The 71,475-nt window shown below is 38.7% G+C and overlaps 4 protein-coding genes and 1 non-coding gene across 9 annotated transcripts in view; 4 read left to right on the forward strand and 1 right to left on the reverse strand.

Annotated features, from left to right (window-relative positions):
• Positions 1 to 847: 847 nt before the first annotated feature.
• LOC112553432 (chromodomain-helicase-DNA-binding protein 8-like) lies at positions 848 to 41,614 on the forward strand. Of its 4 annotated transcripts, none has more exons than XM_025220639.1 (37): positions 848 to 955; positions 4,118 to 4,197; positions 6,774 to 8,797; positions 16,713 to 17,452; positions 20,575 to 20,689; positions 21,125 to 21,253; positions 21,683 to 21,751; positions 22,068 to 22,129; positions 22,655 to 22,772; positions 23,144 to 23,371; positions 23,852 to 23,979; positions 24,336 to 24,524; positions 24,666 to 24,720; positions 24,916 to 25,092; positions 25,535 to 25,696; positions 25,911 to 25,991; positions 26,424 to 26,577; positions 27,171 to 27,372; positions 27,625 to 27,701; positions 28,445 to 28,563; positions 28,941 to 29,105; positions 29,474 to 29,653; positions 30,080 to 30,190; positions 30,498 to 30,754; positions 31,187 to 31,274; positions 33,059 to 33,161; positions 33,494 to 33,641; positions 34,229 to 34,318; positions 35,271 to 35,371; positions 35,515 to 35,620; positions 35,847 to 35,971; positions 37,468 to 37,586; positions 38,217 to 38,290; positions 39,394 to 39,626; positions 39,952 to 40,168; positions 40,542 to 40,702; positions 40,892 to 41,614. In XM_025220639.1, exons 3-37 carry the CDS (start codon positions 6,800 to 6,802, stop codon positions 41,581 to 41,583), a joined length of 7,773 nt encoding a protein of 2,590 aa, XP_025076424.1. In that variant the 5' UTR covers positions 848 to 955; positions 4,118 to 4,197; positions 6,774 to 6,799; the 3' UTR covers positions 41,584 to 41,614. The 4 variants fall into 4 exon arrangements, with proteins under 4 accessions (XP_025076424.1, XP_025076425.1, XP_025076426.1 ...); XM_025220640.1 differs by having other exon boundaries at positions 39,415 to 39,626; XM_025220641.1 differs by lacking the exons at positions 848 to 955; positions 4,118 to 4,197; positions 6,774 to 8,797 and adding an exon at positions 11,899 to 13,265.
• On the forward strand, positions 35,674 to 35,772 carry LOC112553510. Its single transcript, XR_003097066.1, has one exon. It is a non-coding gene; the product is annotated as a small nucleolar RNA U6-53/MBII-28 (small nucleolar RNA).
• LOC112553434 (chromodomain-helicase-DNA-binding protein 7-like) lies at positions 41,583 to 60,547 on the forward strand. Its single transcript, XM_025220643.1, has 11 exons — positions 41,583 to 41,978; positions 43,497 to 43,619; positions 43,961 to 44,161; positions 46,694 to 46,769; positions 47,744 to 47,889; positions 49,148 to 49,213; positions 49,410 to 49,545; positions 50,442 to 50,641; positions 52,979 to 53,095; positions 55,107 to 55,211; positions 55,449 to 60,547. Exons 1-11 carry the CDS (start codon positions 41,973 to 41,975, stop codon positions 56,703 to 56,705), a joined length of 2,433 nt encoding a protein of 810 aa, XP_025076428.1. The 5' UTR covers positions 41,583 to 41,972; the 3' UTR covers positions 56,706 to 60,547.
• A 1,561-nt stretch (positions 60,548 to 62,108) lies between these two features.
• LOC112553435 (ankycorbin-like) lies at positions 62,109 to 66,065 on the forward strand. 2 transcript variants are annotated; one of them, XM_025220644.1, is made up of 4 exons: positions 62,109 to 62,439; positions 63,326 to 64,775; positions 65,170 to 65,317; positions 65,785 to 66,065. In XM_025220644.1, exon 2 carries the CDS (start codon positions 63,331 to 63,333, stop codon positions 64,624 to 64,626), a length of 1,296 nt encoding a protein of 431 aa, XP_025076429.1. In that variant the 5' UTR covers positions 62,109 to 62,439; positions 63,326 to 63,330; the 3' UTR covers positions 64,627 to 64,775; positions 65,170 to 65,317; positions 65,785 to 66,065. The 2 variants fall into 2 exon arrangements, with proteins under 2 accessions (XP_025076429.1, XP_025076430.1); XM_025220645.1 differs by lacking the exon at positions 62,109 to 62,439 and adding an exon at positions 62,449 to 62,739.
• A 3,926-nt stretch (positions 66,066 to 69,991) lies between these two features.
• LOC112553339 (metabotropic glutamate receptor 4-like) overlaps positions 69,992 to 71,475 on the reverse strand; it is a 7,848-nt gene continuing 6,364 nt past the window's right edge. Inside the window, 1 exon segment of the mRNA XM_025220478.1 lies at positions 69,992 to 71,475. This exon segment is cut by the window's right edge and continues 251 nt beyond it. Within this exon segment, the coding sequence (XP_025076263.1) occupies positions 70,680 to 71,475 (796 nt within the window). The 3' untranslated portion in view covers positions 69,992 to 70,679.

A 71,475-nucleotide genomic window follows, 5' to 3' on the forward strand; every position in this document is an offset into this window, starting at 1 on the left:
CGGGCTGAGAGAGAGAGAGAAAAAAAAAAAAACGAACCCACCCACCGATTGCCAATGCTTCCACCCACGCCACCCCCCCCCTCTCTCTCTCACAGAGAACAACATAGCTGGCATGACTGAAGAAAACATTTAATATTTATAATTTTGCCTACCATGGGTGCCACAAATTTTAACAACAGAGAGGTGTTCAACTATCGAATACTTTGAAATTGTTTGTTACCTTTATGCATTTACTTCGCAGCTGCCTTTTCTGGGAAATGCCAAATAAAAGTGCCTATAGCTCTATAAACTTGCACTTACTAACAGCGCAGTGATCACAACCACCACACACACTTGTCTCTCTATATCTATATGCAGCTCTATACACTTACACATTTCCATATTTTTGACCCTGTAGTCGTATTATTTGTTGTTATTGGTTTAGTAATAAATTATTTTACTTCAAATCATTTCAGCACACATGCTTGGAGGGGGTAACATTTGCGGGCATACCTTCTCCTGAATGGGAACCAGGTGACGCCTTTGAAAGATAACATCCGGGCATTTCTCGGCCAACCGTACGCTGATTGGCCATCTCTGTGCTTGGCACTGTAATTTCTTTTATCCGCGGTGCATTTGTAACGTCGCATTTCATTGGTTGATACCTGAGACGCTGTGCCTCAGATTTACCTGTATTGTTAATACCAGCATTTATATATCACACTTTAACTGAAATAAAGACAACAAAAATTAGTCTTTCTATGCTGCTGAGTTAATAAAATGTCTTATTAATGTATGAAAAGCCTGTAATTTAGTTACAAGCATATCTGACTGCATAAATAAACAGCCAATGAGAGCATAGGTTGTAGGGGTCAATTTTTTGTTCACACGATGCAAGATGTTGAAGGTTTAGGCTGTCTAAAGTCTACAAAATCATCTATTGAGCTTTTTCCTAAAGATTGTGCTGGAAATTCAGGTATGTTTGATTCCTTAAGATTTATTATGGTACTTTGTCATATGTACCCTTTATCTGATCATCTGTAGTTGGTTGTTGAGCGGAAACAGCCCTAGAATATCGTCCCGGTTTCTGTCTTTAGCCACAGATAATTTCTTTCCAAAACTGCGACAGAAATGGCGTTCAAAAGTCACTTTTTCGTTGTTCAGCCGGCTAATTCATCCTAAAACCTAGTGAAATTGAAAGAGATGAGTACACTTCAGCTTTCCTAGTCATACCTGGACGTGAGTGAGATGTACCATGAAGCATGCTTTGCACGTGACACTGTAAATATACCATAATACAAGACAAGAAAAGCTCGTTTGACCCGCTGCTTCAGTGCTAGTAAACAGTGAAGTTATTTCACAAGTCAGATTCGAAAACCTGATTGATGACTTGGCAGAACTCACGCAGCATTCTTGTACAAAATAGAAAAATGACAATTGTTTGTCAGTTGTAGTTAGTAACTGTGTTGAAGAGAGGATACTTATTGACACATCAGAGCAGCAATACCGTTTTGTTGCATGTACATTATCTGCAGGATTGAACATTACAAACCCAAAGCGATCACAAGGCCAATACATTTTAGCATGCAGCCTATATGTGAGCAACAGATAAACTGCAATGCCTTCATGAAATGTTTACAGTTTTTATGCCCTACCTTTCTACAAAATTTTGAATAAAGACATAGGCAGCAGTTCCCATATACATTCAGATGTAACATAAAGACAAATAGTAACAAATATTGAGAAGTAAAATTAAGACAATATGGATAGAAACAAAAGAGTTTAGATGTAAAATTTGACTCATATACTGCAATTCTTAGGCAAAAGTTGAATAAAGCAGGAAATGTATTTAAAATACATTATTGCAAAGACCGCACTTGTCTTGTTAGTGTTTATGACACGTGACAAATATTAAATCTCCAGAGATATTTACCTGAATTTTTACAATTTTTGTTTCTGCTTCAGTAATAAATACCGCTGCATGGGCAGCATTTTCCAGCAGGTAGCCATGTATGATTGTTATTATTAAGAGATGTTTTTGTCCATTTTTTAACATTCGCTTCATTCACAAAAGGCTATCTTTTACTGTGATGCCTTCCAATGCACTGGCCTAATTCACCCTTGATAGCAGCAGCATGAGTAGCTCAAAAACAGATTATCAAGTGGCACACTGTAATATGGGAAGGAAATAAAACAGTTCATGCTTGCTTGTAGCAAAATGTGGAAAAGATAGTATACCAGTTATGAGATTGGCAATTACAAATGATCAAAATACATTTAGAAATAGATGGCTTACACTATATACATTTTAAAAGTTTGTTATATTTTTATTGTGCACTGAATGGTTTAGGAAAATAACACTATAATAGATTTATATTTTTTCCTATTTAATAAACCATGACAGATAAAGAGAACTTGCTTCAAGCCATTTTCCTGAAACTAGGGAAGGATTAAAACAGGTTTGTTTTATTCATTGAGTGCAAATTTTGTTGTGATGATCTCACTGTTCAGATGCAGCATATTTATTCTGCTTCATCATGACCTTGACAAATGGATGACAAATAACCAACTTCATTAATCCCAATAATTAATTATAACTTGGTAAGTGCAGGAACTTGTAGGAAGTTACAAAAATACTAATCTAATAAAAATTAGAAAAGAAATGAACAAGTGCTAGTTACAAGGTTAGGATAAGATAAGTTGTGCATCATAGGCAATAAATGCAGCCACAGCAGCAAAAATATGGGGCAGGCTGTAGCAGCAGTGTATATTCATGACCACTGAGAATATGAGATGTTTGATGTTGCATATGCTGCAGCTAGTCTTTACCATTGTCTTCCATATGGTCCCAACTTTTTCTCAATGACTGCATCAGACCAACAGTCATTCAGCATACAAAAATATGTAGTTTATCTTTTTAAGTAAACCAGTGGCAGCATGCTTTGTTGTTTGCTTGTTTTTTTTTATATTTTTCTTCTTTGTCCATTGAAGCATTGACACAAAGAAATGCTGGAAGACAGTTATATATTGCATATTTTTTGTTAATACAGACTTTCTGAAGTATTAAATTAGCTAGTAGTAGTAGTAGTACCGTTTTAGCTGTATCCCAATGCCAAGAAGATAATTGTTATTATTTATTTAAAGTGGTTTCTAAACTTGTCGTTTTAAGTTCCAATCATACAAATTATGTAGTATTTTTCCTTTTTTAAAAGGGGTGGATTATCTTGATTTTTTTTTACAGCTATGAGCATTATAACAATATTTGTAATGTACCTTTAACAGTTGTGTCCATTTCCTTATCGCTAAAGACTTTGTCACACTTATAAAGTCATAAACTGAAAATGACTGTCAAACTTGCAGAGTAGCAACAATGCATAACAAGCTATGAATAGAGAATTACATGTACATGTGTTGGTCTTAGTGCGACATCATTTTCTTTCATAATCAAGCAAACTGTTCTGCTCATTCCTCAGTTCATCTACATCCATGCACTTTGTTCATGTTTGCCATGGTATCATTGTATTTACCAACACTTGAGTTTCTTTGTTGTATGATTTACTGTTGGTTAGTTTGTAGTCTTGCGCAGCATATTAAGCTGGCATTGAAACGGGGAAATGTGATCTACAAATTCACCAATTGCTATTATCATCATCATTATTTTAGCTTAGATCTAGTATAATAGGCCATAAGGACCCATGAAAACTCTAATTATTTTTCTTTATTCTTTGCAGATAGAGTCAAAGATTTTTTTCTGTTAATTCCTTCTGTAATTAAAGTATAGTTTTAATTTCTTATGGTTTGTTGTCATTCTACAGTGTTTATGACTTCTGTTGCATAAATCAGTTACTAAAGCTAAAGTATTACTTTTTTAAACCAATAAGTGACAGGATTGGGAATGGGTATGTAGTATTTAATAACAGCAAAAAATCTCAGACTATATCAGAACATATAAAGACTTCAGGATGTCAATAAATGGTAAGAAACGAGATTACGATTGTTGTGATAAGGCATAGAAAGTTTAAAAGTTGTACATTGAACATGGAAACTACTGTCATGGTAAGATTTATGTTGTATTCTGTATAACAGTGAGACTGGTTTTGTGAATGGGCCATTTCAAACTATTTCATCTGTGTTACAGGTGCCTGGCAGTGTTCGTCCAGGTGCTAATGTTGGTAAAAGAAAGTATGGCACTTTGACAGCAAAAACTATTCTTGTAAAGTAAGTTGAAGTGTATCTGATTATTTTTTTTTATTGTATTTATTGGAACATGAGACATTTTGATTTATGGTGATGTTCATGTTTTATAAAATTATTTTAGACAAAGTTAAAAATATCAAACAAGAACTTGAGTTGAAACAAATTATTTGCTGAAGAAGGGGACATTGCTACATTGTATTGATCCAGAAGTTTTAGAATGTGCATGCACACATACTGTGCACATATTAAAATTATCTAGTCTGTGACCACTCTTATCTTCCTGTCATACATCAAAGTATACATTTAAGAGCGCTTACATACTCTAGGGCCACTTTATATGGAAAAGGATGAACACTTATCTACCCGGTTGTAGGAGTTGAAGAGTGGGTTTGGTGCTGATGTCACAACAAGATAACTTCATACCTGCAGCAGAAAGAACTTATAAAACAGATTTTCACAAAAGAACCATTTTCTACATGTAACCTGGTGTTAATAAAGTATGAGTTTCAAAAGTTTTACCTTGATACATGGTAACTCTTTTAAGATTGGGTCATATAGTGTTTTTCAAAATTATTCAAACTTATTTGTTATCAAAACACTTCTAGAACAATCAGTTACTCATGTTGGTCATCTCACATGCATCACAAACATTTGTTTCCAAAACTTTCTGATGATTTGTAGACGTCCCATTTCAATGGGCTGCAAAGGTGGAGACAGTGTGAAAGCTGCTACTTTGCCTCAAGAGCACATACATAAGTTAAGCATGCTTCACACTTGACACTGCGATGTCCTGCATGTGACCCAGGTGCTGGGTTCATTGTGCACTGGTCAGATCATGCGGTATTTTACAGGCCAGCATTTACCACATGGTTTTGTAATGGCTAAAGGTGCAGGGAATAGGGGATGAACAAATAGATATAAACAAGGGTTTGAAACAGGCAACAAATCGAAGTAGTACATGTCTTTTGCATCATTTAAAAAAAAGGGATTTTAAAGCAAACCACACTAATGTTTGATAGCCAGTGCTTCACATAAACTGCAAGAGAAGCTGATTGGTAAACCACTCTTGCCCTGTTTACTTCAATCCTTAAGTGTGGGAAAAGTTGCAGATAGGTCATATTCAGGCAGTATTGTTGTGTATGGATAATAAAAATGTTAATGTCACTTTATAGTTTTATGCATCAAGAGATGTAGCATACAAAAGAAAGCTATGTATATTTAAACAAAAAACCATATAAAAACATTAAAATGTTATATAAACTGTGTGTAGTGAAGAAGTTAGCATGAAAAATAGTTTTTCATTGATCTTTCGTTGACCATTTTGGATGACCTATGTTGGGGCAGTCTCCAAGGGTGACAACTGTAGAAGGCATGCTAATAATTCTAAAAAGTATAATGAAATTCAACTAAATTTCACATTTTTAAGGTTACAGTTCTAAATCGTTTGCTGCTTTATCCTTCTGTTGTTTTTATCTTTTATTTTTGCTGCATATATTGCCTTATCATGTCCTTGCATGTGCAACCTTAAAGGAGAAATTGACATACAAAGAAACAGATGCTGTACCTGCAGCTGTTAATAAAGTAGTCATATCAATTAAAGTGAAAATGATCGCAAAGCTTGAGATTAAATGTTTCTGATGTGATCAAGACATGTTTACTTGCATAAATCCATTCTTTTTTGTATAATCTTGTTATAAATAATTACTGCCAGATTGTCTCTTTAGAGTCTTTAAATTCATTACAGCCTTCTTTATGCATTATGAGGTAGCATTGAGTGAGTCCATATATTTTGAGGATTTTTAGCTTAGTAGTTCCTGATCATTCATACAGCATTGCCTTACCTGCCATGTCTTTGTGCAATATTGCATTGTACAGGCATTCCAAAATGTATGTGCATAGAGAAAATCTATGCCTGGTAATAATTACACATTCAGTGAAGAACACAGATGGCAGATCGTGTACGCTACTGATTATACATCATCCTTGATCATATGTCAAAATGCATGCCTGTGATGTCAATTCAGATCATGGAATAGATTTATGGCCTTAGCCTCTGTGTGAGACAAATATTACCATTTACTCTTTTTATGGGGAGGAGGGGAGTAAAAGATTGGCAGCATTACTGACACTAGCAATGATGGGAGATGTTCAAGATTGCATAGATGTATGATCTCAACATAAATGCTTGTTGACTTTGCTGACCCCAAAGTTTGTACTTCCAAAACCAAGCAAATGAAGATGTGACCCTTTCTCAACCAATTTTAATTTTCCATATACAAGGTCAAGATCCCCAGAACAATAAATCTGATGGGTTTATTGTAATATGCTTGCTTGTGTACATGAGCATGTTCTGCACAAAAATATAGCATGGCAACTTGAGTAGAAAATGAAAACTTGCTCGTTGGAACAACCCTCGTAACTTTTTTAAAAGAATATTTACAGAAACTCAGTTGTTTTTTTTTAAAATGAAATATTAAAGTCTTTTCAGCAACATTGTGAACTTTTCCTTCAAAGATTTTGTCACTTCTTTTGCATTAGTGCATCCAGATAAGACAGTAGCATGACATTTACATTGTATTAATCCTTTATCTCTGCAGTTGCAGTCTTTTATGTCCGCCTCAACATGGCGGACGAGCCCATTCTCGGACTCTTTGATTCAGACTCCAATTTTCTGGATGAGCTGACAGGCGGGGGGTCGGACTTGGGAGGAGTCATGTCCTCTGATGGGGACAGCATGCTAGGCCAAGCCATGCACATGCCTCCTGGTCCACCAAATGCCATGATGATGGGGCAGCCGCCACATCAGGGACCTGCTCAGGGGTACTCACAGTGTCATCCTGCAGGCCAGGACAGCTACACTGGAATGACCTCAAATGGTGGCGGCATGGCTACCCCCATGGGAGGACCAGGCCCACAACAGCCAGTGATGAACCACCAGTATAGCAGCGGAGATGGTAGGTACTCCCAGTACAGCTCCATGGCAAAACTACATCACCCTGGCGATGGCATGATGGGCATGGGCGTGCAGCATCAGGTTATGCAGCAGCAGCAGGGACCACCACCTCAGCAGCAGCAGTATGGAAGTCCTCCGGCTGGCAGTGCAATGGTACAGCAGCATGGCAGTTACCAAGGTTATGGCATTGGTGGAGGTCACATGGGGCAGCAACAACAGTCGATGGGGATGATGGGACAACAGGGAGGAGGATGGAACCAAACTCAGACGAGTCCGACTCACCCACAGTACCTGGCACAGCAACAGCCGCAGTGCATGCAACAGCCCATGCAACAGGGCTACATGGGTCACACCGAGTATGGGATGCAGCAGAACTCTCACCAGCAGCACTTGGGTCACTATGGCGATGGAGCCAGCCAGCCTGCCTACATGCAGACAATGGGTTCGCCTGGTGCAGGCATGCAGCAAGCCTCACCCATGAGCAGTCCAGGAGGTATGAGCATGCTGGGAGGTCCCATGCAACATGCTTCTCAGTCCCAACAGCCCTTCCCCTCACAGCCTCATCCTCACAACCCAGCCAGCATGAGCCCTTACAGCATGCACTCGCACCAGCAGCAGCAGCAGCCTCAAAGATATCCAGGCGATTATCCAGGTCAGCGGCCGCAGTTGAGTGGGCCTGGCTCCAGTCAAGCTAAGCTTCAGCATTTCCAATACTCTCAGCAGCATCAGGCACCAGCCCCAGGATCTCAGGGACTGAGTGGTGACACTTCGGGACCCGTGCCCATGGGACATTACTCAAACCACAGTCCTAATTCTTACATGCCACCATATCCAGGAGCTTCCCATGTAGCATCTGCCCCATCTTCATGCCCATCCTCATCACAGCCCATGCCACCCAGTCATCCACCACCTATGTCACAGGGAGCATATGGGCAATCTAGTCTACAGGAGCTGGAGCAGCTGGTGTCTCCTGCCATGTCCTCAGCTGGGATGCCTAGCACCAACCCGTACCAACAGATCATGCAGAGCTCGGCATCCAGCACTTCTAGCATGCACCCCCAAAGCCCCAGCTACAGCTCAGCCAGCTTTCAGACAACAACTGATCTCTCAACAGCAAGCATTTCCACCTCTGCTCAAATACAATATAGCAGTCCTCTGAGCCCTAACCCAAATATGGCACAAACCATGGGACCTCAATCAGGGATTTCTATGGAGATTCAGAGGCTGGAGAAGCAGATTCAGCACTTGTTCAGCATGCCCCAGACACAGCAGATCTCCCAGCAGATGCTGGATCTGCAAGAACGTTTGCGGATTTTGAAGGCCCAGCAGCAGCAGCAAATAATGCAAATGCAGCGACAGCAACAACAACAGATGCAGATGGCCAGCCCCACACGAATGCCGCAGAAACCAGGATTTGGGCCTCAGAGTCTGATGGGTCAGAAGCGAGGAATGGGACCGGGACAGATGAATGGACCACCTCCATCTCAGATGCCAGTAATGGCTCCGATGGGCATGGGCAACCAGCATATGGGCCAGGGGGGAGCACTGATGGGTGGTCAGACTCAGTTGCAGATGGGCCCTCAACACATGAGCCAACAGATCTCTCCTCAAAGGCCACCTTCACAGTCAACACCCATGTCATCTCCACAACGCATACAGCCTTTTCAGGTGAGATGTTATATCAGTGATCAAACCAGCAATTACGTTTATGATCAATTATGAGTTGTTGTTTTTTTTTGGGGGGGGGGGAATAAAAATAATTGTAATAAAATATGAGTAGAAATGTAATCTGAATGAAGGTTTTAAAAAAATAGCCCGGTGGGTTGGGAGCTGTACATAGTTCACTATGTCTAAGGCGGAGTATATGAAAGGAAACCCCAACTCTCTCCTTGTGCTGTCTTTTAAATAAATAAGGTGCCCATATGCTGGGTGGGCAGGGGAAGTTTTCCAGTCACAGGCCCAGGTGAGTCTTGATCCTGTAACCTGGTCAAGCACATTAATCACCAGGCTACATTGCCCAAAGGTAAATAAAGGTTATATAATTGTGCAGTATATTCATGTTGAGTTACCCTTTCTTTTAAGAAAAGTGTGGTCATTTTAATTTTACAATGTAGAAAGAGGAGGGGTCATTTCTGGCAAATCATATTCCAGTATAAATGTTTTATTATTGACTGCATCCTGTTTAACAGTAAAAGGTAAGCATCTCTGGAACTGTTAACCAGCTTGCTAAACATGGGAGCTCTATGAGTGTGAGGGAGGGGATGCACATGCGCAAACACACATACTGTCTCACCTACCACCACCACCACCACCAGAAATTGATGATATAATCAAGATAAGAAAGCTGGGAGATATACCCTTCAGCATAGGAGAAAAGAATGTATTCAAGACATCCGCTTAAGAGAACTAAGTAGCAACAGCACATCCAAGGTCAAGATAAACTCAGATCCATTACTGACATCCAAATCAAATAACATTTGCAGCACAGATACAAAAATAGGGAGAGTTTGTCTCCTCAATCCAGTTCGCAAGTGGACATCATTTTGCTGGATATGCATCAACAGCATGCTGTTTTCTTAATTTCTGTGTACAAATCTATTCTGCAGAGAGATTGGCAGCATTAGTGTAAGTGAAAAGTGCACTTTTCTGAATGTTATACTCATCTAGTAGAGAGAGTCAGTATTTAGTTTGTCCTTGTAAACATACCACTCCAGACTATTCTAATTCTGTTTTTTAATTATATCTCTGTAATTATTGTTGATGCTGTAGGTGAAGTAAGAGGTTTAAATATTTTTATTTGCTAGCTTGAAGTAGAACAGCAAGCATGCCCTTTGCAGCTTTTTATTATTTTTTTAGATAAATTATTTTAGATTAAATTTGTCATGATCTCATTTCATCAGCCTGATCTGTTCAGCAGCTCCATCTCCACTATTTGCTGTCTATTCTGAGCATGTCTACAGGGTTCACAGGGTCCTTACCTATCCTTACAAGTCCCTATGTAGAGAATGTTCGCCATAAGGCCTTTTAAGTCCTTATATTTGCCATTCGGTCCTTACAATTCCTCACACACATCGTTACATTTTCTCTGTGACCTTACAAGTCCTTATATCGATAAAATATTACCACAGATTTATTTTTCATGCCTCTTATAAATCCACAAATTTATTTTCGGAGTCAAAAATATGATTCTTCTCCTCACCACTATTTTAATCACACGACTGCCAAGTCTCGTTCGAGATGAAAACTTATGTTTCGCAAGATTTTAGTCTTGACGTATGACCACATTTCTTAGTCTTCTTGATGATTCAAATAATGCCTGAGAAGTGTTCTTTTCAGGAGAACTGGCTAAAGGAAAAATACAAAGACTAGTTGATAAAAGACTCTAAAGATAAACATTGTGCATAATATGCTGCCTGCGGAATATCCTTGAATCTTTCGTCAATGGGCGAAAGTGTTTTGAAGAAGCACATTAACAGTGTAGGTTATCAGCGGGTTAAAAAGACTATCTAGGTTACCTAAATATGGCTGATAGGCATCAAAATTAACTCTTTCATTAATATTACCAGAATAGTAATGTATTTCAGAACATAGATAAGACCAAATATTCATAAATAATACCTCTTTCAGACAGTACATGAGAAAAACTTAAGCATTGATGACTGTCACCTGGATACAAATACATGAAATGTCCTTACAAAGTCCTTATAAGGACCTTACTTGGCATCATCCCTGATCCCCTGGGAACCCTATGTCTAGAAATAAAATGTAAAAAAATGCACTGGGAGAAACACTTAGGAAATCAGTTTTTGTCCATACCAAACAGCAAATTAGTGTTTACCAATTATTACAGGAATTAAACACTATTTACTCAGTCCAGCTCTTTTTAAAAATAATTATCATATACTACGACTGCACACTCATGCAACACCTTTTTTCCAGTGAAGGTTGAAACATGAAAAAAGACAAAGCAAGAAACTAAAGTGCTGCAACACAATCTGTGTGGGAGTTGTTTTGTTTTTTTGTTTTGTTTTGTTTTTTGTTTTTGCCGTATTTGAAAATTAAAGTGTACCCATGATATTGAGGAAGGAGTTTAGAAAGTGCAATGTGTTTTCAAAAAAGGCAATGTGAAAATGCACTTTTTGGCATAACACTTTATTTCCTCATGCTGAATGAATAACATGTTATTTGGAAATTTAATTATGTAAGACAAATGACAGCACTAACAAGTAGTGGGTTGGTAAGGTTAAATATTAGTCGTCATTCTGATAAGTAAGATAAAGTTTAACAGCATGCAGCCTGAGAAAGTGTCACTGTAGCAGTTATTGTCACACAACGCTGTCCTTGGATGCTGTTAGAGACAAAAGATTTTTCTGGGGCAGCTATGGAGGTATGTCTGCACATACTGGCAAGAAGCCTTTTGGATCAGGATGAAAAGTTTTAGTGAATTGTATCATTGATCAAGTGAATAAAATGTTTCAATGTCAATAATAAATGTGTACAACGCAATATCCCTGCCAACAGGTGAGCTCCTTGCATTGAACAGTATCCTCAGTCAGTAAAATTATGCAGAGACTACCTGCATTCCAATGTCTACCTAAATTTAGATGTTTAACACTCCTAAAATCTTGCGAACCACCATAAATATTGGGGGAAAATGCATTTCATGAAAACTGCTTGCATGAGGCACATGTCAAGACCAAAAGTTTGGGGGTGGGGGGTATGTCTAGTTTTAAGCATCAGGTCAGGAAGCATAAAGTACAACGCATTTTTCTTGCCATACAAGCGCTGATTACTGTAAACCTTAAGGAAATGGTTACAAAATTTTCTCAGAATTCAAGGCTGTATTGAGTCATAACATCAAGTTAATGATTAACATTAGAATTTAATGTGTCATATATTAGAACTTGTGTGAAGGACATGGCTCCCTGTAATTTCATGCTTTGGAATAGTGAGAGTATTGGGACTGTCAGGATTCTTTGAATCTTCAAAAATATGTATTTTAAGAGGGGAAAACAACCAGGGAATTGTATGCATCTTTTTTCAGTGGTCTTGAATAGTAGATTTTTTCATTCTTACCAAAACATCAAGTGGTCTACATCTTCCATTGGAGGGTGAGAAATTTCCCGCCTTCTCTGTTTGCCATTTTACCATTTCCTCCAGAACTGCCGGTGTTAAATAAAAAAATGAAAAAAAAAGCTTGAGTAGTCATACAGAAATAGGAGACTGGCTGCATTAAAAAAAATTACCAGATGTAGCAAACAGCGAAAAGTATAAGCTGCTACAATGGCACCGTAAGTTCCTTGCCTAGTTTTGCCGGCGAGGCGGCCATTTTGACCTTCCGCATTGAAAACCAGCCTCCTGCCCGCCATTTAATTTTGAAAGCAGATGGTCGGGCGAAGAATACGTGGGTGGGTAGGTCCTATGGGCAGGTGGCTCCTGCTAGAGGGTCCGCATCTTTAGCAGTTAGCCTTGGCGTGCCGGGCTCGGCACGCGCTCTCTCTCTCACACACACACACAGGGAAAGGGCATTGCGGACGAGAAGAACCCAGGGATGGGTGGTGAAGGGGACGGCGCCATGTACATAAAAATTGAGATATCAAGTGAAAAGAGAAGTTGTGAGACAGTGGGTTACAGTGTACTCTCCAGACACATCCGCGCCTGATTGTAAACCGGGGAGTAGGTTGACCTACATTTTTTTTTTTCAACACTGAAAGGACGTTTATGCATTTTGCGCTGCTAGTCTGCAGGAGAAATTAATCAATATCATGGAATGAAATATCTGCGCGTAGGTAAGACGAGGGCGGCCGGAGACCTATGACTTCACTGCTTTTGGATCATGTGATCTTGATGCGCTGTTGGCCTGAGGCGCAGTCGGGGGCTTTGTGAGCACCGGGCCGTGTATAGGTTGTTGTAGGCTTGTACCATGCTTGTACTGCAGCCACTCTCATCCACCGTGTAGCAGTGGAGCGTGCCTGCTAGGTAATCAATTTAGTCCCAGAATGGTGTGAGGACAGTCACCATGGCTAGTTCCCAGTGCGTGCAAGTCAGATCGCCTCTACCCGAATCGCCCATCGCCTTCCAAGTGGCCAAGTCTTTGTTTCGGTCAAGACAACGGCGGGAGTTCAGCTTGGTGCAGGTGGGTGACAGGAAGTTTTTGTCCGACAGCCGTAGTTGCGTTAAATGAAAGAATTCAATATGGCTGCTTCCAGATGAGAGCATGCGCTTGTGTAGAGTCGAGTCGGAACAAAGGATCTTGTTTAATCTGGCGGAAGTGAGTTCTTGAAAATGAAAAAGAGAGTAGCTTTGGACAAGTTGCGTGCGCGATGAAGACTATGGGGCAGTGAAAGTAGTTCTTACCATTTCCGCTCGGTGCTACGATTTCCTATCCTTGCCCAAGTCGGGCGAGGGGCACTCGTGCTCTTGGTGGCCCATGTTTGATCAATTAGCAGCAAGCACAAGGTGAGTACAAGGGAGATTAGGTGGGGTTTTTTTTTTGTCTACTTCTACAAATGTTTTCATGGTCCATCCGATTTTCGAATTGTTCGCACAAGAGTCAGGGTAATAAAACGTGGGTTGGTTGCATTTTTTTTCCCCCAGCTACTCAGAAACGGAAAAGAAGAATTTGTAACGGTAATTTTGCACGAGCTTTCACACCCGACCGTCAGTATATGGTGACTGTTTCGGGATCATAAATATTTTGTCTCAGTCCGAACACGAGACGGCGAAAGGATCGGCTTGCGATTTATGTAAGTGCTTTTTTCTTCGCAAGTTTTTTTTTAAATTTTATTTTCAAGGCTGCTTTTCTACCACTCCTTAATAATCATATTAACATAGCGTCATCGTCCGACTATGGTTTTCCCATCAATTTTTACCCGCTCTACTCAGTGGCCAGTAGAACTGCAAGTAATCATGCACTAACAGAAACACGTTGTCATTTAAAGCAGTTTTGATTATCAAAAGTTTCATGTTAAAAAAGCAGCTCGTATATAAATTCAGATTAATAATTTTGTTAAAATGAAATGTTTAAAGAAGTGTCTATGTAAAATATTTACTGTGTTTTGAGGTACTGGTTTTTTTTCTGTTCCCCTCAACAGACTAGCATGAGATTAGTCATTTATAATGAGTAATGATATGTTTGTGCCTTGCCGTAGATTTATGTTATTTTTATGAACGATATTTGTGATGTATTAAGAACTGATGGCTAGGACCAGTATGAAAGCAGTGAGAGCAGGATTTAGGAAGCTCCATGTGAGCCTTTCATTAATAACTCAAAATCCTTACCATTCATCATGCCACTAAGCATCAGATACAATTTAAGGGGAGTAAAAGACTATTAGTATCCTTTCTACATTTGAGGAACAACAATGTTATTCAAGGAATATTTATATTTTTAAACATTACTTTTACACAATTTACAGTTGTCTTATCCTTTTTAATGCCTTATCCCACTTCAGAAGGAATTTTGTTCAGGCAGTGATTCCCAAGACTTATGTAAAGACTGCAAGGTTTTTCGTCATTATTCATCAAGTTTCTGCCAGTTCTAGAGAGAATGTGGAGTTTTCACTGTAGTCTGGGTGCTAGTGCATAAACATCGGATAACATCAGGGTTAGGGTTTGTCTTGTGCAAGAGGTTTTAATAGAGTTAACCAGTTAGGTCCATGTCATCATTTCACTCCAGCATCTAGGGTCTTCTGAGTTATGGCTCTGTTCTTCTTATTCTTGTTCCTATTTGCCCCCAGTGGATCTTGGGCCGCAGCCACACCCTACCATAGGACCCGGTTGAGTTATCCGAAATCATGCTTGGGATGAGATTGGGCTTCACACAGTGCGCATGCACAGGGGTCACATGTAACACACGCGCAGACATTCTATTATGATTTTATGTTAACAAACACTGCACAAGCTTTAATTTGTATTTGTTACTATGCAATACATATTTTCTTTGACAAGTCAAATACCTAGGCTTATTAAAAGTAATATTCCTTCAATCCCTCATCCCAGAAACAACAATGGACAAGTTTTACATACTTAAACGTGAAAGATACTTCCCATATCTTCTTTCAGTGTGTGTGTGCGCGTGCATGCATGCGTTACCTTTAACCACTGGGCATGCGCATTGTGTGAAGCACGATCTCATCTCAAGAAGATTTGGGATCGCCACAGCTCCACAACATGTAGGGAGCAGGCATTAGCTGTCTTCACAGTGTCCTTAATGCATCAGTAACAAGTAGAAGCACTGAAACTGAAATTAGCTATTGTATCGTGTCACAGTATGATGTGGCTATCAGCCGCAATAACAGTTGGATAAGTAAGTTCACAAATGGATTTCTTTCCTTAATTTGTCTGTTGTCAGGGTAACACCGAAATTTAGCTTTGTGTTTCACCTACAGGCTTGGACAGAAAAGTTGCTCTCCTCTTAAAATATTTTCACCTGCGAAAAATAGAAAAAGTTAAACACGCTTATAAAAAAAGAAAACAAAACAATACATTACATGGAAAGTGAGAGACTTTTGGAGGAAGCGTAAGATCGACAGAAAACTGACAGCAGGAGTATGATCATCAACACAAGGCTAGGAGATTGTTTTACTCTTCATCTCATGTTGGTCTATCAAGTGCTAAAAGTTCTTAAGTGTACACAACTGGTTTCCTGTCTTGTGCAGTTACACAGCTTGAACAAGATGCTTGATAGATTTACATGACCAAAGTTAAACATGGTCCTATCATTGCTTCGACTGAGCCCCCTTTTTTTTTTCGCTTAAAACTATTGAGATAGAAACAACAATTGGATATTAATGCTTACACGACAAAGGAAATACTATCACAGAATTCACTTGTCTTTTGAATAATGTGCCAGAACTTAGTAACCTGGCAAAGCACTTTGCTCAGAATATTTAATGTTTTACAAAAACGTTTTTTTAAAATGTATTTAAATAGCTATTACAGTGGTATATTAATAGTAGTAATAAACCTGATGTTTATTAATTTTCATCTAACATCAGTGATACAGTTTTGCATGCATAAAAAACGAGACGCTATTAATGGATTATGTCAAGGATCAAGATAGTGTTAACATGCATATTGGTATAAGTAACATACTTTTTGATAAAAATATTGTGAATAGCCATGCATAATTTAGCACTGGTACTTTCAGTGTTGTGTTTATAATGCTGCCTTTTCATGAAATGCACCAATCTTCTCTTCAGGTTTTTTTTTTAAAAGTGGCTGACAAGAATTCTTTGTTGAAGTTTGTAGTGTTTTGGGGTTTGTTTTTTGAAGTCAAATATTTTTTAATTGAGTTGTACAGACAGTATGTGCGAGTGCTATTGATAAGATTAGTTTATTCTTGTAGAACACAATTTCATTATAAGTTTCACCTCATGGGTGTGTGCCCTTCTGGACAATGATACTAACATTGGAAAGTTTAGATGAAGCAAATGTCTGTTGTCATTACACTAGTTTAAAGAGTCTAGTCAAGACATATTCTGAAACAAGCTTTTTTCTAGCTTGTATTGCAGGAAGCGAAAATCAAAGACAATAGCAGCATGAATAAGCAATCATCAAGTTCAAATGATATGTGTTGCAGAGTCCTACATCAAGCACACCTGGTGATGGTATGTCTTCCCAGGTAGCTTCGACTACACAGCCTCACATTGTGCAACAGGCAGCAGACTCCATGACAACAGATATGCCACCACCCATGATAGACAGCATGCAGCTGACCCCTCCTACTGTCCATTCTTTGCTGGAGGGGATGCCAGATGGAGAGAGTCAGATAACGCTACATGGTGTGATGTCGAGCAGCTCTCACCTCAGGGTCCTGACCCCTGACCCTTTGCCAGCAACTGTCACAGAAATAGCTGAAGCCCAGGAGGGTCAGGGAGAAAAGCCTAAGCGAAAACGTGAACGCAAACCTAAAGCTGAGAAAGTGGACAAACCCCCCAAAACTCCTAGAACCCCAAAAGCTCCAAAAACCCCCAAGGAACCTAAAGCCCCCAAACCACCTAAGGAACCTAAAGCCCCTAAGAGTCCCAGGACAAAATCTCCTAAGGCACCCAAAGAACCAAAGACACCTCGTATAAGAAAATCTAAAAAGGCCAAGATTGAGGGTGAAAGCTCACTTGATATCTCAGATACCACCATTATTAGCATGGAATCTGATGCTAAACTTGAAGGAGAGACAATGATTCCAACAGTTGTGGAAATTGAAATTGTAGATGAAAAATTAGAGGACAGTCCAAAAAAGAGGATGCTCAAGGAAAAAAAGCCCAAAACACCAAAAACCATTGTGAAAGCACTCAAAAAGCCATCTGCAAAAAAGCGAAAGTAAGTTTTCTTTGTACTGTATAAATTTTACTGATAATTGCATTAACACATTTGAATTTGAATTGACTGTGAATTGGTCTGTTGTGTTATTGGGTCTTACAGTGTGATGCGGCTGTAGGACTGTTTTTTTTTTTTTCAAAAGGAGTATTAATGTTTGCTGCATATTCATCTTTTTAAAAAAGAAATTGTAGTTTCAGATGTAGTGGTAAAACAATTACCTTGTGCATTATCACTGCATTTCACTACTTGAACCTTCCTGCTGATAGTTACCCAAAAGTGCAGTTTTTGAATCATCACTTGTGTCTGGCTCTTGATAATTATCATAGCTGCTGCAGCTTATTACCCTTTACAGATCAGGCAGAAGATATTCTGTGCAATTTAGCACTTCTGTGGTGGAGAAAGAAGTATCGCGGGGGTATAGGAAATGAATGGCGCTTTTCAAACCTGTTTCTACCTCCCTTTTCTTTTTATGGCTACAGTAAAAATACCCTATTAAGACTTGTGAGAATCCAACAAAATCAAGTCATAACTGAGAGTTGTCATAGTAAAAAAAGTTATCTAGTCTTTCACTTCATAAATCATGACCAACACCAACAAATTCAAGTTCATCTAATTAAATGTTGAAATAAGAGCTCTTCAAAACCATATCGACATGCATTTCTACTTCATTTTTAATTTTGCTCCATCATATTTATTCTGCCAATAAACATGTTTATTTTTTACAGCTGTTGCGCATGACTAACTTTCCATGTAGAGCATTCAATAAGTTCATGGTAGACCGAGATGCTTTCTTAAAAATGTACTTTTATATTTTCGAACATGATTTCTGCAAAATGTTGCAACAGTGCACACAAGCCAGTCACAAGCATTTTGATAAACATGTGACGTGCAAAAGGTTGTTAATAAAGCACAAGCAATGACGTGATAAAAAGTAAAGACAAGAATGAACCCATGGCCAATCTTTTTATATCTTCCCAATATTTGCTATAACCCACCCTATTGTCCCATCACCAAAGGTCTAATTGGTCCTGGCTAAATGAATGCACTGCATCTGTTTGATTTTAGTTGAACGCCCGAACATACATTTAATAAAAATATCCAAACGAAAAAATAATGACTATCTTTTTAAAAAATTGATTTCAGAGAAAATTGCATTTAATCATCATTGTGAGATTTTAATTAATTACCTGCACATTTAATATGAACCTCCAAACTATATACAGTGTTCCCTCGTTTATCGCGGGGGATAGGTGCCATGATCAGCCGCGATAAACGAATTTCCGCGAAATAGGGACATACATGCAATAATAATATATACATGTAAAACAATATCATGTGAGTGTAAAGTAATATAGTAATCATGGTATTAATACAGTACAATAACAAATTATTGTAAAAAAAATTATAACTGTACTCTGAGAAACCAAAAAAACTGATGCAAACTGGCTGCGAGATGGGAGATACCAATCATGGCTTGTCGCTTACGCATAGCAGTGGATTTCTCATACACAATTATTTCTTTCTATCTACAAAATAAACATGGTATTTTAATAGAAATACAAATATAGCTACATTTTTCGTCTTTTTCCTGTTGAAATATCTATGGTATTTTGTAGAACGATAATTCCTAGCGCGTAAATATCAATCGATACTTCACTCCCAAAAAAAAACCGCGAAGTAGTGAATCCGCAGATATATGAACCGCGAAGTAGTGAATCCGCGATATATGAACCGCGAAGTAGCGAGGGAACACTGTAGTCAGGGCTTCTCCTAAGGCTAAATTCTTAGGGGTCCCAGGGACACCTTCTTCAGATTTCTAAGGGGTCCCAGGCTAACTCTTAGGGGTCCCTTTACAATGTGAAAACAAATCAACATACTTTGTTCAACTGCCTTTTAAGGCACACAAAGCACTGTGATATCTAGTTAGAAACGGAAAGATTTCTGTGCAAGCATCTGTGATGAGCTTATGCTCACTGTACTTGGGGTGCTCACTTTCTTTCCGTTTCTGAGACGATGATTTTAATCACGCTGTCAAGGACATCTTGGAAATAGGTTAATGGAACTCTTCCCGGTAAGGGGAAAAACTCAGTGCAAGGGAAGTTACTCTCACCCTGTAGCAGACGACAAAATAGGGCTACGATGTCAGACACTACACTTACCCAATTTTGTATCTGTTCTTTGCCCAAATTTAAAGGGGTCCCCTGGGACCCCATTGACAAAAATTGAAGGGGTCCTCCGAACTTTTAATGCGTACTGTACAATTTTTTCCATAAGCAGAAGCCCTGATAGTAATGAAGATGAAAGCCTTTTCTTATTTCAAAGAGCTACAATGCTATTCAAGGAAATTGAATTTAAATCCTCATATATTGCAAAGCGACCATTTTTGTGTAGTGAAATGGTGACTGAACTTGCTGGTAATTGTTGACATTACTAGCTGCTTGTGTTGTGTTATCAGTGATCGATTCATCTTTTTGGTCCTGGCTTGATTTTACTTTCAATGTAGGGATGATATGGATATGGCAGAGTCGATTTGACTCTGGCAGGTGGTGGATATAATTGAGGCGATATTGTGTGGATAGAAATGACCAATAACCCAACGAACAAGCAATTGCTTTCAAATGTACTGAATTAATGTTATTTCTGCAGTAAGTCCTAATATAGGGCAAACCGTCAGCCAGAAGCAGTCTATTTAAAAAGTACTTAATACTTTTCAACGCTCCACTAATGTAAGATTGCAGTAGAGCTCACACTGTCGGTTGTAAGTTGTGTGTGGAAGATAGTCTAATACATATTAAATTTATACAGCCAAATACGTACATGAAACTTTGTTTGTAGGGTTATATATCTAAGAGAGAGTCACAATATGAAAGGTCTTAATACAGAGGTTTTACTGTATTTATACCATGATTTCAAAATAAGAATATGGAAATTTACAGAGCATAAACCCAGCATCCCAGTGTACAAGCATTGCAATTTTTTTTAGTGTTTGGAGCAGGCGAATTAAATATACTGGGAGTATATGGACTGTTATTAAGAGATTACAATAATGGCATTCCTGTTAAACAGGATGATTATGTTATTTGTTGAGGAAAATGTTCACAGCTGACATGCTTTGTGATCAGGCCTCCAGCCTCACTGTTTCTGAAAGGCAAGAAACGAAAGCGTACTGGGTCTGACGGCTCTGATGTTGAGATGGCTACAACTCCTCCAGAATCCCCTATCAATGAGGATTCAAATGTATGTACACAAGTTGTTTACACTTAGCAGCCTAATAAAGTACCATAGAGACCATCCTAATGTACTTTGTGTTCGTTTTGCTTCTTACCATGGAAAGGGAGACTTCTAGAGGGAAAATCACAACTTGAAAAAAGCTTGTTGAACAAAATTTGGCTGTAAAAATGTTAAAGTTTGTGTTTTACCAGCAAGACTTGATGGCCTAGAGAACATTGAGAACAATTTCAAAATAACCTTCTTATTGTGGTAAAAGGCATTGACTTAACCGCTTGACAGGTCAAGTTGTAAATTTGCCAGGTTAGAAAGAAGTCTTGAACATGCTCACATCATGGATAATAGTAACTTTTTGGTAGTCATTCTGGTTTTGGAATTATTTTTCTTATATCTAGATATTTAGCCTGCATAGCTTGTACCCAGTTTTCAAACTTTTCCCACCAGAAGCGGCGCTCAGCACGGAACACCAAGCGTAAAAAGTACCTTGATGATCTTGACCTTAATTTGTCAGATGATGACAATCAGCCTCTGGAGGCAGTGGAAACTACAGAAGGTCCTGTTGCAATGAAAACGGTCAGCAGCATCATATTTTCAACAATTGTGCAAAGTATTGTTTGCTAGCTTTAGATATTAAGTGTTTACAGTATTAGAAGGTGTACTGTTATTTACTTTATGTGTTGTAATCAACTGCCAATGGTTCCCTTCCCCCAACCCCGAAATAACTGTATAAGAAAAGTTGTGAAAATATGTCATTTATTTTACATGATAAGCTTTTAAGAAATAGTTTAGGGTTAACTCAGATGGAGATCTCCGATGCATCCAGTAATTTTGATCTTACACTGCCTAGCCATTATCTGTAGTTTTACAGATAATTATAACAAGTAGAAATATAGAAAATCTAATTGTTAGTGTGATCTGCTTGCAAAGGCCAGTTTTGTGGCAGTCACAAACTAGATGTTTTTCAGGTAAACATGATGTGAACATACACTTTTATTGTTTCAGGAGACAGAAGAAGATGCAATGATTGTTGAAAGGATTTTAGGAAGCCGCATGAGAAAGAGAGACATTGAGGTTAGAATCGGCAACAGTTTTTCTGTAAAACATTTACAAGTGGCAACAGCTGTACCACTAAACCCAAATCACAAATTGGATATTTAATAATACATCAAGGTTGCTATAGAGTAATAATGCGATGTTTGATTAAAAAAAATTGTACTTGAAAGAATTTTAAATGACTGCACTTGGTAACAACCAAAAACTTAGTTTCTAAAAATAAATTGCTTGATCCTCTTTCATAAATCACGAGTTAAGTATGACTAAACATACAATCATTGATTGGTCTTTTAGTGCAAATTATATGAGTAAAATATTTTCTATAATATCCTAGGATGCAGAAGAGAACCCTAGTATAGAAGACGAGGAGGAGTTTTTGGTGAAATATAAAAATTAGTAAGTATGGCCAGCATGGTTTTTTAAAGGATTTTTGTTTCATTGTTAGGTCTGTTGTGTCATGAATTTTTTTTTAAGTGTGTGAAATCATTAGCATTTATCAGCTTATCAGTGTACAGTTACATTTGATTTTAATTGGAGGAAACTGTTATGGTAATTTTGCATGCTTAAGGAGCTTATGATGCACACAGGTAATTGAAAGCACCCTGTTTCTTGGTCATTGTAAAGTCACCCTCCAGAGTGCTGGCTGTAGTTTTACAGTCTGTTGCCTCCATGTTCTTTGCTTGTGTGAGAAAGAAGGTTCATTGTGCACACAGGTACTTGAAAAGCTCTCTTTCATAGTCATTGCCAAGTCGGCCCCCAGAGTGCTGGCTGTGGTGTTTCAGTTTGTTACCTCGTTCTTTGCGTGTGTAAGGAAGACAGCTTATAAGATTTGTCACACCAAAATAACCTTTTTGTATAGACATTCTGGGAAATAAATTGTCTTTACTGGTCAATAATTGCTATGAACACTTATTTTTACAGTTCCTTCCTACATTGTGAGTGGCGGACATTGCCAGAATTGGAACGGGATAAACGAATACATTCCAAAGTGAAACGCTACAAGCTAAAAAAACAACAGCTTAACAATTACTTTGAAGAGGTATGTAATTGGATAGGTGGCTGGTACTAGGTCGATTAGTGGTCTGATGATAGGTTTGTTATTTTTTAAAATCTGACTGGTCAGTGACAAATAGCTACAGTTTGGAAAGGATGCATGTTTGTGTGGGTGTTGGTGGGGAAAGTTGAAAGGAAGAGGGCTAGTGGTAATTAAAATGGTGCATAATGGTGTTGGACTAGGAAGGAGCTTAAGGGGATTGAAAAGGCATGTATTGTGAGTATATTTAACATTCTTTTTGTTCAACTAATTGTACATCTTCTGTGTTCTATATCATGTTTGCTTATTGCACATATATTAGCATGAGCCAAAGTCTCTGTTTATATAAATAAAGTCTAATTAATTTAAATGACCAGCCTGAAGACGAAGAGTATTTCAACCCAGACTATGTGGAAGTGGATCGTGTGTTAGACATGGTCACCACAACCGATCCTGTCACAAAGGAAGAAGTCACACATTACTTAGTCAAGTGGCGCTCTTTGTCTTATGAAGAAAGTACCTGGGAACTTGAACAAGATGTTGATCCCAGAAAGGTTCAGATTTTTAAAGAGCTGCGTACACCACCTTTAGAAGACCAACGTCAGGTTAGTGTTTTTGTCACTGTAGTGCCAGTAATTTAAAGAAAGATGATTAGTAAGATTGCCTGTTCTGACTTGTCTTCCCAAACACATAATCAGTTTTCTTCCCAAGCTATTTATCTGCACTATTTTTTCATTTAATTGTTACCATATATAATAAGCACAATATATACATTAAACTTTTAATGTTGTGAACTATTTTCCTCTTTAACTCAGATTTCATATATTCTTCCACAAATTATTATGACAACATAATGTTTTTTAAAAAAAAAAAGGTCAGTCTGTGAGGCAGTCAGGCAATGCAGACATTTCTGTATCTCCAGACCTGAGAAGTTGATAAATTGTAGTAGACGTAAAAACTTTGTCTACTATGCTTAGTGGTGTTGTAATAGTGCAGTTTTACATGTGACCTGGAACAAGACTGTATGCCACAAGAAAATTTATTGTGTTGTTTGTGTTTCCCAAAAAGTAATGTTTTTAATGTAGGTTTTGGCACGACCTAAACCAAGTCAGTGGCAAAAACTAGAGAAGTCCCAAGCATACAAAGGGAACAATGTGCTACGAGATTACCAGTTGGAAGGCCTCAACTGGCTGACTTTCTGCTGGTATAATAGGTGAGAGCTTACATGGAGGAGCCTTGCTCCCACCTTGCTTCCTTACACTCTTTTTTTTTTGTTTTTGTTTATTAGGTTTTGTATTTTATTTCGTCATATTCTTTAAATGGTGTCTCAGGTTAGATGGTGATTACAATGTATTATACCTTATTGTATCTATGCATAACACTTTTTATGTGTTATGAGAAAGTGGTTGAGAATGCTTGTTATGCATCATGTTATTTGGATCAAAAGCAAGAAAACATGCTGGAAATTTCTGGTTGTCAAATTTTTATGTTGTCTCAGTCATAAATGTTTTTTGCATTTCATGTAAAATTATGCAGGATGATTTTCATAGCTTGAATTACTTTGTGCAGTCAGAACTGCATTTTGGCAGATGAGATGGGTTTGGGAAAAACAATACAGAGTATAACCTTCCTAAACGAGGTTTACCAATATGGCATCAGAGGTCCATTCCTGGTTATTGTTCCCCTGTCCACCGTGGGCAACTGGCAAAGAGAGTTTGAGACCTGGACAGACATGAATGCTGTTGTTTACCATGGAACGTAAGTATGAAATGTATGACTCTGCTTTTGACTTTTTTAAAAGCATTTTCTGATACTTAAATAGCATTGATGAAATATTGTCCAAGGTCAGTCAATAAGCTACAGCTTATGCATATCTGTATTTTCAATGTCTATTTGCAGGTCACACAGTCGAAACATGATCCAGGAATATGAGCTGTTTTATAAGGATGAAAATGTAAGTTACCTTGCATTTATTATTTGCATTTATTGTGCATTGTCTCTTTCCTCAGCAGTGGATCATGTTTACCACACTTTTTAAGACTAGTTAAGGGTAGAATATGAGAAGATTATGTAAATCAGGTGTGGATATTTTTTCAAGGGCAGTGATAGTTCACTGTGATAAAACAGATTTAGCTGTTGTTTGTTTCAGGGTCAGCGGATTCCAGACCTGTTCAGGTTTCAAGCTCTTATCACAACCTATGAGATCATTATTGCTGATGTTGAATTACTTAGTTCAATAGAGTGGAGATGTGCAATCATTGACGAGGCTCACAGACTGAAGAATAAGAACTGCAGACTACTGGAGGGTCTTCGCCTTTTTGATTTGGTATGTTGTGATAGTTTTAGATGTTGGTTAGGTTTTGTGTGTGGGAGTGTCACAGACAGCATTAGTCCTTTAGCACAGAAACAAGATGTTATTGAAGGATTATTTTAATATTTCCAGATATACTTTTTTCTAAAATGCATTGACTAATTTTGGTGGGATTTACAAGAAAGTATTCTTTCAGGATGTATTGAGAAAAATAGTTCGTTGCTGTGACCTTAAAGGTATGATTTTGCTCTTGTCTCTCCTGTCACGTTTTTGCATTTTTTTAAAACACAAATGTGTAAAGTCCATGTACCACTGAGTATTCAGGTGAACATCAACATCACATAACTGGTTGGATTGCTTGAAAAGCTGATTTTGTTTAAGAAACAAGCTTGTTTGTGACCGTACATAAAGATGCATGGATTATTTAAAATGACTTCAAAGCCTCCTTCTGTGACAGGAGCACCGAGTGCTGCTGACTGGGACCCCACTGCAAAACAACACTGAGGAGCTCTTTAGTCTCCTCAACTTCCTCAATCCTGGCAAGTTCTCTTCGTCCCAGGCTTTTGCCAAGGATTTTGGGGAGCTGAAGACAGAAAATCAAGTGGATGAACTTAAAGAGGTTAGTCTCAGTTTTTCTACTACATTGTGTTTGCCAATATTAAGGATATGTCAGTTGCTAGCTTCACTGCTCCACTCGCTTCTTGGTGCAGCAAGAGTCCAACTTAGAGCCCCACGATATCTGATAACTGAATGTTAAATATTCTTGTGCTGTCTAAGAATAATAGCAGAGATGTAAATATTTTGTAACACTGTGGTGTGTTGGTGATTTGCAGATTCTCAAGCCAATGATGTTAAGACGATTAAAAGAAGATGTGGAGAAAAATTTGGCACCAAAGGAAGAGACAATCATTGAGGCAAGATTCAATGGTCTTGCTTTTAAAGCTGCATGCTTTTTTTTCTTTCCATCTCTTCCTCCTTTTATTTTGTATCAGATTTGGGCTTTTTTATTATTATTATTTATTAAGAAAGATGGATTTGTGCAGTTCATATTAAAGGGGACTGGAGGTTAATTTTAAAGGAAGGTAGGTTATAAGTAGCTGGTTTGGGTAAAGATTAAGAGGGTAAATTTGCCTTTGTCCTGTGCAGACTGTATGTGTGTCAGAACAGAGAGTAACTTCACATAACACTGGGAATGTTATCAGTTTTGTTTTCAAAGCTTGAGAGCAAACAAGGATCTAAAGTTGGGTGCAAAATAAATGTAGTGATGGAAGATATTATGTGACATCCCAAGTAAATGATTTTATGGAGTTAGTACTTGTTTAATATGGTTGTGCTGTTTTTTTTAGGTGGAGCTGACAAACATCCAGAAAAAGTACTATCGCGCTATCCTTGAGCGCAATTTCCAGTTCCTGTCCAAGGGTGGTACCAGTAGTGTCCCCAGCCTTATGAACACAATGATGGAGCTCCGCAAGTGCTGCAACCATCCGTATCTTATAAATGGTTTGTTTTGTTGCCATTTTGAAGATGGTATGCTATAAATACCTGTTGTATAAAGATGGTAGGTAATGCTATAATGACTGGCATTACTTGTGGTCTTTCATGTATATTGTTAAAATGCGTCTTGCCATTTTCACTTAATAGCAGTGTTATGACACTTTAATTCGCATATGTATCACATGGTTGGTTTTGCACTCTTGGTGCCCATAAATTTTACTGAGTGAAGAGTGATATGTTCATTCAGATTCAGTTTTATATAAATACATAAAATGTTTTAAGTTGTGTATTTTAAAAATAGATCTTGTGTTAAGTTTAGTGGAAGGGGACAGAGCCATATGTGATTACCATTAATATAAGAAAAGCAACTTAAAATTAGCAATATCCAATATGGTCTTAATTTTCTCCAGAGCAGCTGGATGAGTAAACTGTATGTCATCTTTTGACATTTTTTTTTTTAAACACTGTTGTGACTGAGCCAAGGGTGTTGGATTGCTGGAAGTTTGGGGATCTTTGGTAGAGCATAAAACTAAAGTGGCAAGAAAAATGTAAACAGTAAAGTGACAAGTTGTCTGAATTATTTTTTTTTTTTATTTCAGGTGCGGAGGAGCAGATTGTGCTGGAGACTGGTGCTCGTGGGGACCTGGAGCATCTGCTTGCAGCCATGATAAACTCTTCAGGCAAGATGGTTCTGCTCGACAAGCTTCTTCCACGCCTGAAACAAAATGGCCACAAGGTCCTGATCTTCTCCCAGATGATCCGTGTCTTGGATATCATTGAGGACTATCTGATGCAGAAGAAGTTAGTGTTTTAGTATTTTATAGAAAAGTGTGCTGCTTGCTGATTTATATGAGGCTTGGTCATTTCTGTAAAGGCTTTAGGAAAATATTTAATCAGCATTGATACAAACATTTTTATACTCCTTTAAAAGAAGCTTAACAATCTTAAATTTAAAGTGGTTTTATTTATTTATTTATTTTGTTTTGCATTTAAAGTTAATGGTATTAAAGCATAAAATAGCATAATAAAGTTGAACTCATAATTTTTTTTAAGATATCTGTTTGAACGACTGGATGGCCGCATAAGAGGAAATCTGCGCCAAGAAGCCATCGACAGATTTTCTAAACCAGGTAAAGTGTTAAGTCATTTCTTCAGTCTTGTGTACCTGTAACTTAAGCATGATTTTGTTACCTGTAGCAGTTCTAGCTGCAGCTGGAGCACTGATTTTAGTGGCTTTCTCTAAGTTACTAAAATTGTCCAAATTAATCAAAATCAAATCAAATCAAAACAGACTTTATTAGATTTCTAAGAGTAATTTTTTTTAAATAAAAACTAGAAAATAAGAGCACAATCTTCCTTAAAAAACTTTAAAAAGTCAACCAATTGGGTATTTTAAATGTTTGAAAGTAGGCAAAGATTCAGTTGATCAAGCATCATGTTTAGGTTGGTTACCAGTTTCTCAAGTCCACACAGGTTCTCAAAATTTTATTTTTTTATATTTAAAAAAAACCACCCAAAATCTTAAAATAGGTTAACGATATAGTAGTAATTTTTGTAGTCTTATCAGACAAGTGTAAGCATTGATTTGTTCGAAGCATTATTTTGGCTACCATTATCTTTTGGAAATTGTTTTCCTCTGTTCTGGTGCAATCTTGGCCTAACAGTTCTCTAAGGCTTTAAAATATACCATAAAGAGCAGATTTGGATAATAGTACTTAACAAAGACTAAAATTGTTGACATGTTCAATATAGCCACTTGGTTATTTTTCTTGCTAGTTTAAAAAAAAAATTATTTTTCTTTAACATGGAAGATATATCCTTAAAAACGTTTTGGAGTAGCACTCTGACATGCAGTATTTTATATTTCTCGCAGATTCTGACCGCTTTGCTTTCCTGTTGTGTACTCGTGCTGGTGGCCTGGGTATCAATTTGACTGCTGCTGATACCGTTATCATTTATGACTCTGACTGGAACCCACAGAACGATCTTCAAGTAAGCTTACACGTCAAATCTAAATATACAGTATGATATACGAATGAGCTGACCTGCTAATTCCTTCGCTATGGCTCGCGCAATTGTTATTAAAACCTGACATATCAGCAAAGCCCGCAAATGAAATTTCAACTGTTATTTAAAAAAATTTATATCAATTAACATACAATTAAAAGAATTATCAGTGATGCTCCGTTTCAAAGAACCGTTTTGAAAACATTTATGTGATGTGAATTTTAAGAATTGTTGTTTTTGTTGACTTGTTTAAATGTCTATATTTCTATTTTGTATGCTCAAAAACTAGTGCTATTTTTTGGTAAAAATTTCTGGATTCCAGCTTATTGATTGATTTTCTTTGTTCGTTTGTCTTGCAACAGGCTCAAGCCAGGTGTCATCGCATTGGTCAGAGCAAGGCTGTCAAAGTATATCGCCTGATCACACGCAATTCATATGAACGTGAAATGTTTGACAAAGCCTCGCTTAAACTAGGACTTGACAAAGCTGTGCTGCAGTCCATGGGGGGTGAAAAGCCAGCAAGTGCTGTGAGTACCTACCAACCAGAAAGTAGGACATTTGTAAAAACACTTATTTTAGCAAAATGTTCATACATCATTATGCATGCCTTCTCTGTTTGGGTACCAAGGGTTAAAGATTAATAAAGCCAGCTTGTTTGTGAGGGGGAGAGTCAAAAATTTTATTCATGGGTTTTCAGCCAACAATATATGCAATGATGTATTGAGAAAGTAAATGCTGAAAGTAGTGTGCTGTGAAATGATACAGTGACCAGTTGTAGACATTTAGCTTATTGCCATTTGCTTTTAGTTTGGTATGTTTAGTCTTTGCTACTCCTTGAGAAACGTAGGGCCTCAGTTTGGTATATGGTGGTTTAGAATAGTTGTTATGTTAACAGCAAAGTCAGATGTCAAAAAAAGAGATAGAAGATCTGCTGAAGAAGGGAGCCTATGGAGCAATAATGGATGACGACAATGCAGGCGACAAATTCTGTGAGGAGGACATTGATCTGATCCTTGAGCGCCGTACCAAGGTCATTCAGATAGAGAGTGAGGGCAAGGGATCAACCTTTGCTAAGGTATGTCCACAGAGGTCAGTTTTCTGTAGTTATGAGTAACATGAGCTGAAGTAACAACAAAACAAGTACTGAAGTGATAAAATAGCAGCACATCACCTTAAATGTGATGACACCAGGGCATCACCTTAGATGTGCAGAAAAGGTCATGGTGACACCAGGTGATCCATACCTGTGACTGTCCAATGTGCAAATACCTATAAGTGTGGGTGAAAGTGATTAGCCAGGTGTTGAATAGTATACTAGATGCTGTCATAAAAGTTCTGTTGCTATATGGTTAGACAAAGTAAGTTTTAAATTGCATACATATAACATATTTATTTCATAAGGAATAGGTCGCATCAGTTGGCCAGACATTGTGTTAGACATAAAGGATATATAAACAGAAATGTCATTTCTTATCAAAGCAAATGAAATTTCATATTTCAGGCTAGCTTTAGCATGACAAGTAACCGCAATGACATTGACATCAACGATCCCAACTTCTGGCAGAAGTGGGCAAAGAAGGCAGATCTTGATGTCGAGGCTTTGGGTTCAAAGGTTTGTAAGGCACATCTTGGATTGTCAAAAAGTAACATTTTGAATATTTTATGCCTGGTCACACTCAGTTAACACACTTTTCCTGCATTTGCTTACTTAAACATTTTAGTGTATAATTTCCTACAAGAACAAGACATTTTATGCTCAAAGAAGTTATTGAGAAATGATGTACAAATGGAAGATATAAGATTGCTTTGTAAGTTTTGGAATGTGTTAAGGGGTAATGCGGAAATGAAAAGAATTGTAGATGGCAACAAATTGGTTTAAAAATGTGTTAATAAGCTGGATTTATTTTTTTTTAATCCAGAATGCTCTGATCATTGAAGAACCACGACAGCGAAGACAGACAGCCCGCTATGGTAAAGAAGAATCTGTTGTGGACATGAGTGACTTGGAATCTTCTTCAGACAGCGATTCTGAAATGCGATTCAGTTGTCGCAAAGGACGCAAAAGTCGGCGGGGTCGAGGTAATGACGATGATTACACCTACAATGATGGGATCTCTTCAGAAGGCTACACACGCTCTGACTGCTTCAAGGTGGAGAAGCACTTACTGGTTTATGGGTGAGTACATAGTCTGGTCTGTGCATGAGTATTTGATCTTGGTCTCTTAGATAGTTTTATCATTTGAGGAAAAAAAGTATATTTTGAAGCCAGACCTTTACAGGAAAATTATAAATAGAAATCCATTCTGAAGCATATTAAAAATTTCAGTGGCTATGATGGAATGAATAATCTTTGAAATAATCAGTTGGGCTTTTTATTTGCTTTATGGGAAAATTCCATGTGCTTAAATGGACATTAGAGGTAAATATTTGACAATTTTTATAAACTTGAGACTTCCAAAGGTATATTGAATAGATGTTTACAGATGGGGCACTTGTCCAGTATTAAGAATGGAAGTTTCAGATGCAGCACTTTATCCAGCATAAGGAATGGTTGTTTCATTCAAATGGGGCATTTGTCCACTATATAGAATTTTTTTTTTTTTCCCAGATGGGGCAGGTGGAAAGACATCCTTGCCCACGCTCGTTTTAAACATACTTTGATGGAGAGCGATGTGCAGATCATTGCACGTGCTATTGTAAGTTTGTTTTTTTTAAATAACACTGCTTTTGTTACTTAGGTAGCACATAGCTGTCATTTACTTCAGGATAGTTTGTGTAGGCTGTAATTTTGTTGTATGCACAAAGGTGACCAATCTTCACAAGTTTTTTTTATTTAACACCATCTCATGAATTGTCTTGCCTGTTGCTTGAATACTTTTTTGTGGTTACTTAAGGCAAATGTATACATGTAGGTTAAAGGACAAGCCGAGTGAAACATTTATTTATGATCAATTAAGTTGATTTTAAAATAATAATTCTCAAATAAGAGTACATAATTATGCTTCATTTTAAAGATATAAGCCTTCAAACATCAGCATTCTCAATTGTCACTAGGAAAGCAGAAGAAAATTACTTTCCTGAAAAGTTTCATGTTCCATTAGTAACAGAGAGTGTCACTTAGTTAAAGAAATCTCTTAGGTCAAGAACTATCACTCAGGTTGTTGTGGTCAAAAGCGATTTCTTTTGCCCAGAAAAGGAAACAGCTGATTTTGGAATACAGCCCTACAGATTTAATCTTTATTTAGAAGCTTCAGCTAAAGTTAAAAAGCCCAAACCGAATTTTACAGATTTGTAAGAAAATCTTCTCCAGATCAAATCTTAATGGGCAGCAGTCACAGACATTGCAGTCCACTTTGTATTATTATTGGTTTTTTATTACTAAGTGAGCGTATTTGAGTTAATTTTTCGAGGTGTATTATAGTTGATAAAATATAAACCCATTTCAAATGTGGGTTTGTCTGAGATAAACTGTAAAATTTTTTCATTTTATAGATATTTCATTTCAAGCATTGTATTTTTATTTTATAGTTACAACTGACTGCTGATAATGACTATTCAAATCTAATTTGATACATGTTTATGAATGTAAAAACTTATTTTCTCATTTAGGTCCATTCAAAATTTACTGTTACTCGCACATTTTCCTCAATCGTCTGTCACCCTCAATCCTTTTAGCTGTTTTGAGCACAGTCATTAATGGTGCCTTCACACAGTTAGTTGCTTTTAGCATTGTGCTGGATAAGGACCTGACTGATGTGTTTATGACTGCATCAGGATATACTTCAAGACCAGAACAGTATAGAAAGCATAGATGTTGCAGATCTGATGCTTGATCTTAAGCCTTTTGTAAACCAGCAGTTATAGTTGGTTTGAACGGCTTTTGCTATTGTATAGTTGGCACTGCGATAGGAAGAAGATCTCTGTGTTTAACTAAAAGTACTAAACTTGCTAGTAATGTATAAGAGACTGGATAACAATCAATTTTGAAATATTTTGAACAAATTCTTGAGTACTGTATGGGGACAAAGTTTGAACAAAATTAATCCACTGGTATTTGATTCCCTAAATGAGTACAAACTCCGTCTGAGTGTAGAAGAGAACTTTCAGCTGCAGCACATTGTGTTCTGGTCTGTTTTCTTTTACTGAGGATGGCATCTTTTCTTTTAGAATTTTGCTTATGCAGATGACACTATTTTTAGAAATACTCCCCTGTTGTCACTTCCTGTCTTCTTGACAAATCTAGCTGTGATTGAGATAAAACTATTAATATAAATTCTCTTGTGCCTCTTCATAAAATACCACCTGAATATTTTGTAAAACTTTATGCTCTATTTCCAGAAATTTTCGCTGAACACTTGCATTGTCCTTGAACTGCAGTATTTTTTTTTTCTTATATGTTGCTTGAAAATTAATGATCTGAATATCACTGATATGTGTGTGAACCTGTTTTTGATGCTGTAAAATGTTTATACTGTTTCAGCTGGCACATTCAATTAAATTCTACAAAGGTGACGAAAGGATTAAAGTCTTTATCTGGGACCTCATAGGCAGCAGTAATGAAGGGGAACTAAAAAACCACACAGGTACTGCATTTGTGGTCAAATCGTTTGCTGCAAAGTTGCATGGAGTGTTAAATCATGTTACTTCCCCCCTCTTAATAAGCATGAGGCTTTTTTTTTTTTTTTTTTTTTTTTAATTTACAACTTTTGTTTACTTCGCTTTTCAAATTGTGTATGCTCTGTAGAGCTGGACAACTCCCATTCACCACTTTTGGTCACTGTAATGATAACTTGCTTTAATTTTTGCCACTTCGTCATTTTTTTTTTTTTTCAAGTGGACTTGAAATTTTTGGAGTGCTTCGCTTTGGATAGGGTGGTTATTTCAGTAAATTTTTTAATTTATGTTATCAATACAGGGTTGTCAGCACCTGTTCCACGAGGTCGCAAGGGGAAAAAAGCAAAAGAGCGTGGAAGATGTCTTGATGATTGTCGCCCATTAGACTTTGACCCAGAAGCCGTGTTGGACAATGGATATAAACGACATTTGCACAGGCACTCCAACAAGTAAGTCATGCTATGCTTAATGACATTTGCACAAAAGTTGTTCTGTGCTCCTTAGCCCTTGTATACCATGCTGTCCCAACATTCTAACTGTAGGGGAAGATTTTCATTGGGCAAGAAAAAAAGAATCCTCTGACAAAGGCGGGCCAGACTTTGTAGATTGTTCCCGTAACAAACCAGAGGAAAAGAAGGAGATGTGCAGCATTCCAGGTTCCCCAGATCTTTTGGGATGTTTGGAAATGCTGAACACACATTGGCCAACATGTCAGTGAGTTATGGCGCTGTCATAGTGCATGCCTCCCTAGGTGCTTATAAGTTTGTAGATTTGGGGGTGGGAAAAGGTCTTATTTTGAGTGAATAATGGTCCTTATAAATTGTGGTCAGTTCTTATAAGGAAAAAAGAGAACAATAATGTTGTACCACATGAAGGAATTTTTGCATGGGTTGTCTTACAGTTCATTGTACCAGCTGACGAATATCTTTTGAAGATTTTTCTCTCTTGAAATCAAGTAAAATGGGTTTTAATTTGGCCAGGTTGCAATGAACTTGGATAAACAGAAAGTGTTCAAAATGGTAATTCTTGTTTACAGGGTGCTGTTACGGGTACGCCTACTATACTACATAAAGCAGGAGGTTATCGGAGACCAAGCTGTTAAAGTGTTCAAGGGGGTCCCTGCCAGGTAAGAGTTATGTTTAAGCTAGGATTTATTTTTCTTCTGAGACTAACATTTCAGGTTATTAGCGGGAGGTTTTTGTGTGTGTGTGTGTGTGGGGGGGGGGGGTCAGAATCAAGACAACAAAAATCTTGAACAGACTGGTCAACACTGATATTATTATCGACTTGATAAGGTAGACAGGCAAAGAAATCTAGGACGTAGTCTATGACTTGATTGTTCACTGATGTTAACCAGAGGTCAAATACTATTAGCATGCATTTCCTGATGTACACAATAATTATTGATGATTACAAAAAAATAACAGATCCAATTAGGTTTGTCATATTTGTGTCGAGCACAAAAATTGATAAGAAAAGACTTATTTTATTTTAGTAACAGGACTTTTGTTAAACTTTGTTGACCATGTCATTTTAGTTATGCAACGAGGCTCATTTTTTCTTATGAAAAAGATGTTTTTGGTGGATTGAATCACGTGGAAAGTTTAAGAGGGAGGATTCCATTAGCATATGCTTTTCATGTTTAGGAAATGAATATGCAAGCAAGAGTTGTCTTTGCAAAAGCTAGAGTTCCATGTAAGCAAATTCATACATCTGAAAGATGAAAGCGACATGGTCTTTCTATATTTATATTGTTCTGGCAATAGATGTGAAGTAATAATTCTACAATGAAGGATATCACAGTAGACATGTTTATCATTGATCATCAAAGTAAATCTTATTTGTCTTTATTTGCTTCTCCAATAAGTATATTGGAAAGGAGCTCTTAAATTGATAAAAACATGCCATGCTAGCTGATGATTTCACACTTGTTTGAGAATATCTGTGGACCAAATCTTTGTACCTTTCTGCTCCTTGCAATCACTTATCCATCTCTCAAAATACTTATTTAAGGCATTGGTATAATATGGTGCCTTGCGTTATATTGAGCTAATCATTGTCATTTGGGGACATTGCAGTGAGATTGATATTCCTACACCTATCTCTGATGGGGAGGTGCCAGCAGCTTGGTGGGATGAGTGTGCTGATCGCTGCCTGTTGATTGGAGTCTTTAAGCATGGTCAGTGCTTGTTACATCTACAAGTTGTTTCACAGAGAATGAGCTAAGGTCTCTGTACCATTTTAGGTGATTTTTAAAAAAAGGCTTAAAATAGCAGAAGCCAGGGGATAAGGTTCTGATTTTTCTTCTGATTTTTCTTGCAGGATATGAAAAGTTCAACCAGGTGCGACAGGATCCTTCTTTATGTTTCCTCTCCAGATGTGGACCCCCTGATGGCGCTGCCTTGCTGGCTGAACAGAATGACGACAGGTAAGGCAGCCTACTATAATTTTTTTCAAGTTATGAAGAATTGCTGTTACAAATACCAATGATGACTTGCCATGCTAATACAGAGAGCATTGCATACCAAGTGTTGGAATGCATGTGTCCACTGAGTTGAAAAAATTTTCAGTCTGAGGTTACAGTTTTTCTTTGAAAATATAATAAATGCCATTAAAAGGTGTGGGTGTTCTTCATGCATTTATTTTTATATCAGGGAAGATGATGATGATATGGATGACAAGATCTTGAAGGATGAGGATGAGGGGGAACTGTCACAGAGTTCCGTGCCAGAGGTGTCTGCAGAACATAATCCTGTGGTGACATCATCTGAAGAGATGGGTAAGTCTACAGTGACAGCACCATTTTTGTTGCTAACCCAAGAGCAAAATTATTTTCATATTGTCATGCAAGGTCTTTTCTCTCTCAACCCTGGATTTACGTTGAATTTGGTATCTTCTGTTGTCTCATGTTGTTTCACCATATACTTCTGCCCATACCAAATTGTATCCAGCTGGGACTCTGTTCATTGTCTCTACAGCCTGTTGTTTGAGGCTTTTTGCTCAACAAGGTTACTTGTCTTTATTTGTGTACATTTTGTCTGATCTCCAAACCAGGAGTTCTCTAAAGTTTCTCATTTACAGGCCTTGTGCTGCTATATATATATTTTTTTAAGGTCAGAAGGATAATCCAAACATTTCGATGAATTTTTTGAATATCTTCAATGGTTTATTTGTAATTGAAGAGCAAGAAAATACTGTCTATCTTCTTGTTCCTATTTTCCCCCAGTGAAGCATAGGGCCGCATTAAAAAAAACCAGGCTCTCGTTGTACAGTTGATATGCTTGCGGTTTCTGTAGCGTTTTATTTTTTACAGGGTGGGGTTGCTAGCCCCACGCCCAACCGTACTCTTCATCCGGGCTTGGGACCGGCAGGTTATGTGAGTGGTTTCCAGGCGGAGTTGTACTGTGCACTAAAATTGCTTTGGGGGGGGGAGGGGTTACTTGTCATGAAAATCGTTCAAAAACATCCAAGTATTTTGAAAGGTTACACAACATCATGAACCATGTAAGCTGTGCAGTTGAGTTGGAAGAAATCAACAAATTTAAGCTATTTTGCTGACAGTGGAGAAGTGCTTATTGACATGAACCCATCAGATCTTGTTTCACACTGGAACTGGGAATGACCAAATATGATGATTGCTTTAAATGATTAGCAAAAGGATGACCTGAAAAACTTAAAATAGTGCTAAAACCAATTATAACTTCGACTCCATTCATATGGGGGGGGGGGGGGAAGGAATGTGGATTCCAATGATAAACAATGTCAGACTGTGTGTGGCTGTTGTGTGTCAAACCACTGCTCCTTTACCTTCAAGTTTAAAATCTGTTTGTGTTCATTGCTTTTTCAACGAGACATGTATTGCCAAAGTCAGGTCTGACTGAGAGGGGTCTTAGGGAAATTACCAGTGTTCTATGAACCATGACTTTCAATTCAAGTTCACTTATTTCATTTTGTCTACTATTTGGAAACCCATGGCATCACTAGGCTATTGGCAACATGACCACATCAGGGTTAATCGAGTTGGCTAAAAATGTCACAGGCATGCATACACACACTTTTGCCTTACTCAGACCTAAAAAAATTTAAATTTATTAAAAGTTTATTAAGATTTATTGCAGTATTACATATTCTTACAATGCCTGATGTCACTAGTTCTTGAGTTTTGTCAACACGTGTTGTGAGGTAGTAATCATCAAGACAGAAATAGTTTATAGTATTTGGTGTATAGATGCCTACTTGGCAAATAGAAACACAAAATTGGATTCTCATTTTCAGAAGGAGGTAAATACCCCTTTCCTTCAGCTTCTGACCTGAACACTCGTTTGCGTCGAGTGATAACAGGCTACCAGCGCAACCACAAGAAGATGATGATGAAAAGTGAGCAGCATGCACGGGTAAGGAATTTCTTAGCATTTTGTACCCATTACTTCATCACCCTCAGCATTTTTCATATGGACAAATTTGGACCATCAAAATAGGATTTTTGAACTTTTATTATTTCATTTTGTTTAACACTTATTTTTAGCTCTTTACCATTTCCAGTGTTAAGTTTGCATTTACACTGCAGAGATGGTGCCCAAGAAAGTTGCCATGGCATCTTTGTTCACAATATGACTCCCACACTTTTTTTTTTTTTTAAGTGAAGGCAGTGCTTTCTAAAATTATTTACAACTGACGTCAGATATACCCAGCAAAAAAAGGGGAGGATGCGGCTGTATATTTTGCACATGGTGCTCATGTGATACCTGACTTGTCAGTGGAATGGCATTCTTTACCTAAAACATGCATTCACCAAGAAGGGCATTGTTGAGATGCTCCCCAGTACAATTTTTCCATGTTTTATATTTAAAAATATAAAAAATCACGTGAAAATAAAATGAAAGTCAGACTTTAAACACAGTACAGAAAATGGCATCCTGATAAATTCCGTGAAAGGGTGATCACATCTGCACTGTTGGTAAAAGTGTTGCATTTCAGTCAGCAGGTAGTCACAGTACATTGAGCTGTTATGACTTGCCTTTCAGAAAATTGAGCGACAGGAGCGAGCTGAACTTATGGTGAAAGAGAGAGAGAGTAAGAAAAAAGAATTTCAGCAGAAGTAAGTTGCAGACATTAGCAGTGTTGCTTTTTTTGCTTTTGCTTCTCATATAGACATTGCATGGCATCAGGGTGGAGTTTTCTATAATAAAAAAAATCAGACTATTCAGGAACTATTTCTGTACAAGTTCTGTGACTTATACTAAATAATAGCTTTTTTTCAAAGGAAGGCAGGAGTACACAATATTTTTATCTTCAGTACCTTTTTGCTAAAACCTAAAAGACTTAAAAATTAGACAGTTACAATGAATATTTTAATCTGGTTGGCCACAAAGTGTTTATTTTGTTTTTCAATATCGTTGCTGTTGCATAAACATTGCAGTAAAATCTGTTAAATAATGTATTGTCCTTTGGTACAAATAAATAGGAAAATTATGAATGATTAATTTCTCTGTAAGAAAATGCTTAAAAAAAATTTGTGATTTTAACATTTACTGTTCTCTTAATAAATTAGTTTGCAATTTTGTGTTAGGTGCTTAATTTATTACCAATTTTGTCATAGATTTACTCCAGAAAAATACACCATTTTATTTAGTAAAAATGTTTTTACTTTTTTACCATATAATTATATATATCTGTTCTTGTCTGTTTTCTTACTTGATTGGCCATGTGAAAAAGCTTGATAGAAGTGCAAAGGTACAAAGTGGGTCTCAGATCTTTCCTACAAAGTCAGGGGAAAATAAATAAGTAGCAGTTGTCACTAGTGAGCAAGCATGATGACAGACAGATCTTAGTCTGCCCTGATGCCATGTGTGTGGATGATGTAATTGAAAGTATATTAGGCATGTAATTGTCTGCTGCAGCATGTATTTTTGGCTATTTTTTGGTGTCAACTTTTTGTGGCGCAATGTACCCGCAGGCTCCCTCCTTTGCTTCTGCAACAGTTAGTGCAGTTTATCTTTGCATGCAATGCTTTGGCAACAACATTCTGTAGGAAGAAAAAAAAGTGTACAAAGAAAAGAACTTCACTTGGATTTTTGCTTGTGATGCAAAATGAACAGTGAGAGAGCCAGGCTCACTATTTGGGCTTAGCTTAACTGCTCACCCCTCTTTCCCCATGTGCTTGCGCCTAGTTGACAGTTGCATCTTACCAAGTTTCTATAGTTTGTTGTGGTGCCGCCACAGTCGCTGGTCCCGCCGCGAGGAGGCAGACTTTTATCGCACAGTGTCCACCTTCGGTGTCGAATTTGACCGAGAAACCGGGCACTTCAAATGGGACAGATTCAGAGCCTTTGCACGGTTGGATCGCAAGTATGATGAGACTCTCACGGAGTATTTCCATGCATTCTACTACATGTGCCAAAGTGTCTGCGGCAAATTCAGAGCTGAGGATAGAGGTAACGCAACAGTAATGTAGAAGGGCAGTCTTACAGTGTTAGGGATTTAGTGCTTCATATATTTTATTAGGTTTTTTTTTATTTTTTCAAATTACAATCTAGAGTTTCTAAGCTTTAGCAAATGTGTCAACACCAGTGCTACTAAGCAAGCCTGTATTTTAGTCGGACTGCAAGATTCAAGCTACAGTTACGCTGGAGAAGTCATTTTAGATAGCAGTTTTACTTTTTAAAAAACATAGCATAGTTTCTTCTCCATAGCAAATTACATCTAGCATATTTTTCACTCAAAGTTTTTGACATCCAATGTGACTTGTATCCTGTGCAGTTCCCCCTCCTCCAAATTGCATCATGGTGGAACCAATCACAGAAGAAAGGGCTAGTCGATGTCTTGCACGCATTGATCTGCTGAACAAAATCCGGGATGAGGTGCTACCCCACCCTAAACTGGCAGAGCGGCTGAAGTTGTGTCAACCATCATTTGACATGCCATCTTGGTGGCAGTGTGGGAAACATGACCATGAACTTTTGCTTGGTGCTGCCAGGTGAGGAGGTTTCGGTGCTGTAATTAGTCATTTCTAACTTAACAATGCCTATTTAATAGAAACCTTATTGTGCATCTTTGTATCTAAGAGATAATAATGCTAGTCCTTTTTCACATCCTTTTGTTATATCATGTTACTCTCAGCTCGTGTTTTATTATTTGGTTCCTCTGTGTTTTCTGTATTTGATGTTATTCTTCGTTTAGTACGATTGTTTATTCTTTCATAGCTCATATGTTTGTTTTCCTGTCCATGTTTCGTTCTTGTTCTTAATTGCTAAGCGCATACTCCTTAGGAGTGAGTGTGTGCTTTACAAATTTATTAGTATTATTATATGCATATTAGTGATATCTTTTCTATTATATTTGTCTCGTAGACATGGTGTGTCACGCACTGAGTACAATATTCTGCGCGATCCAACTTTAAGTTTCCATGAAATTTTGAAGAACTCTGGTAGACATCTGCGCAGTACACCACAGCACTACTCCTCAGGTGTATACGCTGGAAGTGGTGCACCACCTACTCAGACATCACCAGGTAGGCAATTAAGACTGCCAGTTATTCCAACTCACAAAAGGATAAAAATTCATGTTGTGATTCTTTCAAATGTAAGGAATTTTTTGGTAGTATAGTCATTATCTGTGAAAGTAAGCACGCTGTCTGTTAAGTTCATTTATACAGTTAAAAGCCAGGTTTGGGAATATTATAATTATGTGTATTTGACAGCCCCATCTAGAGAAATTCATGACGACGATTTGGAGTCGGATGCAAAATCCCAGGACTCAGCAGAAAATAGAGATTCCCAAACTAGTTCACCCCCACCTCTGCACAGCGGCAAAGCACAGTATCCAGGCACCTCCAGTACAGACACAGATAATGAACATGGACCCCCACATCTAGAACCAGCCATCACACCACAGCCAATGAGAGATGACGATACTCAAGATAACAAATCAAGCAGGGCTAAAAGTGAAGAAACAAAGGTTGATCAGCATGATGGGCCTTCAGAACAAACAGCTGCTGAACTTCTGGATGAGAAGGAACAAGGGACGAGTAACTCTCCTGGGCCATCTATGTCTGTTGTCAAGGAAGAAGAATATGTGTGTACCGGTGACACTAGAGAAAGTGATAGTGCTATGGATTCCCAGCTCCCTGTCCTGTCTGCAGCAAAGGACAGTGATAGTGCCATGGATTCCCGCCTTCCTGTCCTGTCTGCTTCAAAAGACGGTGATAGTGCTGTGGATTCTGAGCTTCCTGTCTTGTCTGCAGAATACAGTACAGCAGCGAAGGATCCTAAAGATGGTGTGAATAAAGAAGAGATGATTTCGACAGAGGAAATATCTACTTGCAGAAAAGAACATAAATTTGAGAGTGCAGCAGTGTCTGCAGACGAAAGCCTGCATTGCAGCGAGACATAAATGTGATTGTAAATGAGCAGATCCAAAATGAAATTGAAGTAAAGAAAGAGGTAGAAGAGTTTGATGTGAACGAAGATAGAGATGAGAAAGACAAGTTACAAGCTGTGAAGTGTGAGAGCACTGAATCTAAGGTAGCTCAGGAGGGTACACTGAATGAGAAAGATAACCATAAAGAAGTTCATGATGAGAAAGGAAATGACTTACTTGAAGAAAAGGAAACCATAAAGAAAGAACAAGAGAAAAGTGGTTCTGGGTCTTCAGATGTCAAAGAGGAAAAGGTAGATTATGTCAAGTTGAAGGAGAAAATCAAGGGGGAGAACGAACGGATACTTGACGAAGAGCACTTCAAGTTAAGTCATCGCATCGGTGCAGCTGTTGGACACGATGGCATGTCTGTAAGTAATTTACCTTAACTCATTTTAAATCTGTTGCACATATGGCCATCTGTCTGCGACTGTGCCTTAGCATGCAGTACATGCTTTTTTTTTTTTTTTTTTTTTCACAGATGTTACAAGCATAAGATATGAAGAAAATAATTATGAGAGCTGGTTTCCAAACACAACTATTTACTTGTATTTGAAAGCTTTTTTTCAGGTTGCATTCTCTCTCTCCAAGGCCCACCTTTGATCACAGAGATTTTAAGATGTTTGTGAAAAGCTGTATTTTGAGCAACATTAAGCATTATACTTGGATGTAGAAGTGTAGAACTTGTGATCTATCATTTAAAAAATATTAATCTTTTGTATCTCACAGTGGAAATCCTACACTGCCATTTAACCCAAGTTTTGCATTTAAAAGCAGTAGATAATAATTTTTTTATTGGCATCCAGTAACTGAAAGCCATTAATGTGCACAAAAATTACACATACTGATGTCTTTTTTTACTTTGCATTGTTTTACTTAAAATGCATCCAGACTTATTTATTTTCAGAATTTATTAAATCATCTGAATATTTAAAGGAGATAGTCATATTATTAATTCTCCACTTCACCTGTTGGTTTGTCATTTTTATATAATCAGAGATGAACTGGTCTGGAAAACAAACAGCACTCAAATAACATAAATATGAACTATATTACCCAAAACAGGTAGGGAATGAAAGCTGCAGAAACGTTATCATAATTGAGAAAATTGTGAGAAACCATCATTACATCCACATGTTTGTGATGTCATTTTGACTGACATCTAATTCATACATTATTTCACTGTGTGGTTGTTTAATTTTAATCGGGCTAATAAAAAATATTCCCTGGAATCAAGATTAATTCTTTTTACTCAAATCAGAGGACTTTTCAAGGTCAGTCCCAGTCCTAGAGATCTTTTCCCTGCCATCTATAAAAATAGTGTACAGTTCAAAATAAGTCTTAACCTCAACAGTGCATTCACACATTAACCTATGGATCATTTAGAAGTTCTTCTGCTTCAAGAAAAACTAAAACTGGGCCTTTTTTATTGTTTATAAAATGCATGGAAAACTTTCTTGAAAGTCAAAATTTGTAAACACCAAACCCACATTTTTATGTGGTTTTAACATTTGTGTAATCTAAAGGTCATGCTTTGCTGTTAGATACTAATGTTAACTCTGTGAACTGAGTGTTGGCCATGGAGGTAAAAATGAAAGCTGGCTGCAAACTGTTACAACTACACACATTCAAGAGAACATGGCATATGAACTCTATACATTAATATTCAACAACATGCAACATGTCAACTTAGCATGGTCAGTAAACAAATATTTACAGTTTTTAAGGTGTCAAATATAAAAGAGCAAAATGAACAAAAAGTGTTTTAGCTTTCAGACTTTGAATGATGCAAAAGTTCCATCAATTCTGTTTGTTTTTGCATTCAAGATTTACAGCTTTAGACAAGTGGAATGCTGAATAAAGATGTCTCCAGTTTTATGTAATTTCAGCCACAGCCAGCCAATTATTCCATTTATGCTGAAGACTCTCCATACATGGATTTGGATGGCCTGGAGCCTGGAGAAATCATCCCGGGTAGACCCTTTTTGGGACCTGCTATTGAGTGGCCGAAGGTCAGCAATATTGTTGTTAGACTGTTGTTAATATGCAAAATTATTCAGATTTTTAACAGACTGTATATCTTTGTGAATTATGTGATATTTAAAAAAAATTTTCATAAAAATGTTTATCTTGCCATAGTTTGTCCATTGTAGGTGAAACCCCCTTAACCTAAATGTCATAATTTTCACTTGAAGCTTAATTATATTAAATGATATAATTGAGGTGTTCAGAAATTATTTCTTATAAACGCTATCATTTTTGAAGGGGAATGTATATACATAAAATTGTTTTCTGTAAAAAAAAAAAAAAAAATTCAAAATCGAAAGGTTTGTGTGTGTTTTTTTAAAAATAGGATCGTGTTATCTTTCATCGGCTGGAGCACGTTTGCTACACTGTTGAGCATGGAGAATGGCCTTTCTCTCGTCGCCCTCCACCGTACATTCCTCCAACCCCGTTTGACTCGCGTTCTGGTACACCCGTGGGCACCTCTACTCCACGACCTGATAGCTCGCTGGCCGACTCAGAAGCAGGAGACTCCATGGAAGTGAACCAGGTGATTCTACCTGTCAGTGAACAGGAGAAAGACTTTGAAGTTCACCTCTCTGAGGTATGCCTCCCTCTTAATCTCATGTCAGCTCATTTTGCTGCCTGTTCACCTGCCTGCAGTGTTACTCCTGGTGGTCTGTGTTCATCTGCTATGGGCTGCTGTGCTGATGTCACCTGCACATACTGACTTAGTTACAGAGCTGCTCGCTTGTCTTCTGTCCAAGGGCTGTTTTGTCACGTGTCTGGAGCTTCATTGCAGTGATGATCATGTGGAAGACATTACTTCTTTTCTGTAAACCCTCCCTCACCACACCCTCCTTTTTTACATTTATCTCTCCTTTGGTGCTTTTTTACAATTTCTTTTATGCCTGCCGCCTCAGCATACCTCAGTTGACATGTCCATTGGCACACTTTTACTTTGTTTTCTGCCCACCAGTTATGCTCAGTATTGTTTCCAGCAATTAATACTCTCTGCCCATTTCCAGCAATTAATACTCTCTGCCCACCAGTTGTACCTGTTTCTAGCCATTAATATTTACTCTCTGCCCACCAGTTATACTCAGTGCGTTTCTAGTGCAGTGGTTTCTAGCCATTGATTAGAAAATATTTGAGATGTTCATCAAAGCAGGATGTGCTTGTGTGCTAGCAGATCACCCTGTGCGGATATAAGGGGGTGGGAATATGTACATAAGAATAGCAGTCACCTGTCACAAATTAAGAGACACCAATCATTTTATGTTCCTTGACCATTCCCTGTGTGTGTGGCATTGACAGGGGGCATATGGTTGAATACAACAGATCAAAAATAGCTGCAGGCTGACCCTACCTAATTGCCCTCCTGCTGTATTACTTTTCCTTTTGTTTTGTTCACCTGCCTTCATTTTTCTCACAACTGTTTTTCATGTTTGTCAAGCACTTCCTTTTTCAAGATGCCAACTTTATTGGGTTTTTTAAAGCCTATATAGTACATTGCTTTTGTGATGATTGAATCCATGGTGTGTAGTTAACTTTGCTCATTTGTTTTCCCACAAAGTGCTTTCAGTTTGTCTCATCTGCCCATGGTCTGTAATCAAGACACCTAGAAAAGCCACTCTTTGCAGTGGTAGAGTTTTGCTGACTTTTAGTCAGCATGTGTTTGTACAGTTCTCATTCTGTCTTGACCTTTATTTCTTACACACATATACGTGCACTTACGCAGATGCACTAGAAATGTGTCAGCTTCTTAAGGTATCTTACGTTTGGACATTTGATAGTCTCTTCTGCATAACAGTTTAATCTCTATTGCATCATGTTTTCAAATGGATGTAAATAATAATTACCAATAAAACTATGTTGAAAATTATTAGTTTAACATGCAAAGTTTAAAAGAAAACTGCATGACTTATTTAATAGTGCATGAGCACTTAACATTTACAGCTGAATATATGTAATCAACTGAAATGTGTAAAGAATTATCATTATGAGCATTTCATTTTGCTGAAACTTGCCTATAAGCTGAATGCGGTCATTGCATTAATGCAGTTTATATACGGCTATTTTTCTCTTGATATTACTATATAAAAAAAATTTTTTAAAAACCCTAAAAAATTCCTTGTTTATTTTTTTCCCATGAAATTTCTTAAAGCATAAAGGGTTAATTTTTATTGCAGTACAGATGTGACATATCAAGGCACCACATTAAGAAAATGCAACTTATATTGTCTGCAAGGCACCACATATTACAATTTATGTCGCATAAAATTTACCAACTTCAGCTAGGTTATTATGAAAGTGCAATGGCTTTCATGAAGTCAGAAAGAAGTTGCCTACTTTTAAGTACATTGTTATGCAACCCAGATTGTTGAATATAAAAGACTCGAAAACTATAAGCATAACTAATATTTTTGACTTTCCCATTCAAATTGTATCTGCTCAATTTTGTAAACTGCTGAAATCTAATAATTTGGCCCATGCAAGTCTTCATGAGTATATATTGGCAGTCTGAAAAGTGGATGAAAGACAATTTAGCTGTATTAAAATTGATTTATAAAAAGAAATATGGTGTCGTTCCATTTGAGATACAAAATGCTATTAATGGTAACTATATTTTTTAAATTTTAATCAGAACATCTGATGTATGAACATATCAGCAATGATTTAATTCAAGAAAGACACAAAGGTTGCTGTAGTTTGGGAAAAAATGACAGAAACAAATACAGAGTATAAAGTTGAAAGATGTTCATTTTTGCATTAGTGCAAAACAATAAATCCAGCCCATCTGCAAGAAAAGAGAAAAACAAATAGTGTGGGCAACTACAAACATAAAGTACATTCCTGATATCCAATCTAAATTGGCTACAATATAGAAATTAGGGCGAACTTTTTCCCTTAGCCTTTTAGGTGAAGGGATTAATTCCTGTATTCTATTTTGGGGATTCTCCTCCCTGACCTATATACCATTAGCTAAGAATTTGTTTTCTATAAGCATCCTCTATAGGATTTGTTGCTTAATCACAAAAATGGGCTATATTTTACCAAGTAATTTTGTTCTGTTTGTCAGAACGAGGGACTGAAGATGACTTTTCACAAGCGAGGCAGAGGAAGAGGGCGAAGATATGAAATAGATGCTGAAAAAAGTAAGAGTTATTTTGTGTTATAACATTCTTAGCTAGCTAAGCAACTGTGCCTTAATAGTGCATAGTGCCCGTGGTAAGGAGGTTTTAATTTCTATTTATATTATGTTCATTTCCACAAGCTACAAAGGTCTCTACTCACATAGTGATATGTGGTGAAGGAGATGAGTATCAGTTCACTGTGCATGTGATGTGAGTATAGGTGTAAAACTGGGGGGGGGGGGAGTAAGTTTGATAGGCACTCCAAGGTTATGTGGGTTTTTACAGAAATGTTCAGGGTTAAGGTTAACCCTGTTTAGGTTTAGTATGGTAGGAAATCTGTAGTTTCTTAAAGCAGTACAATATAACTTTATTGATCCCCAGGAGAGATTTAAGATAGTGCTCGTACTAGCAATGTTTAGAATGAATTATTGAAGTTTTGTTTCATTTGTGAAACTCTTCTTTTCTGCCACTTATTTTTACTATGTGAAGAAAAAAAATGTTTTCCTTAAGTGTCCAAAAGATCATGCTGTTTGAAAGTTGATGTAAAAAAAACATCTAAATAATAAAGGAGGCAGCTAGGAAGGTTTGTAGGCTATGTAACAATAATGGGAGCAAAGTCCAAGCTCTTCCCTACCATTATTATCACGGCATCGCCTCCTCACCTGAGCCACTGGCACCTTACCAGATGAGTTGATCTTTTCTGTCTGCCTGTGTTGCCCTCTCCTTTGTGCCATGCATCACAAATGATAAATAGGCAGCTGCTATTTTTCGTTCCCTGACTGTTTGGATCTTTCTACTAGTCTTCGGACTGTACCTCCTTTCAAAACTTTGAAATCTAGCTTCGCAACCGTTTTTGAAGGCCAAAAATGCCTGTGTATGTAGGGCTTGTTGCTGTATCATCCAAACATCTATTTTTGACTATTTAAAAAAACTATCTCATGCTGACTGTCCATGATTTAGCCCTTTATGCTGATTAAAAAAACATAATGTTGCAGTGGCTCGTGTACAGCAGCTATTAAATCAGAGCTCACAGGGGACACCATCCAGTGACAATGACAGTCAGTCAGAAGCCATAAACTTGTCTTCTGTGCAGACAACCCAGCAGTCTAGTCTAGCGGCTTCATCTGCTTCTTCCTCATTGGTAAGTCTTAGCACGGTTAGTAGTCTCATAAACATAACATTTTTTATTTTATTTATATTTTTATTTCATCCTTTTGGATATTTGGGTGCAACTTTCACCATTTTCCAGCTTTTACTGTCTGCAGGTTTTTAAAATCTTAAATACAAGCACATACTTTTTCCTGGACCTATTTTCTATATAAACATTTTTTCTGTTATGACTGCCTCCCCAGTGCAACTTACAAAATTAAGTATTGAAAAGTATTGAGTAATTTTTAAAAGACCAAACATTCTGGCTTCTGGGCAGACATTTCCCCTTCGTTATGACTTTCTGCAGAAATAATGTATAATAAATTCAGCATATATTGGAAGAGACTGCTTGCTGATTGGGTCGTGGGTTATTTCGATCCAAACCATATTGCTACAGTTATACCACCCACTTGGGTGGAATCAGTCCCACCATGACCATATTGTCCAACGTAAGTATATATTGCAACAACATTAAAACTATTAACATCAAATGTTACCAACAGAGCCATGTGGCAATATACATTCAATATACATGCATCATGGTTTTTTCCCCCCTTCTTAAAGCCTTTTGTTGTCAATTTGGAGGTTCATGTATGCAGACATTGAGCTAACACAGAAAAGATGTCACTGTTTGGGCATTTGTTTAGCATGGGTCAATTCGACTCAAAAGGTCCACATAGCAAGGGTGATATGGTTTGTGGTTGAAATGACTGGGAGCCATTCATTTTCGTTTTACCACTGCATATAAGTCAGTAGTTCTTCATTAACAAACTTTTTCAGAAGTCGTGTGTTTATGAAAATAAAATTCTTGTGACCAACTGCATTATTGCGATTTTTTTTTTGTTTGTTTGTTGTTTGTTTGTTTGTTTGTTTGTTTTGTTTTGTTTTGTTTTTGCTGCAAAAATCAGGATCAAAAATATGAATAGTGGATTTTAATAGAGCAAAAATATCTACTATTTACACATGTATTGATCAGTTGCTGGTGGGCTATTGCTATAAATCTTTAGGCATACAAGACAGTGGCAGAACAAGTAAACATGCAAAAACGATAAAGAAAAGCATTAGGATTGCCTTTTAGAGTTTGGGTTCAGTATTTAAATCAAAGAATTTAAATTTCTACTTGTTTGAAGTCATGGTTAATGGAATGAAAGAAGACTGTTTGATTTGCTGACTGCTTACTACTTAATTTTGGTGGGTTTTTTTCAAGTCTTCATAGGATTTTTGTGTGTGTGTGTGTGTCATTGTTACAGATGACTGAGTCTCCACTTAATGATGGTCATCTGAAAGAGGGAGAGAAGACAGCGAAGCAGAAGGTGGTAAGTGATGCAATGAGTGATTGGGTATGGAATTGCATTCTTGACAAAAGCTTTATTTATTGCTTTTGTTAGGTTACCTGTATTATGACCTCGCATCGTGTTGCTGGTTTAAGCTGGCTTATGACGTGTACTTGCAATGTTAAAGGCACAGAGTGTATTGAGTGTGTAATGGTGTATCACAACAACTTTGTCGCAGATGGATCCAGGCTTTATGTTACCTGAACGACGCAGGCGAGGTCGAAAACGTAAGGCTGAAAAACTTGCTGAATTAGCCATGGCTGAGGCTTTGGCAAAGAGAGAACAGGCACGCATCCTTGCTTGCCTAGATCCAGGTAAATATAGTAAATATCTCTACATTTTTCCACATTTTCTGCACTGACAAATTCAGCAGTGTTTGGGTAATTAATAACTTTTTTTTTTTGACAGAGGTTCCTGTATTTTGTTTATGCAGATGCAAATGGGTGTTGATCTTAGTAGATGCATAGTTTTATCGTGGTTGAAGTTTTGTAGTTGAAAATTAATTGCACAATCTAGAAAAGGTAGAGAAATTATAAGACAGCAATGAAGCATGTTAAAAATAGTGCTTAAAGTAAGAGTGGTCACTTTTAGGAATGTTGTGAAGAAAAATCAGTGTTTCTGTTTGCACATATTTTTAAAAAATGTATAGTTGCAGTGGCCTCGCTTTGAGAATTAGATCTTCTATCTAAGGAGCATTAACAAAAAAATTATCCTTCCAATCATGCATTTCATTTTTCTGCTCATTTTCGACCAAGTTTCTAACAAAGAATTTGCTTGTCATCATCCATATGTTTATTTTTGCATGATGCATGATGTGTGGCTATTAAAAGCTTCTCCATACAGGACTAGATGTTGCAGTCATCATCAATTGTACAAAAGAGTGTATTGTAAGTTTCGAAAATACAATTTGATATATCTTACTTCCTTTGGATTTACAAGAGAGCGCTATATGACAATGGAAAAACTGGAAATGGTTTCTTTCTCCTAACTTTGAACTTATTATAATATTGATTTATCTTTGTCATATTTAGTTTACTTTATGATTTCTTTTTAATACTTCAAATTTCACATATCTGGATATCAGAATCAAAGGTTTATGTCTCGGAGTGTTAAAGCTGAGGCGACATAACCTGCAAGTGAGTTTTAAGTAGTTGCTTTTGAATATATTAACTATATTTACATAGATTCATTATTTGACTGTGTGTTACAGACAGCCGTGTTCCTGTCATTAATGTGGAAGATGGCAGCATCTTGTCAGGCGATGAAGCACCACGTAAACGAGATTTAGAGCGTTGGCTGCGAGAGCACCCTGGGTTCATGATAAGCCCACAGCCAACATCATTTATGCCATTTCCTATGCCAGGCCATGTTCCTGATGAGCCACCTTCTCAACCACCAGAGATGCCAGCAGTAAGTGTGGTCTTTTTCTGCAGCTTGTTCAGTTCAAACAGCATCAAATTCCTGAAGCAGGACAGCCTTCAGAATCTGTTCTTATGGTAATGCAAGCTATACAAGCCCTACCAGCTTGAGGTAAAGGGTTCATTCACACGCATGGTATTGTATTTTGGTGGAGGACATTAATGCTGTCTTAGACCATATCAGGACAGTACTATGCAGGGTGTGTTGATCAGACCCTAGCAGGGTGGCTGTGTCGTCAGACCCCTAATCTTTATTTCTAACTTAAGCAGACTATCATACTACTTGGGCTTATAGTTGGGTAAGATGACACTTAAAGCTTAGAAAGTTTTGCTCTGCAAATATATTGCTGTGCCAGTAGCAGACATTTTGAGAGGTGAGAATGCTTACAGACGTCAGATGTAAAACACTTAGATACATGTTTGGCTACTATAAACGTTGCTGCATGTCAGACTTTATGCATTTTGCACAGGTGAAACTGAATCCATATTGCTTTGTATGCTTAAAATATTTTGGGGGGGGGGGGATTGCATGCATTCTAAATGACCATAAAATCGAATTTTGTGAAACGGCTTTTTATGAAAAAAATCTGCACAATGCACAATCCACGTAATTGTTGTAACCTTATTTGGCATTACTAGCATTAATCTGACAAAGATTGCTTGCAGTTTTTTTTTAAAATGTGTACCAAGTTATCCTATACTTAATTCACCAGAAATTCATTTTGTGCTTAGAATAAAACGCCTACAGGAGTGTTTGGGTTGGTCCACTTCTATGTCCATAAACCTTTGCAAACACAGACACAGTTTGTTGAGATATACACACAACATCATAACAGCAGGTCTGTTACAAAACAACAGATGTTCTGGTTTAAGGGACTGTTTTTATTTCCATACTTTTCTTTATTTATTTCTTTAGTTGTGAAAAGAAAGCTCAGTATGGAAACACGATTCCTTAGTGTGCAGCATGATTTTTATGAACATGCTTCCTACCCCAAGGCATTTGTGGGAGGATTTATTGTGTAAGGGCTTAAATGTGACACAGTGGCATCTACTGCAGTCCTACTGGCATAACAGCATTTCACATGGAAAAATGCAAAAACCAGTCAGAAACAAGCACACATTGGCCCCAGATTAAACCAGGACAGAATAGTCATTCAAGCAGCATTGTGGTTTAAGTTATTGTTGACCAGTGAGACAAGTGTTCCCAGATGTGGCACAGAAAATCCAGTGTGGATGGAATAATTTTGCCTTGTTAAAACATGTTTTGCTGGAACAAGAAAAAAGTGTTTCATTGTTTTTCAAGGTTTTCTTTCTCAACACTACTATATACATTTAAAACAAAATGTATATTTTCTAATATAATGAAATTTCATCGTAATTTCTAACACGACTAAATTTTATCAAAACATTCATGAAAGTGCTTTCAACAAATACTGATCACTTCCAGAATGTAAATGGTGCTGATACTGTTTGATTAGTCACCTTGTAAAAACTTCAATTTGTAACTTTGATGTTGTTGAGGGTGCTTAAATTAAATTGCATGAGTAGAAACAGACAGTGGTGAAAGGATTATTGTAAACAGTTGTCATCATGTTTGCTATACATGCTTTGCCTGTAAAAGATAAGCACATGCACAATGCCATAACCCTGAGGTCACCGATCTATTTTCTATTATCATTAAACATTTTTACAACTTCTGCTTTTAATTTAGCTGAGAATGTTTTACAAGGTAGTAATATAATTCTCATCTCTTCACTTTGATTAATGCATGGAGTTATGGGGCTTTTATAATTAGGTAGGTTTTAAGCTGTTCCCAGAATTACTGTCAGTATTTGGTAAGTGCTGTCTTTAGCACTGCAGATTTGAGGAACAAGCTGTGCTCAGGGTATATTCAGCAAATCCAACGTTAATGGCCTCCCTCCCCCCACCCCCTTGTATTGCTTATGCTGTCATTTTTGCATTTGCCAGCATGCATGCTTGTAGGTCAGTCTGGCCTTTCCCACAAACTGCTCAGAATCTAGAGATGATGCATGTACATATTTGTGTGGTTGTGCGTGTGTGCTTCTGCTTATGTATGCATACAGAGAGTGATGTTTACTGTATTTTCCCTCACCAAATCCATGGTGATGTAATTTGTAATTCTTTTGACCTTATTTGATATTTAAAAAAAAAAAGTTGGGGCCTAATGCCCAAATGAGAGTTTGTGGGAAGAGGTCAAGCACAACTGTTGTGATGTGTACAGTTGCTGTTGTGCACTCAGCCCTCTGCCTTGTGCAGTGGCCTTGTGATTGTTGCGCTTGTGCTATGTTTGCCTTGTCCCGCATTGCAGGAACAGTTAGTGCGACGCCGTGGGAGGCGCCCGAAGTTAGACCCTCGTACCTTGGATGCACAACGCCTGACGGGGGAGGAAAATGTCTCTGTGATTGAGAGGGGTTCTGGCCGAAAGGTGAGATGCGTCAGGGGATCCATTAGAGTTGGTGGGGGAGGGGTTGCATGTTGATTGGCTGCATCCACGCAGCAAGTTGTCTTATGTAGTACCTGTTAGCTTTGTACTGTACAGGTTGGTCAGCTCTTTACATAGCAGCAACTGGAGCAGAGAGACAGGCATGGGCTGGAGCAATAGCATGCTTATATGCTCCTGTGTGCTTTATTTATTGTTTATATTTTTGTTGATATTTGTTGGTTTGCTCTGGGCCTGGCTTTTATGAGCATTTGCTTTGTTCCTACCATTGTTGTTTATTTCAGACTAAGACTTTTGTTCTGCAAAAGCATGTGATGAACTTGGTTATCCAGACAGTGCCTTGTTTCTTTGGCAGTAAAAATGGCTGTGCTTCACCAGCAGGGTATTATCTTGCATGAGTGCAAATAGGTTTCTGTAGCTATTGTCAAACTGTTGCCTGCTTACCCTTAAAAAGTCTTGCAAAAAGTGGCACCATACTACACAGCAATCAGTATCATGGTTTTGAGAAATTGGTAAAAAGCATTTTAGAATATTTTAAAATAGCTATGATAGAAGAATAAATGGCTGATTATTTTTGCCTGCACCTAGCTCTACCTTTTAGTTTCTATCACTACCACACTGTCAGCCCAACATAGTCTTGAAGTCTCTTTTCTGTACAAGGCACCACCTGTAAGTTCTAACCTTGATAGTGTGGTACAAGGTAGTGCTACTGAAAAACAAAGGGGACATTTTGACAGTTTCCTTTCAATACTTCGTCTGCCTTTTTTTAACTGTCACACGTTCTTCAGCACATCTGCAACTGGAGATACCCACCTGTTAAATTTCGTCGACAGTTGTTTTTTTTTTTCATGTGGGGGCATTGAAAGTACGGTTTGTATTATCAGATAATGCAGACCTGTTCTGGCACAAGTAACATGCACTTTATAAAGAGAAAGTAAGGGACTCCTGTCTAACCTATATGGAGAGTTGGCAGAGGCTTCATGTGTTGCTCTCTGTCAGTCATGATTTGTTTTAAGTGATACAATTAAGCAGCTAATTTGCAAGTTTTAGAGAGTTTGCAAGCTGTTCACAATTATTGTTAAATTATCAAGGAAGAAGACCGAAGGCTGACTTTAAGAAATTGTAGTAGTAACTTATTCTTTGGCAGCAAAATCTAGTATCATATCCAGCCGACATTTTACATGATGCTTATAGATTATGCCTGTACCAATTTCCATAGATGCCAGACACGTAGTAACATTTTGACAGCATCTACTGCTCTGGAAAAGCCATATTGCATGAGAAAGTTGGTACCAGAGTGCAGTCTTGTGTATTTGGCCTTCATGCCTTTAGAAGCAGACTTTTAGTGGCTTTCTTACCGAAATATTATGATGTTGGGTGTTTTGGTGATTTGCGTACATAAAGCGACAGGCAGGTTGTTTTTTTGTTTTTTTACTCTGCTTTAGTGGGAAAACATGCTTTTTTAAAACTTTCAAAACCAAAAGTACATGAAAACAAGTCATTGGACTAAAGCTGCTGTTAGATTTCTTGATCTTGTATGAAGCTGGACTGGAGATGTTGGACTAAACAGCTGTTATAAAGATGGTATGAGAAACTGGAAACGTTAGCTAAGTGGGGGCTAAGTAGTACAGTGAGCAGCAGGAAGTGGACTTTTTGTTTCCCTGTCCTTTCATTCCCTTTAACAAATTGTGGAGTTTGAGAAAACTAGTGCAGATTAGTATTCCTGTTTTTACTGAAAACCATATTCATTATTTGATGGAAAATATTTCAGTTTTGATTATTGTTAAAATAACTTTTTATTATAATTTTAAGAAATAACTATATTATCTTTTGTTTAAATGTTTAGGCAAGAAAAGAGTAAAAAAAATTTGTGAAAGTGTTCTGAACATTTTGAGAAAACCTTCAAAGGTGGAGAAGTTATATTTGATATGATGCATTATGTCATGGGCGTGGTTTTTATAATCAGTGTGCTGAAATATCAAGGTATGTGTTTCAGATCACAGGAGCAAAAGCCCCACCTCTAAAGCACTTGAAAGAATGGTTGGAACAGAACCCAACATATGATGTGGATCCAAAGTGGGGAGAACTTATTCGTGCCAAAGTGAGTTGATCAGCTGTGTCCTTTTTAGCTGTGGTCTAAAAACATTTTCTTGATAAAAGTTGTCCACAAAGATATTAACTAATGTGACTTTGCTGTTATTAGGGACATCTCTCAATTCAGTTAACATTTGTACTCCTAGCTGTTTTTTTAGAAGATTGGCCAAACATTAACTTGGGTAATAGAGCTGGCTACTGCCTTTCGTTGTGGAGCAATTAAGTTCAGAATTTTACGTTTCAGGGATCATTGCCACACAGTATGAATGCAAGATTGCTTAAGCCCTCAGGACGTGGCCGCAAACCTCGCAGTGCTTCTGCAGTCCACTCATCCATGCTGGGGTCTGAATACCAGTTCGGTGCTGGAATGGCAGGCCTACCCGGAGCATTTGCAGGGTCAGGACTAATGGCAGCCGGATTTCCCAAGTTGCCCCTGGGCATGCCTTTTGCCAACATGTCAGGTTTAGGAATGACCAATCCCATTCTGGGCCTGCCCGGCTTTCCACTCTCTGGTTACCCCTTGCCAGGAGGTCTTGGGAAGAAGGAGAGTGAAGGTGAGAGTGGTGCAACAGACAACAGCAAAGACAAGGCCAGCAGCAGCAAGACTGGCTCAGAGGCTGGTGTCAGTCCCTCCACATCATCAGCACATCAGTCATTTCCTCTATATGTCAACCCTTTTCTCTACAGCCCCCTCTACAGTTTCCCTGTGGCTGGCTTTACAGGTCTGACGCCTCTCTCAACTCTCAATGGCCAGTCAGATGCTGCACTGGCATCTTCAGAAGAAAAGAAAATGGTGTCAAGGAAGGAGAAGTTCTCTGACAAGATTCGGGACATGCCGTGTAAGTCGGGAGAGAAGAGTCGTGATCTCTCTCGTGTGATTGATAAAATGCGGGGCTTATCACAAGTGAGTGAAAAGGCTCACAGTGCATCTAGATCTTTAGAGAAAGAGGCCTCTAAGCATGATGTGAGTGCACAGGACCTGTCTGTGAGGAGCTGTAAAGACACGCCCAGTCCTGCCCATGGTGAATCGCTGATCAGAAACTCACACAAAGCTGCAAGCAGCAGTGTCTTGGCAGCTGAGGAACAGGCAACAGACCTGTCCCTCAAACGTCAACCAGCTTCCTCTTCATCCTCTACACCAGTGATCAGCAACAAGTCAAAAAATAAAATCTTAAGCTCTCTCAAGTTGAATAAGATTGTTGACAGCCTTAAAGACAAAGTGCTCAAAATTGAGGGCAAGGTGAAGAAGAAAGAGGAAGAGGAGCCTGCTGTGCAAGATGCAATTACAGAATCTCTGCACGAACCAGATGTTGCCCAGGCCTTGCCAGAACAGCCCCCTTCTGACAGTTTAGATGAAATGCCAGGAGAAATGACACACAAGGCACAAGAAACTGATGGGACAGTTGAGGCTGCAGCATTTGAAAGGACACACAAAGTAGATGATGGGCCTGCAGTAGATGAACCTTCCGCTTTAGAGTCAAGCCCTGTTCAGGATGTTTGACACTTGAGAGATCAGGAGTGGACAGGTGAAGGACCAGGATAGCAGCCATGACATACAGTTGAACAGAGATGTTTTTAGTTGGGCCCTGATTAATAACCATCTTTAGAAGGAAGCAGCCTGCCTGAGGCCTTGTTTTATGGTAGACACACCTAACTGTCATTACTATAGTGACAGAGACCTTGTGACCTCCACCAAAACCACTCGATCATTCCAGACAAGCAACTGCCCTTGCAAGCAAGCCCACAGCCTGCACCAGCAGCCCTTGTCCAGCAGCACACTGATCACACTTCGTTCTGTTTGGAGTTCATGAAATGTCACGAGCAGGCTACTACAGTGGGCACACAGTATGTGGTCATGAGTAAAGCAGGCTACAGTAGCAGTGGGTGAAGGATGTTCTCCTGTGGCTTTCCATCTTCTAGGACTGTAAGATGGCCACATCTTTGCGTGCTGAGCTTTCTGTTATGTTGTGACTTGTTTGTTTGGGAAGGGGGTCTGTGCATATGTTTGCTGGAATGGGATATTTTGACAATGTGAATAGTGTTTAATAAATTTAAAATGCATTCCAGGCAAACTTTCCACTCCCGCCTTTTTTTTTTTTTTTTTTTCCAATGTGGAGCCATGGAGCCAGGCATTTGCAAATGGTTTGATGGTACAGTATTTGCTTGTGATCAGTGAGTTTTCAAAGTTGTGAGAAGCTTTCTTAAAACCCACATATCCAGCCTTTGTTCCAGACACAAGGTTTGGGGGTTTGGCTCAGGATCTGCAATGATCAGTTTATTCATTTTGCCTGCACGTCTTCCCTCAGATGTCAGCAATGTGTCCTGTAGACCAATTCCTGCTGCTGTTTGCTTGTGGTTATAATATGCAGACATCTAGAGGAGCCACGTATACCTCACTACCTACTGCTGGCAGTCGCTGCATTCCCTGCTCCAGACAACTATGCACTGCATACAGGGGCCAGTCAAGATCCCTTGGGGTACATGCAGGCATAGCGTGGCAGAATGTTCTGGAAAGACAGTAGTGAGCAGGACCAGGTAGCAGCCTCAGGCATGGGAAAGATGAGGTCAATGGTCTGGTGCAGCAAATCTTGCATGATGTGCTCCAGGAAAACCTTGTGACAACTGATGCTTCATGCCTTGTCACCCTCTGGAATACATTCTGTGTATCATCATGACAGTTTTAACGTATATTCTGAGAAAGCAACCTTCCAACATTGGCAAATCTAAGACACTAAAATGAATGTGTGTATGTATGATCCTTTTGCAGCATACTTTTCAATGCAAGAGAGAAATTGAGATAATTTCCACAGCCTTTCATTCTAGTTGAATACATTTTCCACACAGAACCCATCAGGGTATCATACAATTCCCTTTCCCATCACTTTTTTTTCTTCAGGTTTTTACCCCATTTGTTAAGTTAACCGTTGAAATGTTTTAATGGAACAAGGAAATCGATGATAATTGTGACCATGGGTTTTCTGTCACCATTTGTGTGATTACTCAATGCTTGCATTGTCAAATAATGTGCTGAATAAAAAGCCAGGTTTGGACAGTATATTGCAGTTACTGCAAGGGGTCTTGTGTTGCTTATCTTCACCCTTGCAATGTTTTGGACTGTACAAAAGAAATGTAAATCTCAGGGGCATTATTATTAATATACTATGTTGATAATGTCAATATATTTTGATCAGATTACCAGACTGCAGTTGCTGCGTGTGCTAGTGTTGGAGAATTATTTTGCTACCACAGCGGATGACATTTTGTCATGCCTCCAGCTCTTGCATGGAGAGTGTTGTCAGTCCAGTACCTCATTTCCTGGTCTTCATTTTGTATCACCATTGTGGATGTACACTGTCTTTTCTTTTTTTTCTTCGCAATCAGTCTTGCAGATGTGAGTATCTTACTGTCCCAGTCCTGACTCTCCACATCCTGTGTGAATTGTAATTGTATAAGATTGCTACACCAGAGTCAGACCACCCAAATGTTGGGTTTTGTCACTTTGTTGGTGTGTGCACATAACACAATCATGAGTATTGTTTGAAAGCTATTGTACAGAACAAGTTGGATTTTCAGGTTTTTCTTTTATTTGTAGCCACTACTCGTCTTACTCCTCTGGGTCACCTGCCTAGAGATTTCACTGGTTTGTATGAATGAGCATTGCATTGTGTGTGGTTTGACTTTGATGTGCTTGTTGAAGTTCTGCTATGTGTAAAATGCTTTGGGTTTTTCCCCTCCATAATTGCCACATAATATGTGTTTGTTAAATCTGTAATGGTTGTGCTTAGATTGTAAATGTTATGAGTACTTAAAAGCGCACATAAAAGAAAGCCAGTAGATGTTTAGTTTTTCACTCATTTGATGATAGCTGGACATTTTGGAAATTTTGCTTTTTCTTCTTTTGAAAAATAGGGTTGGGTGTTGCTGTAGCACCTGTTTTTCATGTCAACTTTTTTTTGGGGGGGTGTGTGTGTGCGCATTGCTTATAGACTTGAATAAATTGGGTGGGTTTCTTTGGGAGGAGCCACTGATGCATTAGACTTGTTAGACATTACAATTCATGCTGGTGGATTAGGTGTGAATGATGACCAGCATCTGTGATTTATGACAAGTCATGAGCAGGTCTCAGTAATTTATTTTACCCTTGTCCATAGCTACCTCCAATACAATCCAGCTAATGCAACCTTGCAGTCCAACTCAGTGATTGAAGCATTTTATTCTTGGAAACCATGGAGTCATAATGTTAATAAAAAGCCATCTTTCATCCAGTAACATATATTTTCACCCATGTATCCTTGGTTTCAAAATACTTGTCTTCAGTATGATACAGATGACCATCAAATGTTTAGAGTCTTTCCAAGTTATAGCAATAAATCATATATTCCACGCAGATTGTATCTGCCATTGTATATTCTCATAAATTCTGAGCTGTTCTTACATAGCTATTCAATCAGATTTGCTTTCACACCAATATGGTCTTGAATGGCAGTAACTATCGACTACACTGTCATTGTTATATTGCTTGATGTGCCTGTTGGTGTATTTTGAGGGTTTTCCTCCCGCTTCTTTAATTACAAGAAAATCATGTGTAATAAGGTTTTAAGTAGTCTGTATAATTTACAAAAGCAAAACAAAAAACTATCATGAGCCAATGGTTTTTAATTTTTAAAATTCTGGTCAGCAGTCAAAGGGAAGTCAGTGTTGGGTTTACCAAGTTTATTCCATTTCAATGTCACATTTGTTTGGTTTTTTTTTTTTTTGTTTGTTTTTTGGCTCCAGTCAGGCACAGTCTACAGGACAGAACTTGAACCATGTGATGTCATGTCCAGTGTCTCGAGTAATTTTAATTATACTAATTCATTTCTCTAATTTATTTGTGCAGTATCTAGCTCTCCCTTCCTAACTCCTACTACACCCCCCCCCCCCAATGCTGTTACGACAATTCCAAGTGTGGCACTCAGGGCTGTAGAAGATGTAATAAATGTCATATACCAATGTGCTAGATGGGATTATCAGTATTGTCACCTGGTTGTCTGAATTACAAGTGCTTCTGTGACCTTGAGCGGGAGTGTGCGCAAGCTGGCTGGGTGTTACAGTGAAGTTTCTGACATGAGCAAACGTATTCAGTGAATGAGTGGTTTAAATTATTTCATGGCAGGATAGTAAGACCAAACTAAGTTTTTGAATTTCAACCATTTTTTTTTTTCCTCAGTTAAGATTTCATTTTGCTGTATCTGGCCTGTTGGGCAAAAGCATGTGTGTCATTTGTGGCTATATTTATTGAGGGAAAACATTTGTATGTCTGGTTTATTTTTAAATAAAAATGTGGCATAGGTGTCAAACTTACATTTTGTGTAGCATGTTATGTGAATGTGTCCATGCATTTGTGGTGAACATGTACCCCAAGATACTAACTGTCCTCTAAAAAACTTCTGCCCACAGTTGTTTCTGTGGACAAGGCTTTTTCTTTGGCATCTTCAGAGTGGTGGTCTTCTGTTACCTGGTATTAGCTGCAAGTTTCCTCCAGTCACCCTGTGGATGATTGGATTAGGTGAATAATAAGATTTAAGTAGAAGGCACTAGCTTAATCTTCCACTCAAAACTCTGACATGCTATATTTTGCCGAAGTCTGTTCTTTCCCTGTTCCCATTAAGTTACTCAACATTCAGCTACTGATCTTGTCATGCAACTCCTGACCACAAAATCAACATTTAGAAACATGCAACTGCTTCACAACTGTACCATTTCTCTATCATCACAAATGCCATACATTTCTAAACAATACTGCCCGCATTAACAGTAACAAGTTGATTTTAGGGAACCTGGTAAGTTCAAAAGTTGTAATTCATGTTAACACTGGTTTGCACTCTAATATATTATGTCATCAGCTGATATTGCCAGAGTATCAGGCTTGTAAATGTACAGCTAATCTCACTCTGGTTTCAGCTTAGATTTTAGGAAAATTCACTTCATTAAAGGAAAATTGTTTTCAATAAACGTGTGCTTCAACTTTTACCATGAACAGCAGAACATGACTATATTATCCATTTAAGGCAAAGATAGCAGGATTCGTTCAAAGATTTGTGTCACTTAACTGTTAAGATTACAAAACCAAGGTTGCAACTTGCATTCAAAGTTTTCAATACTGGAAACTCATGTTTCCATAGTCCAATATAAGGAGAATCTTTAATGGGGTTTATTTATGCTTAAATGATTCAATATAAAGGCACTTTAAAGGGCTGGAATACCTCATATCTACCTCTTAAAATTTGTATTTGCTCAGGGGCTGTTTCCAAAATTGATAGTAATTAGCTTCATAATACCCTAATGATTGACAATGTTTTCTGACATTTTTTCATATCATATTAAAGTTTGCTTTTCCAAAACTGTTCAGAAACATGAAGAATTAACCTAGTCATTTAATTAAGTTCTTAAGCATTATAAAAACAATGTGATCTCTTCCATCTTTACAAAAGTTTAATAAGTACTAATAACAGCTTAGAAAATAATATGGTGCCCAAAAAAGTCAAAACACAGGAAAACAATTTCTTTAATGTTATAGCTAACAACGAAAAGCTAAAATACACAAAAACATTTTCATCCACTAAACATGTAATCATAAAAATGAAAAGATATATACAGAAAATAAGAAATGTAAGAAAATCATGTGCAAAAACATTTGACTACTGAAACAATGTTATGGAAGAATAAATGCAATGATCCAATGTAGGAATATTTTTGGAAACAAAAACCTAAGCACATATTCTAGGCTTAGACCAGATTTATCTCATTTTAAAACGAAACACTTTCGCATTCTTTGCAGAATGGACAAATGAGTTTGTACTCACGTAAACTAGTTTTTATTTTTTTTTTTTTTAAACTCACAAGTGAAAGGAGAAACCTTTTCTGCGTTCTGCAACACAGTCATGTCTGCAGCAGCTACTCACTGCACACACAGGCATCATCAAGTGCCACACACCACAGTAAGATGAAGAAAATGCCCCACAAGTGGTGAAGGAAGACTCAGCAGCAGCCTTACAAGCGGCTGTTTACATGCTACAAACAACTGTCAGATGCTGGACGTAGCGAGGACAGCTGTGGCGAGATGGCGGCGCCGTCACTTCCGGCTGCTTGTCTCCATCTTGTCCACACGCCATGCACGTCCCTCACTGCGTCAACGCTTGTACAGGGTCACTGACGCCTGGAAAACACTTTCCACACTGGGCAGCAAGATAAAAGTTGGTGAACTATACTTTACATCGATTCATATCATATCATAAGAAGGCGAGGCATGCTAGAGTGTTCTGTGCGTGTGTGTGCGTCATTAACGTCGGTTGATGTCGAGCAGACGACCTCCACCACCCAGCAGAACTGGCCGTGAAAACAGTTGGCTGCAAAAAGGAGGCTTAGAACCTCACTTTCTGTGCTTTTATCTCGTTCTTTTTGCTGTGTAAGGAGATCTCTCAAGTTGCAGCTCTTTCCGATCTAGTGAAACTTGCAATCAGACTCATTAATTGGTGGCCAACCATGTCTCTCTGGTAACATCATCTTTATCTTGTAGATAATTTAATTTTAAAAAGCTTCAATCGTGAAACACTTTGTTTTCCACTGTCTACACTCTATACAAACTTGAAGGGTCAGTAAAAATTCTGAACGATACAACAGCTGTATATCTGTGGTACAGTATCATCAAATATATATAGATATTATTGTATTAATAATTTACATTAGACAACAGCGATTAGAGCTTCTTTTGAATTCAGTTTAGGCCTGGAATCCTTTCACTGTTGTGTGTGTATAATTGTGATAATCCTCACTGGTATTATGTAAGTTAAGTATCAACATTTTCAGGTGAAAATAGTTCGACATCTAAGCCTAAACTTATCATTATTTAAATACTTGTAGAACATCATTCATGGCTTTAAATACAGACTATTTCTGCACCTCACAATGTTTCTGCCAGGTTTTTTTTTTTTGGTCAGTTTCTAGTATTGTTTGATTTAAAACACACACACACATCATTCAAAAACAGTGACCTCATATAGCTACCTGCAAAGACTATGAATGCAAGAGAATCAAAACGTACGTTGATGAAGCCTTAAAAGGTGAACACTTTTGTTACAGAAAGCATGATGGAGCTTCTGCGGAGGTTGCACAAGGCAGTGAAGGAGGGTGACAAAGCTGGCGTGGAGAGGGCTGTAGCATCGGGGGCAGACATGGACATTGTCTGGGGCATGGAGGGTACAGCCTTATGTAATGCTATTTCTTCAGGTTGTCTTGACATGATCCTTTTGCTGATGGAGCTAGGATGTGACATCAATGCCCCAGACTTTGATGGAGGTTCTCCCCTGTCACTGGCTATACGGAAACACCAGGTGGACGCGTGTTTCATTCTCCTCTCAAACCCTTTGTGTGATGTGAACCAGCTCGACCCTGTGAGTAAATGCTCACCACTATGTTTAGCAGTAGTGGAGAATATCACCCCTGTGGTGGAAGCACTGGTGCAGGACTCACGCTGCAGGTATGTGGAGGATCTGGACCCATCCCTACACCTTTCCCTGCAGTACAAGCATTACGCAATCACCAGTGTGCTATCTCGTTGTGATGCGTTGCGTATGCTCCGTAATGCAGCTGGTCTTGCACCAGTTCATATAGTAGCCCAGTTGGGTGACTTGGAGGCCTTTGAGCTTTTGTATCCATCTGACTGTAGGAGAGACGAGATTTACCACCAAACAGGTGAACATGGAGAGGAGCATACAGTGTATGGAGGCACTGCTAGTGCAAGTTTACTCAGCAAAGAACTTAATCAGCGATGCACGCTGACAGGAAACACCGCTCTTCATCTGGCTGTGCGAGGAGTTCATGTCAACATTGTAGAAAGTCTTTTGAGACTGGGTGCTGATGCAAACCTGCAGAACAATGCTGGCCAGACAGCTTTGCTGTTAGCTTGTGCTCAGGGCCACAGAGATCTGGCTCTCATGCTTTTACAAGCTGGAGCTTCCCCGAACTTAACAGGGTTTTTGCGGGTTCAGCAACGCACTTTGTTATTAAGTCATTCCCGTGAAAGTACTTTAACTCCACTCCATGTTGCTGCTGCATCAGGTGATCAGCCACTAGTGGCCATGCTATGTGAATATGGAGCAGATGTCAACGCATGTGATGAACGTGGACGATCGCCTCTTTATCTTGCTCTCATCAACTCATCAAGTGAAGTGGCGCTATATTTGGTAAAGTCTGCAAAGAGCACATTAAAGACACACATCAGTCAAATGTTGCGGGGCAACACGCTTTTGCATGCGCGTGTCATTGTTTCTCACACACCACAGAACTTGCAGAGCAACTTATTGAGCTTGGCTGCAGTGTCAATGCCCCAAACAGCATGGGAAATCTCCCTCTGCATGATGCCATTTCACTTGAAAACATAGACATGGTTGCAGCTCTACTGAGCAAGGGGGCCAGTCCTTCCTGCAGAGGTGCTGATGGTTGTCTTCCCCTGCGCATGGCTGCTATGACTGGAAGAATAGACATTGCACGCCTTCTTCTCAGTGCAGGAGCCAGTCTTGAAGGCAGGGAGGTGAGTTCTTGCTTAAAAACTGGGAGATCTGATTTTGATTTTTAGTCTGTCCAGTTTCTCCCATTTGTTGCTATGTGGTTTACAGAGATGGGTTCTTTCTCGCAGTGCTGTTTTAGGTATGAAGTGAAGTTTGTATCAGTAGAATGGCTTGTGACACAGTCCTTGATAGCTTGATTTCCATGGTATGACTTATGGAGGATTGTTTTATACATGCACACACACACACAAAGAGAGCTTTATCATACCACTAAAATAATTTTCCACAAAATATCTTCCTAAATTTTCTTTCTATGTAAAAGGCAAAATCAGCCTAAATCTGCTGTCTCTTTTGTTTAAGGTTGGTTGTGTTTTACGCCATGCCAATGACTACACTTTTTTCTTTCTCCTTCTCCAGGGCCTTGAACAGTTGGCACAGGAGGAGAGGGAGGATGAGCAGTCTCCCCTGAAGGAGGCATTAGAGTCATGCATGGTTGATTTTGCACGCTTTTTGGTAGAAGCAGGTTGTGACCTGTCTTCACAAAGCTACCTTTTCAACTGCAAAAGTAAGTAAATGAATGAAGTGATGGCATTCTGTCTAAACTGTGCAGTTAGGACATTCTGTCTTACTCAGCTAGATGAGTTTGGGAATACAGGAATATTAGTTGTTGCAGACCTGTGCTACATGAGTGTGTTAGCTTGTTGTGGGTAAGAAAAGTTATCTGCGATCTTTTCAACATGTGTCAATTCAGTCTCTCAGTATTCTGCTGTACATTGGTAAATTAGTTTGACCTGTATGACTTGGGCTCATGAGGCATTTTGTGATCCATTATTAGAAAGCTTCTTTCAGCACTATAGTCTTGTACTTGTCACCAAACTGTTTAAAATAAACTTTTCTATAAGAGATAATCATAAATTTCCAATGCAGAGGAAAATATCGAGAAAATAAGATTACTGCATTTGTTATTATCATTCACGAGTGAAATTAAATGTGGGAGAGCCAAGAGCCCATAATTTTTGCTCTTATCTTCAGCTTGTTCTAAAGAATCAAGGGTTTTGGACATCTCCGACGACAGCAGTGAAGATGAGACTGAAGAAGGAAACGATGACGCGCCAGACATTGTGCAAGAAGATCCTGATTTAGTTGCTTGGCTGCAAATGCATGCATGGAATCCTAAGACCTTAATGCAGTTGTGTCTTGATGCTGTGCGCTTTCTGTTTCGCACTGGTGGTCGACAGTTCTCACAAATGACAGCACTGCCATTGCCAGAAAAAATTATAGCAAAGTTATTTTATAAAACAGATTGAAATCAGCGTGCTGTGTATTAATTTTAGTTTGATTTTATTTGCTTCGACATCAACTTATTTAGAAAGCTTGTTGTTCTATTTTCAAAATATTTCAGTACATACTGTTGCAGATTTCTTATGTGTAATATGTGCTTCCATTGAAGTTTAGATTCCTTAAAATTTGAATTATAAAGTGTAAATTACTGGTTTCCAGTGACTGCTGTTTTTCACAACAACAAAGTTCATAATCTTTACACAACGCATAGAATGTTGATGATTGCAAAGGCACCATTTTGTTGGTCATTTTTCGTTTTCTGAAGCACCATTAATTAACATAGCAATAGAAATTTTTGGGATAGACACAGTCTGCATCAGGGTTACAAATAATACTGTAAAGCCTTGTTGCTTGACAAGATTGATTGTTGATGTGGTAGGCTGGACAAACTACAATATGCACAAAATTGTTATATGTTGATATGATAGGCTGACCAAACAATATATGCAAACACTGGAATTAATTACATTGTGCATTTCTAGCTTTAGCTTCAACACTGACAGTCTCTGCCAGCCCTATTGTTAGTGGGATTAGATGTATCATAGCAATGTAAAATCTTTATCTTGTCCTTTAAAGGACCGAAACAAGGATGAATCCTTGTAGAATATTATTCTGAAGTAGCTGTGGCAGTTCACAGTTAGATGTCATTTTTTTCTACCTTTACTGGTTTTTTAAGACACCTAGAGCTAAAAAAATCACAACTAGCCCATTGTATAGAATACACACATCCACACACATCAAGAACAACAAACTCTATTGCATTTAGTGTTTTGGATTTTACTGCCACACATTAACACAAAACCTATGATTGAACACAATTAACAGGCACGGCATATTCCTGCACTTTATCTTGCACATTTTCACTTGAGCGGAACTTGAGAATAACCACACAGTAACACAGAGTTTCATTTCAAACAGCAACAATGGAGAAACCAGTAAGTTAACTGACACCAAACAGACCAATTTCACAGACAAGTATCAAAGTTCTACATTCTTTGGTTATTTGGTAGTGTGTAACATCATGGCTCGTGTTCCACTCAGCTATGGCACATCGGCTATGTGTTATTTGGTAGTGTTTAGTGTGTGTAGTATCATCGCTAGTGTTCCACTCAGCTATGGCTTGAGATAGAATCTTGTCTTTACTGTAGGGTTAGTGGCCACCTGCTCTTTGTGTTCTTTGTATTAAGAATCAGGGAAGTGGGAGTGGGGCTAAGACTGGGTACCCTTCTCTCGTCACACCTAACACCTTTAGTGTGACTGGCAATCGCTTATGTTGGCTTTATTGAGGTCCACTGGCCATCATCTAGTGAAGAAGTAAGTCAATCTCATCTTTTGACAATGATGTCATAAAGAGCCCTTGTCAATGCTCGATAAGGTGCAGGTTACATTGGTGGTTGGAGGAAGTATACAAGTAACCTGTGGGCCTGCTGGTGGATGGACTCAATCTAAGTAGAGTGGACAATGCAGACAGAATGGATTTCATCCTAATCACTGGATTTAATCTAGCCAAGTGGGGAGGAGCTCACCAAAGATGAGCATCTGTTGTAGTGATATTTGGTACAACCATCGACCTGCCAACACTAGATGGCACACAGTCACTGCTGGACAGATAACAGAACCTTTACAGAGTAGGAACGAGTGCAGATAACTTAACTGACCCTGTTAGTTTGTTTATTGAGCAACAGTTAGTGTGCTGGCCGTACACATTGTTTCACCCAGCAGCTGGCACAAATGAGCCATGCAGTTAAATCACAATACTATAATTTTATCAGTATATGAATCAAAAAAGATGACACAAAATATCACAGCCAGACCAAGTGCTACAAAGTTCACAATGAAATGGTTTAGACGTAGATTGTCAGTAGAGGTAACAGTCAAACCCCTGATCATATTATTTCCACAATTACTCTGTGACCAGGCTGCCAATAAGTTACTAGAATCAAATGCAAAAAAAATCTAAACACAGATAAAAACATACGAGTGTATGTTAAGGCAGTTTCTGGCAACATGCATGCCAGTGGTATTAATATGCATGCCACAGCTTGTAACACTGGGCACCTGACAGGCACTGGCTCTGACTCATTCCTAAACACAACAGTCTGAAGATGTACGGGACAGGACTGTGGCCACCAGAAACACCTTTGTCATAATGAGTAAAGAACTGTGAAACTGGAATCGTGGAGCTCCAACATGCCACCAGAACATCAGCATGTTTCGAACCAGCTACACAGTCCACACAACATCCAAGACTGCACATTACCAACATCCACAGAATGTAAACTTACGTTAACCTCATTGAATGGAGGGTACACTCCAAAACACTTGGATCTACATCAGAAGGAAATATTTCTATAATTTGCAGATTTTATACTTGGGGCACAACTTCACAGGTACAAAACAATTTCACTGAACGTTGTTTATGGACAAATAACTCGCATTTTTAAAGCAAAATGTTATTAGTGTGAAAGTGGCTTAAACATTTGATGTGGGTGTAGATAATTTGTACTTCCAAGATGACGACAAAAATGTTTCAAAGGTCTGCCAAATGACTGATGTGAAGTCAGCGCAAGATATTATTTCCTAAATCAGAATAGTTTTCATCCCTTGTCCAGACACAAGCAAACACATCTCCACACTGCAAAAGGTCAAAATCTCTGACATACCTGGACATGCCTGTGGTGGATGCAAGAGCTAAAAACGTGTCAGGTGTGTCAATGGCTACAGCTGTGAACTTCAATACTTGTTGAACGTCTGTACTTCTTTGAATATATTGACATCTCGAAAACAGAACACGGAGCGGGTGGAGGACTTTGTTCATGTGTTCTGACGATGAGCTCATTGAGAAAAAAATTACAGGGTAGATTGTACGTGCGTGTGTATGAAGCGTGTAAGGGGTTTATGCCGTGTGGGTAGGGTGACGGTGCAAACGTTGACGAAGTCTTGAAGTGGGTTGGACCGACTGGCTCTGAAAGATTGCTCTAGTCCGAGGTGTTAAAGGTCTGGACTATAGAGGATTGCTCTAGTCCCAGGTGTTAAAGGTCTCGAGGCTGGGGTACACATTTCTCTGGCAGTGACTTCTCCTTTCTCAAGACACGTGACTACAAGCAGCATGAGCACAGAAAGATGGCAGCACTCAGTCTAGATACGTATCTACTGTCAAGGCCTCAGCCTTTGGGATCATCTGATAAGTGACCTCTCCGTGTAGAAACGTGAGGTCACGAGGTTCACCGTGTGTGCGTGGTTGTGTTTGTAAGCACGTATCTCGAGAACGAGAGGGGAGGGTGTGGTGGTGGGGGGGGGGGGACGCACCCAGATTTCGGAAAAACAGTCTTGCACCGAGCTTTGTCGTCATTAGAAAAAATACACTCCACCGGATCTTTAACAACGGACAGGTGGTCCCCACCCACATCCCCAGTCTTGTGAGTTGTGTCTGGCCACCTGCTCTCTCTCTTGCAGTGAAATACCTTGTTGACGTCACATCCGCTCCCACAAAGAAATTCTAGACTTCCTGCCTACTGTTTGCAAGTTTTCCAAGAGCTGTTGAGTACAGGGAGTTATGCCTGGACAAATAACTGGTAGACTTCCTAGAGCACGTCACTCCTGGGTAGAGACTTGTATGACCTGCACTGAGCCTGGTGTGGGGTCAACTGTGGCTAAGGACTTGAAGTGTCTGACTGCCAAACGTGAAGCCCTGACACCTTTACGTTGGTCTAGCTAAACTACTCTCTCACACACACACGTTGTCTTTACTCGTCACATGGCTACTTTTCTCACTGACATGTGTCACTGCACTGACTATGCATCACGTGGCTACTTTTCTCACTGACACACACACACTTGTCACTCATACGTACGTCACTGCACTGACTATACGTCACGTGGTTACTTTTCTCACTGTCACTCGGCAAATCTGCAAGTGCTTTCACATCCGTAACTCCACCTCCAACACCCTGACTGGACGCTGCTGTGACATTCTATCCTTCACATACCTTTCGCCACGTCATCGAGCATCGGACAGCACTTTCTGTCTCTTCATTACCCTTCCGTCTGTCTCACCAAGAGCTGGTGCTGCTTGAGCATCAGGGGACAGTCGAGGTCATGACGTCATCGTATGACCTGGTCACGTGATGTGTCAGTAATGTACTTTAAGTATGAGTGAGTGTGTGTTGTAGAAGTGAGTCAGTGAGTTACATGCGAATGTGGATGTGTGGTTGTTGATGATCTATGACTTCTGTCAAGCGCTCTGAGCAAATCTTTGGAAAGGCGCTATAATTATCAATTGTTGTTGTTGTTGTTAAGTCAGGTAGACACACCTGGTGGGACTAGCATGTTATCTGTTGGCCTGTAAAGTCCAAGTCAGTTTACAGTTACACGAGCCCGTCCAGCTTGCGATGCACATGTATCCCCGAGGCAGCTTCAGCTCCACTTCACAGTTCATGGAGAATCTGTGAGCGAGCATTGTTGTTATGATCCAATCACATCAGTGACCCTCTCATGACCCTCTTACTTCTGCCGGCAACAGGCTTTGCTCTCACGTCCTTACTTCTGCCAGCAAATAGACGACTCGAGCCCCAGTAGACCTTCTCTCATGTCTGCCTCTGTCTGCAGCAGACACACTGACGGTGACTGGACGTCTTCAGACGACTGACAGCCGCGCAATTCAAGGCAGCTTGTTTGTGGAGCCTTGTCGTCCCACTTGCTTTCTCGACAAACATTCGTTCGAAGATGGCGCAGCCACTGTCTGACAGCGTGGTGAGGTCAGCGTGGTGAGTCGTGGGCGTCTCCTGCAGCGCGTCCTGGGGGTCGGAGCACGTGCTGTCAGTCGATGTCACGCTGTCACCTGACTCAGTCAGCAACTCGTGCCGGCAACCGTCTCGTCTCTCGGTCACGTCACCGCTGGGGCCGAGCGGCGGGGGGATGGACTCAAACACAGTGGGGACACTGCTGGTGATGGTGGTGCCCCGTCTGGCGGCGATGGGGGCGCGGTCGCTGCTCTTGTTGAACCTCGCGTCCCGACGATCCGAGATCGTCTGCGTGCGAACCCCACCAGGACGGAAACCACCGGACAACAGCATCTCGCTGGTCGAGCCGGCACCGAATACGTTGGAAACCAACATTTCGTTGGTCGAGCCGGCCACGTCGCTGGTGAAGGAACCCCCGACCTCCAGCGCTGAGGTCCGCTGCAAGGGGATCTGACCGTAGCTGCACGTGCATCGCTTGGTCTCGCTAGGGGGCGCGCCTCGCATGACGCGGAAGAGAGTGTAGAGGCGCGGCAGGAAGAGGCAGGCCAGGTGCACGGAGCTGTTCAGCAGCAACGCCAGGGCCAGCACCACCACCTTGTGGGCGGCCAAAGCCGCCGTGAAGTAGGCGGGGACGAAGGTG

The sequence above is a fragment of the Pomacea canaliculata genome, linkage group LG12, assembly GCF_003073045.1.
Source record: "Pomacea canaliculata isolate SZHN2017 linkage group LG12, ASM307304v1, whole genome shotgun sequence".
Classification (NCBI taxonomy): domain Eukaryota; kingdom Metazoa; phylum Mollusca; class Gastropoda; order Architaenioglossa; family Ampullariidae; genus Pomacea; species Pomacea canaliculata.

Bases quoted from the DNA above. Each gene is read 5' to 3' on its own strand.
- LOC112553432 (XM_025220639.1), top strand. From the start codon at position 6,800: ATGGCGGACGAGCCCATTCTCGGACTCTTTGATTCAGACTCCAATTTT. The intron at 23,980-24,335 runs GTGAGAGCTTAC...TACTTTGTGCAG, and splicing joins ACTTTCTGCTGGTATAATAG to TCAGAACTGCATTTTGGCAG. The intron at 29,106-29,473 runs GTGAGTACCTAC...TTATGTTAACAG, and splicing joins GTGAAAAGCCAGCAAGTGCT to CAAAGTCAGATGTCAAAAAA.
- LOC112553434 (XM_025220643.1), top strand. The intron at 46,770-47,743 runs GTAAGAGTTATT...ATAATGTTGCAG, and splicing joins TGAAATAGATGCTGAAAAAA to TGGCTCGTGTACAGCAGCTA. The intron at 50,642-52,978 runs GTAAGTGTGGTC...CCCGCATTGCAG, and splicing joins AACCACCAGAGATGCCAGCA to GAACAGTTAGTGCGACGCCG.
- LOC112553435 (XM_025220644.1), top strand. From the start codon at position 63,331: ATGATGGAGCTTCTGCGGAGGTTGCACAAGGCAGTGAAGGAGGGTGAC.